We start from the raw sequence: 72,089 nt of genomic DNA on the forward strand, positions 1-72,089 counted from the left end.
AGGCTGCCAAGAGGACTTGAAAGCGGGGCAGAATTGCAGGAAACCGATTTCAGGAGGTAGACGGGAATTGCATGTAAAGCATAGGAAAAGAGGCAGAACGTCCACAATGATGCACTTGGCCAAAAAGGGCGTATGCGTTTTTTCCTGAATATATTCAGGAAAAAACGCATACGCCCTTTTTGGCCAACCAAGCAAGCTTGCAAAGGAAATCTGCACTACAATGAAGTCTCACTGCCCCCCGGTCAAAAGGGCCATCTGAAAAAAGTGTAAACTCCAGAAAGGCAGGACAGGCCATGGAGAAATGGGAGCCTTGTTATGCTGATGGGTGGGATGTAAATTGCCAGCAGCCACTCTGGAGAAGTGTATGGTGTTTCCTGAAACATCCAAAAAACAAAGCAACAGAGCCTAGGGCACTTCCACTTATGGTCCTATAGCTTAGGGAAATTAAAATCAAAAAGACACAGCCACCCCAAAGTTTGGGACGGCTCTGTTTACAAGAACCTCATTTACGGTACAAGTTCAATATCACAGAAAGCGAAAAATGGATAAAGAAGTTGTGGTACTTACGTACAATGCAATATCACTCAGCAATGAAATCTATGTCATCAGGCCCGTAGCAGCATAATGAGTGGATTCAGGTACGATGATTCTAAGTGAAATAAGTCACACAGAAAAAGAAACATCATAAGATATCACTACTACACGGAATGTAAACTTGGCTACACAGGAACTGAATTACAAAACAGAACATTGCCTCAGATGTAGAAAACCAACTTATGCTTGCTTAAGGGGAAAGGTGAGTTGGGGTGCAGCATAAAACCACACATTGAAATTAGCACAGATACCGTTCCATAAGCCAAATATGTAATAGACAAGAGCTACTCCTTGCTCAACGAAGTGGACTCAACACCCCATATTAAACGCCTAAGAATATACCTGACTAGTAAGAATCTTAAAACCTATGGATTTATATGTCTCCGAAAGAGAATCAAGCGTGTGTACAGCGGCATAAACGCAGCAGTGATAGGATTGGAGAGGTTCGGTGAGCAAATGCAGACCCTTTGAAGTCATATTGCATGGTACCCATTCCATGGGTCTCAACTCTCCAAGTTTAAGGGATTCTTCCTTCAGCTAAAACATGCATGTGGAACACAGAGTATGATCCACCGTGTGATCAGGAAACGTGTTCAAATGTGTCTCAGTTTTCGTGCCCTGGTACTCGGGTGCAACACTCCAGACGCTTTACTAACACTCTCCCCACTTGGAGAGTCAGTGCCTTTAACCTCCTGTTTGGCCCAGTTTGCAATTTCTGTGGAAAATGAACAGGAATAGGGAGAACCAAAGAGAGACTAGCTGGAGGTGTCTGGACGGGCAAATTTAACTCTCATTTCCCACCAGGAAGAGGAATTAACCAAAGGCTCAGCGTGCCGTGCCGGAACCACACTAGGGCCTGAAGCAATCCTGCGGTGTTGCGGCCAGATCACAAAAAAGTGAGTTGAAGAAAGGAGCTCAGGGGCACTGTAATTCACAAACCTGTAGAGTTATAAATGACAGCTATCGTCCAAAAATATATTGAAGTAAGGCTGCCAAGAGGACTTGAAAGCGGGGCAGAATTGCAGGAAACCGATTTCAGGAGGTAGACGGGAATTGCATGTAAAGCATAGGAAAAGAGGCAGAACGTCCACAATGATGCACTTGGCCAAAAAGGGCGTATGCGTTTTTTCCTGAATATATTCAGGAAAAAACGCATACGCCCTTATTGGCCAACCAAGCAAGCTTGCAAAGGAAATCTGCACTACAATGAAGTCTCACTGCCCCCCGGTCAAAAGGGCCATCTGAAAAAAGTGTAAAATCCAGAAAGGCAGGACAGGCCATGGAGAACTGGGAGCCTTGTTATGCTGATGGGCGGGATGTAAATTGCCAACAGCCACTCTGGAGAAGTGTATGGTGTTTCCTGAAACATCTAAAAAACAAAGCAACAGAGCCTAGGTCACTTCCACTTATGGTCCTATAACTTAGGGAAATTAAAATCAAAAAGACACCATCACCCCAAAGTTTGGGACGGCTCTGTTTACAAGAACCTCGTTTACGGTACAAGTTCAATATCACAGAAAGGGAAAAATGGATAAAGAAGTTGTGGTACTTACGTACAATGCAATATCACTCAGCAATGAAATCTATGTCATCAGGCCCGTAGCAGCATAATGAGTGGATTCAGGTATGATGATTCTAAGTGAAATAAGTCACACAGAAAAAGAAACACCATAAGATATCACTACTACACGGAAGGTAAACTTGGCTACACAAGAACTGAATTACAAAACAGAACAGGGTCTCAAATGTAGAAAACCAACTTATGCTTGCTTAAGGGGAAAGGTGAGTTGGGGTGCTGCATGAAACCAGAGATTGAAATTAGCACAGATACCGTTCCATAAGCCAAATATGTAATAGACAAGAGCTACTCCTTGCTCAACGAAGTGGACTCAACACCCCATATTAAACGCCTAAGAATATACCTGACTAGTAAGAATATTAAAACCTACCAATTTATATGTCTCTGAAAGAGAATCAAGCGTGTGTACAGCGGCATAAATGCAGCAGTGATAGGATTGGTGAGGTTCGGTGAGCAAATGCAGACCCTTTGAAGTCATATTGCATGGTACCCATTCCATGGGTCTCAACTCTCCAAGTTTAAGGGATTCTTCCTTCAGCTAAAACATGCATGTGGAACGCAGAGTATGATCCACCGTGTGATCAGGAAACGTGTTCAAATGTGTCTCAGTTTTCGTCCCCTGGTACTCGGGTGCAACACTCCAGACGCTTTACTAACACTCTCCCCACTTGGAGAGTCAGTGCCTTTAACCTCCTGTATGGCCCAGTTTGCAATTTCTGCGGAAAATGTACAGGAATAGGGAGAACCAATGAGAAACTAGCTGGAGGTGTCTGGACGGGCAAATTTAACTCTCATTTCCCACCAGAAAGAGGAATTAACCAAAGGCTCAGCATGCCGTGCCGGAACCACACTAGGGCCTGAAGCAATCCTGCGGTGTTGCGGCCAGCTCACAAGAAAGCGAGTTGAAGAAAGGAGCTCAGGGGCACTGTAATTCACAAACCTGCAGAGTTATAAATGACAGCTATCGTCCAAAAATATATTGAAGTAAGGCTGCCAAGAGGACTTGAAAGTGGGGCAGAATTGCAGGAAACCGATTTCAGGAGGTAGACAGGAATTGCATGTAAAGCATAGGAAAAGAGGCAGAACGTCCACAATGATGCACTTGGCCAAAAAGGGCGTATGTGTTTTTTCCTGAATATATTCAGGAAAAAACGCATACGCCCTTTTTGGCCAACCAAGCAAGCTTGCAAAGGAAATCTGCACTACAATGAAGTCTCACTGCCCCCCGGTCAAAAGGGCCATCTGAAAAAAGTGTAAAATCCAGAAAGGCAGGACAGGCCATGGAGAACTGGGAGCCTTGTTATGCTGGTGGGCGGGATGTAAATTGCCAACAGCCACTCTGGAGAAGTGTATGGTGTTTCCTGAAACATCTAAAAAACAAAGCAACAGAGCCTAGGGCACTTCCACTTATGGTCCTATAGCTTAGGGAAATGAAAATCAAAAAGACACAGCCACCCCAAAGTTTGGGACGGCTCTGTTTACAAGAACCTCGTTTACGGTTCAAGTTCAATATCACAGAAAGCGAAAAATGGATAAAGAAGTTGTGGTACTTACGTACAATGCAATATCACTCAGCAATGAAATCTATGTCATCAGGCCCGTAGCAGCATAATGAGTGGATGCAGGTACGATGATTCTAAGTGAAATAAGTCACACAGAAAAAGAAACATCATAAGATATCACTACTACACGGAATGTAAACTTGGCTACACAGGAACTGAATTACAAAACAGAACAGGGTGTCAAATGTAGAAAACCAACTTATGCTTGCTTAAGGGGAAAGGTGAGTTGGGGTGCTGCATAAAACCAGAGATTGAAATTAGCACAGATACCGTTCCATAAGCCAAATATGTAATAGACAAGAGCTACTCCTTGCTCAACGCAGTGGACTCAACACCCCATATTAAACGCCTAAGAATATACCTGACTAGAAATAATTTTAAAACCTACGCATTTATATGTCTCCGAAAGAGAATCAAGCATGTGTACAGCAGCATAAACGCAGCAGTGATAGGATTTGTGAGTTTCGGTGAGCAAATGCAGACCCTTTGAAGTCATACTGCATGGTACCCATTCCATGGGTCTCAACTCTCCAGGTTTAAGGGATTCTTCCTTCAGCTGAAACATGCATGTGGAACACAGAGTATGATCCACCGTGTGATCAGGAAACGTGTTCAAATGTGTCTCAGTTTTCGTCCCCTGGTACTCGGGTGCAACATTCAAGACGCTTTACTAACACTCTCCCCACTTGGAGAGTCAGTGTCTTTAAACTCCTGTTTGGCCCAGTTTGCAATTTCTGCTGAAAATGTACAGGAATAGGGAGAACCAATGAGAAACTAGCTGGAGGTGTCTGGACGGGCAAATTTAACTCTCATTTCCCACCAGAAAGAGGAATTAACCAAAGGCTCAGCATGCCGTGCCGGAACCACACTAGGGCCTGAAGCAATCCTGCGGTGTTGCGGCCAGCTCACAAGAAAGCGAGTTGAAGAAAGGAGCTCAGGGGCACTGTAATTCACAAACCTGCAGAGTTATAAATGACAGCTATCGTCCAAAAATATATTGAAGTAAGGCTGCCAAGAGGACTTGAAAGCGGGGCAGGATTGCAGGAAACCGATTTCAGGAGGTAGACAGGAATTGCATGTAAAGCATAGGAAAAGAGGCAGAACGTCCACAATGATGCACTTGGCCAAAAAGTGCGTATGCGTTTTTTCCTGAATATATTCAGGAAAAAACGCATACGCCCTTTTTGGCCAACCAAGCAAGCTTGCAAAGGAAATCTGCACTACAATGAAGTCTCACTGCCCCCCGGTCAAAAGGGCCATCTGAAAAAAGTGTAAAATCCAGAAAGGCAGGACAGCCCATGGAGAACTGGGAGCCTTGTTATGCTGATGGGCGGGATGTAAATTGCCAACAGCCACTCTGGAGAAGTGTATGGTGTTTCCTGAAACATCTAAAAAACAAAGCAACAGAGCCTAGGGCACTTCCACTTATGGTCCTATAGTTTAGGGAAATTAAAATCAAAAAGACACAGCCTCCCCAAACTTTGGGACGGCTCTGTTTACAAGAACCTCGTTTACAGTACAAGTTCAATATCACAGAAAGCGAAAAATGGATACAGAAGTTGTGGTACTTACGTACAATGCAATATCACTCAGCAATGAAATCTATGTCATCAGGCCCGTAGCAGCATAATGAGTGGATTCAGGTACGATGATTCTAAGTGAAATAAGTCACACAGAAAAAGAAACATCATAAGATATCACTACTACACGGAATGTAAACTTGGCTACACAGGAACTGAATTACAAAACAGAACAGGGTCTCAAATGTAGAAAACCTACTTATGCTTGCTTAAGGGGAAAGGTGAGTTGGGGTGCTGCATGAAACCAGAGATTGAAATTAGCACAGATACCGTTCCATAAGCCAAATATGCAATAGACAAGAGCTACTCCTTGCTGAACGAAGTGGACTCAACACCCCATATTAAACGCCTAAGAATAAACCTGACTAGAAATAATCTTAAAACCTACGGATTTATATGTCTCCGAAAGAGAATCAAGCGTGTGTACAGCGGCATAAACGCAGCAGTGACAGGATTGGTGAGGTTCGGTGAGCAAATGCAGACCCTTTGAAGTCATATTGCATGGTACCCATTCCATGGGTCTCAACTCTCCAGGTTTAAGGGATTCTTCCTTCAGCTAAAACATGCATGTGGAACCCAGAGTATGATCCACCGTGTGATCGGAAAACGTGTTCAAATGTGTCTCAGTTTTCGTCCCCTGCTACTCGGGTGCAACATTCCAGACGCTTTACTAACACTCTCCACAATTGGAGAGTCAGTGCCTTTAACCTCCTGTTTGGCCCAGTTTGCAATTTCTGTGGAAAATGAACAGGAATAGGGAGAACCAATGAGAGACTAGGTGGAGGTGTCTGGACGGGCAAATTTAACTCTCATTTCCCACCAGGAAGAGGAATTAACCAAAGGCTCAACATGCCGTGCCGGAACCAAACTAGGGCCTGAAGCAATCGTGCGGTTTTGCGGCCAGCTCACAAGAAAGCGAGTTGAAGAAAGGAGCTCAGGGGCACTGTAAATCACAAACCTGCAGAGTTATAAATGACAGCTATCTTCCAAAAATATATTGAAGTAAGGCTGCCAAGAGGACTTGAAAGCGGGGCAGAATTGCAGGAAACCGATTTCAGGAGGTAGACTGGAATTGCATGTAAAGCATAGGAAAAGAGGCAGAACGTCCACAATGATGCACTTGGCCAAAAAGGGCGTATGCGTTTTTTCCTGAATATATTCAGGAAAAAACGCATACGCCCTTTTTGGCCAACCAAGCAAGCTTGCAAAGGAAATCTGCACTACAATGAAGTCTCACTGCCCCCCGGTCAAAAGGGCCATCTGAAAAAAGTGTAAAATCCAGAAAGGCAGGACAGGCCATGGAGAACTGGGAGCCTTGTTATGCTGGTGGGCGGGATGTAAATTGCCAACAGCCACTCTGGAGAAGTGTATGGTGTTTCCTGAAACATCTAAAAAACAAAGCAACAGAGCCTAGGGCACTTCCACTTATGGTCCTATAGCTTAGGGAAATTAAAATAAAAAAGACACAGCCACCCAAAAGTTTGGGACGGCTCTGTTTACAAGAACCTCGTTTATGGTACAAGTTCAATATCACAGAAAGCGAAAAATGGATAAAGAAGTTGTGGTACTTACGTACAATGCAATATCACTCAGCAATGAAATCTATGTCATCAGGCCCGTAGCAGCATAATGAGTGGATTCAGGTACGATGATTCTAAGTGAAATAAGTCACAGAGAAAAAGAAACATCATAAGATGTCACCAATACACGGAATGTAAACTTGGCTACACAGGTACTGAATTACAAAACAGAACAGGGTCTCAAATGTAGAAAAGCAACTTATGCTTGCTTAAGGGGAAAGGTGAGTTGGGGTGCTGCATGAAACCAGAGATTGAAATTAGCACAGATACCGTTCCATAAGCCAAATATGCAATAGACAAGAGCTACTCCTTGCTGAACGAAGTGGACTCAACACCCCATATTAAACGCCTAAGAATATACCTGACTAGAAATAATCTTAAAACCTACGGATTTATATGTCTCCGAAAGAGAATCAAGCGTGTGTACAGCGGCATAAACGCAGCAGTGATAGGATTGGTGACGTTTGCTGAGCAAATGCAGACCCTTTGAAGTCATATTGCATGGTACCCATTCCATGGGTCTCAACTCTCCAGGTTTAAGGGATTCTTCCTTCAGCTAAAACATGCATGTGGAACCCAGAGTATGATCCACCGTGTGATCGGGAAACGTGTTCAAGTGTGTCTCAGTTTTCGCCCCCTGGTACTCGGGTGCAACATTCAAGACGCTTTACTAACACTCTCCCCACTTTGAGAGTCAGTGCCTTTAAACTCCTGTTTGGCCCAGTTTGCAATTTCTGCGGAAAATGTACAGGAATAGGGAGAACCAATGAGAGACTAGCTGGAGGTGTCTGGACGGGCAAATTTAACTCTCATTTTCCACCAGGAAGAGGAATTAACCAAAGGCTCAGCGTGCCGTGCCGGAACCACACTAGGGCCTGAAGCAATCCTGCGGTGTTGCGGCCAGCTCACAAGAAAGCGAGTTGAAGAAAGGAGCTCAGGGGCACTGTAATTCACAAACCTGCAGAGTTATAAATGACAGCTATCGTCCAAAAATATATTGAAGTAAGGCTGCCAAGAGGACTTGAAAGCGGGGCAGAATTGCAGGAAACCGATTTCAAGAGGTAGACGGGAATTGCATGTAAAGCATAGGAAAAGAGGCAGAACGTCCACAATGATGCACTTGGCCAAAAAGGGTGTATGCGTTTTTTCCTGAATATATTCAGGAAAAAACGCATACGCCCTTTTTGGCCAACCAAGCAAGCTTGCAAAGGAAATCTGCACTACAATGAAGTCTCACTGCCCCCCGGTCAAAAGGGCCATCTGAAAAAAGTGTAAAATCCAGAAAGGCAGGACAGGCCATGGAGAACTGGGAGCCTTGTTATGCTGGTGGGCGGGATGTAAATTGCCAACAGCCACTCTGGAGAAGTGTATGGTGTTTCCTGAAACATCTAAAAAACTAAGCAACAGAGCCTAGGGCACTTCCACTTATGGTTCTATAGCTTAGGGCAATTAAAATCAAAGAGACACAGCCACCCCAAAGTTTGGGACGGCTCTGTTTACAAGAATCTTGTTTACGGTACAAGTTCACTATCACAAAAGCGAAAAATGGATAAAGAAGTTGTGGTACTTACGTACAATGCAATATCACTCAGCAATGAAATCTATGTCATCAGGCCCGTAGCAGCATAATGAGTGGATTCAGGTACGATGATTCTAAGTGAAATAAGTCACACAGAAAAAGAAACATCATAAGATATCACTACTACACGGAATGTAAACTTGGCTACACAGGATCTGAATTACAAAACAGAACAGTGTCTCAAATGTAGAAAACCAACTTATGCTTGCTTAAGGGGAAAGGTGAGTTGGGGTGCTGCATGAAACCAGAGATTAAAATTAGCACAGATACCGTTCCATAAGCCAAATATGTAATAGACAAGAGCTACTCCTTGCTCAACGAAGTGTACTCAACACCCCATATTAAACGCCTAAGAATATACCTGACTAGAAATAATCTAAAAACCTACCGATTTATATGTCTCCAAAAGAGAATCAAGCGTGTGTACAGCGACATAAACGCAGCAGTGATAGGATTGGTGAGGTTCGGTGAGCAAATGCAGACCCTTTGAAGTCATATTGCATGGTACCCATTCCATGGGTCTCAACTCTCCAGGTATAAGGGATTCTTCCTTCAGCTAAAACATGCATGTGGAACCCAGAGTATGATCCACTGTGTGATCAGGAAACGTGTTCAAATGTGTCTCGTTTTCGTCCCCTGGTACTCGAGTGCAACATTCCAGATGCTTTACTAACACTCTCCCCACTTGGAGAGTCAGTGCCTTTAACCTCCTGTTTGGCCCAGTTTGCAATTTCTGTGGAAAATGAACAGGAATAGGGAGAACGAAAGAGAGACTAGCTGGAGGTGTCTGGACGGGCAAATTTAACTCTCATTTCCCACCAGGAAGAGGAATTAACCAAAGGCTCAGCGTGCCGTGCTGGAACTACACTAGGGCCTGAAGCAATCCTGCAGTGTTGCGGCCAGCTCACAAGAAAGCGAGTTGAAGAAAGGAGCTCAGGGGCACTGTAATTCACAAACCTGCAGAGTTATAAATGACAGCTATCGTCCAAAAATATATTGAAGTAAGGCTGCCAAGAGGACTTGAAAGCGGGGCAGAATTGCAGGAAACCGATTTCAGGAGGTAGACAGGAATTGCATGTAAAGCACAGGAAAAGAGGCAGAACGTCCACAATGATGCACTTGGCCAAAAAGGGCGTATGCGTTTTTTCCTGAATATATTCAGGAAAAAACGCATACGCCCTTTTTGGCCAACCAAGCAAGCTTGCAAAGGAAATCTGCACTACAATGAAGTCTCACTGCCCCCCGGTCAAAAGGGCCATCTGAAAAAAGTGTAAAATCCAGAAAGGCAGGACAGGCCATGGAGAACTGGGAGCCTTGTTATGCTGGTGGGCGGGATGTAAATTGCCAACAGCCACTCTGGAGAAGTGTATGGTGTTTCCTGAAACATCTAAAAAACAAAGCAACAGAGCCTAGGGCACTTCCACTTATGGTCCTATAGCTTAAGGAAATTAAAATAAAAAAGACATAGCCACCCAAAAGTTTGGGACGGCTCTGTTTACAAGAACCTCGTTTATGGTACAAGTTCAATATCACAGAAAGCGAAAAATGGATAAAGAAGTTGTGGTACTTACGTACAATGCAATATCACTCAGCAATGAAATCTATGTCATCAGGCCCGTAGCAGCATAATGAGTGGATTCAGGTACGATGATTCTAAGTGAAATAAGTCACAGAGAAAAAGAAACATCATAAGATGTCACCAATACACGGAATGTAAACTTGGCTACACAGGAACTGAATTACAAAACAGAACAGGGTCTCATATGTAGAAAACCAACTTATGCTTGCTTAAGGGGAAAGGTGAGTTGGGGTGCTGCATGAAACCAGAGATTGAAATTAGCACAGATACCGTTCCATAAGCCAAATATGCAATAGACAAGAGCTACTCCTTGCTGAACGAAGTGGACTCAACACCCCATATTAAACGCCTAAGAATATACCTGACTAGAAATAATCTTAAAACCTACGGATTTATATGTCTCCGAAAGAGAATCAAGCGTGTGTACAGCGGCATAAACGCAGCAGTGATAGGATTGGTGAGGTTCGGTGAGCAAATGCAGACTCTTTGAAGTCATATTGCATGGTACCCATTCCATGGGTCTCAACTCTCCAGGTTTAAGGGATTCTTCCTTCAGCTAAAACATGCATGTGGAACCCAGAGTATGATCCACCGTGTGACCGGGAAACGTGTTCAAATATGTCTCAGTTTTCGTCCCCTGGTACTCGGGTGCAACACTCCAGACGCTTTACTAACACTCTCCCCACTTGGAGAGTCAGTGCCTTTAACCTCCTGTATGGCCCAGTTTGCAATTTCTGTGGAAAATGTACAGCAATAGGGAGAACCAATGAGAAACTAGCTGGAGGTGTCTGGACGGGCAAATTTAACTCTCATTTCCCACCAGGAAGAGGAATTAACCAAAGACTCAGCATGCCGTGCCGGAACCACACTAGGGCCTGAAGCAATCCTGCGGTGTTGCGGCCAGCTCACAAGAAAGCGAGTTGAAGAAAGGAGCTCAGGGGCACTGTAATTCACAAACCTGCAGAGTTATAAATGACAGCTATCGTCCAAAAATATATTGAAGTAAGGCTGCCAAGAGGACTTGAAAGCGGGGCAGAATTGCAGGAAACCGATTTCAGGAGGTAGACGGGAATTGCATGTAAAGCATAGGAAAAGAGGCAGAACGTCCACAATGATGCACTTGGCCAAAAAGGGCGTATGCGTTTTTTCCTGAATATATTCAGGAAAAAACGCATACGCCCTTTTTGGCCAACCAAGAAAGCTTGCAAAGGAAATCTGCACTACAATGAAGTCTCACGGCCGCCCAGTCAAAAGGGCCATCTGAAAAATGTGTAAAATCCAGAAAGGCAGGACAGGCCATGGAGAACTGGGAGCCTTGTTATGCTGATGGGCGGGATGTAAATTGCCAACAGCCACTCTGGAGAAGTGTATGGTGTTTCCTGAAACATCTAAAAAACAAAGCAACAGAGCCTAGGGCACTTCCACTTATGGTCCTATAGCTTAGGGAAATTAAATTCAAAAAGACACAGTCACCCCAAAGTTTGGGACGGCTCTGTTTACAAGAACCTCGTTTACGGTACAAGTTCAATATCGCAAAAAGCGAGAAATGGATAAAGAAGTTGTGGTACTTACGTACAATGCAATATCACTCAGCAATGAAATCTATGTCATCAGGCCTGTAGCAGAATAATGAGTGGATTCAGGTATGATGATTCTAAGTGAAATAAGTCACACAGAAAAAGAAACATCATAAGATAATAGTACTACACGGAATGTAAACTTGGCTACACAGGAACTGAATTACAAAACAGAACAGGGTCTCAAATGTAGAAAACCAACTTATGCTTGCTTGAGGGGAAAGGTGAGTTGGGGTGCTGCATGAAACCAGAGATTGAAATTAGCACAGATACCGTTCCATAAGCCAAATATATAATAGACAAGAGCTACTCCTTGCTCATCGAAGTGGAATCAACACCCCATATTAAATGCCTAAGAATATACCTGACTAGTAAGAATATTAAAACCTACGGATTTATATGTCTCCGAAAGAGAATCAAGCGTGTGTACAGCGGCATAAACGCAGCAGTGATAGGATTGGTGAGGTTCGGTGAGCAAATGCAGACCCTTTGAAGTCATATTGCATGGTACCCATTCCATGGGTCTCAACTCTCCAGGTTTAAGGGATTCTTCCTTCAGCTGAAACATGCATGTGGAACACAGAGTATGATCCACCATGTGATCAGGAAACGTGTTCAAATGTGTCTCAGTTTTCATCCCCTCGTACTCGGGTGCAACATTCAAGACGCTTTACTAACACTCTCCCCACTTGGAGAGTCAGTGTCTTTAAACTCCTGTTTGGCCCAGTTTGCAATTTCTGCGGAAAATGTACAGGAATAGGGAGAACCAATGAGAAACTAGCTGGAGGTGTCTGGACGGGCAAATTTAACTCTCATTTCCCACCAGAAAGAGGAATTAACCAAAGGCTCAGCATCCCGTGCCGGAACCACACTAGGGCCTGAACCAATCCTGCGGTGTTGCGGCCAGCTCACAAGAAAGCGAGTTGAAGAAAGGAGCTCAGGGTCACTGTAATTCACAAACCTGCAGAGTTATAAATGACAGCTATCGTCCAAAAATATATTGAAGTAAGGCTGCCAAGAGGACTTGAAAGCGGGGCAGAATTGCAGGAAACCGATTTCAGGAGGTAGACGGGAATTGCATGTAAAGCATAGGAAAAGAGGCAGAACGTCCACAATGATGCACTTGGCCAAAAAGGGCGTATGTGTTCTTTCCTGAATATATTCAGGAAAAAACGCATACGCCCTTTTTCGCCAACCAAGCAGGCTTGCAAAGGAAATCTACACTACAATGAAGTCTCACTGCCGCCCAGTCAAAAGGGCCATCAGAAAAATGTGTAAAATCCAGAAAGGCAGGACAGGCCATGGAGAACTGGGAGCCTTGTTATGCTGATGGGCGGGATGTAAATTGCCAACAGCCACTCTGGAGAAGTGTATGGTGTTTCCTGAAACATCTAAAAAACAAAGCAACAGAGCCTAGGGCACTTCCACTTATGGTCCTATAGCTTAGGGAAATTAAAATCAAAAAGACACAGCCACCCAAAAGTTTGGGACGGCTCTGTTTACAAGAACCTCGTTTATGGTACAAGTTCAATATCACAGAAAGCGAAAAATGGATAAAGAAGTTGTGGTACTTACGTACAATGCAATATCACTCAGCAATGAAATCTATGTCATCAGGCCCGTAGCAGCATAATGAGTGGATTCAGGTACGATGATTCTAAGTGAAATAAGTCACAGAGAAAAAGAAACATCATAAGATGTCACCAATACACGGAATGTAAACTTGGCTACACAGGTACTGAATTACAAAACAGAACAGGGTCTCAAATGTAGAAAAGCAACTTATGCTTGCTTAAGGGGAAAGGTGAGTTGGGGTGCTGCATGAAACCAGAGATTGAAATTAGCACAGATACCGTTCCATAAGCCAAATATGCAATAGACAAGAGCTATTCCTTGCTGAACGAAGTGGACTCAACACCCCATATTAAACGCCTAAGAATATACCTGACTAGAAATAATCTTAAAACCTACGGATTTATATGTCTCCGAAAGAGAATCAAGCGTGTGTACAGCAGCATAAACGCAGCAGTGATAGGATTAGTGACGTTTGCTGAGCAAATGCAGACCCTTTGAAGTCATATTGCATGGTACCCATTCCATGGGTCTCAACTCTCCAGGTTTAAGGGATTCTTCCTTCAGCTAAAACATGCATGTGGAACCCAGAGTATGATCCACCGTGTGATCGGGAAACGTGTTCAAATGTGTCTCGTTTTCGTCCCCTGGTACTCGGGTGCAACATTCCACATGCTTTACTAACACTCTCCCCACTTGGAGAGTCAGTGCCTTTAACCTCCTGTTTGGCCCAGTTTGTAATTTCTGTGGAAAATGAACAGGAATAGGGAGAACGAAAGAGAGACTAGCTGGAGGTGTCTGGACGGGCAAATTTAACTCTCATTTCCCACCAGGAAGAGGAATTAACCAAAGGCTCAGCGTGCCGTGCCGGAACTACACTAGGGCCTGAAGCAATCCTGCGGTGTTGCGGCCAGCTCACAAGAAAGCGAGTTGAAGAAACGAGCTCAGGGGCAGTGTAATTCACAAACCTGCAGAGTTATAAATGACAGCTATCGTCCAAAAATATATTGAAGTAAGGCTGCCAAGAGGACTTGAAAGCGGGGCAGAATTGCAGGAAATCGATTTCAGGAGGTAGATTGGAATTGCATGTAAAGCATAGGAAAAGAGGCAGAACGTCCACAATGATGCAGTTGGCCAAAAAGGGCGTATGCGTTTTTTCCTGAATATATTCAGGAAAAAACGCATACGCACTTTTTGGCCAACCAAGCAAGCTTGCAAAGGATATCTGCACTACAATGAAGTCTCACTGCTGCCCGGTCAAAAGGGCCATCTGAAAAAAGTGTAAAATCCAGAAAGGCAGGACAGGCCATGGAGAACTGGGAGCCTTGTTATGCTGATGGGCGGGATGTAAATTGCCAACAGCCACTCTGGAGAAGTGTATGGTGTTTCCTGAAACATCTAAAAAACAAAGCAACAGAGCCTAGGGCACTTCCACTTATGGTCCTATAGCTTAGGGAAATTAAATTCAAAAAGACACAGTCACCCCAAAGTTTGGGACGGCTCTGTTTACAAGAACCTCGTTTACGGTACAAGTTCAATATCGCAAAAAGCGAAAAATGGATAAAGAATTTGTGGTACTTACGTACAATGCAATATTACTCAGCAATGAAATCTATGTCATCAGGCCTGTAGCAGCATAATGAGTGGATTCAGGTATGATGATTCTAAGTGAAATAAGTCACACAGAAAAAGAAACATCATAAGATAATAGTATTACACGGAATGTAAACTTGGCTACACAGGAACTGAATTACAAAACAGAACAGGGTCTCAAATGTAGAAAACCAACTTATGCTTGCTTGAGGGGAAAGGTGAGTTGGGGTGCTGCATGAAACCAGAGATTGAAATTAGCACAGATACCGTTCCATAAGCCAAATATGTAATAGACTAGAGCTACTCCTTGCTCATCGAAGTGGAATCAACACCCCATATTAAATGCCTAAGAATATACCTGACTAGTAAGAATATTAAAACCTACGGATTTATATGTCTCCGAAAGAGAATCAAGCGTGTGTACAGCGGCATAAACGCAGCAGTGATAGGATTGGTGAGGTTCGGTGAGCAAATGCAGACCCTTTGAAGTCATATTGCATGGTACCCATTCCATGGGTCTCAACTCTCCAGGTTTAAGGGATTCTTCCTTCAGCTGAAACATGCATGTGGAACATAGAGTATGATCCACCATGTGATCAGGAAACGTGTTCAAATGTGTCTCAGTTTTCATCCCCTCGTACTCGGATGCAACATTCAAGACGCTTTACTAACACTCTCCCCACTTGGAGAGTCAGTGTCTTTAAACTCCTGTTTGGCCCAGTTTGCAATTTCTGCGGAAAATGTACAGGAATAGGGAGAACCAATGAGAAACTAGCTGGAGGTGTCTGGACGGGCAAATTTAACTCTCATTTCCCACCAGAAAGAGGAATTAACCAAAGGCTCAGCATGCCGTGCCGGAACCACACTAGGGCCTGAACCAATCCTGCGGTGTTGCGGCCAGCTCACAAGAAAGCGAGTTGAAGAAAGGAGCTCAGGGTCACTGTAATTCACAAACCTGCAGAGTTATAAATGACAGCTATCGTCCAAAAATATATTGAAGTAAGGCTGCCAAGAGGACTTGAAAGCGGGGCAGAATTGCAGGAAACCGATTTCAGGAGGTAGACGGGAATTGCATGTAAAGCATAGGAAAAGAGGCAGAACGTCCACAATGATGCACTTGGCCAAAAAGGGCGTATGTGTTCTTTCCTGAATATATTCAGGAAAAAACGCATACGCCCTTTTTCGCCAACCAAGCAGGCTTGCAAAGGAAATCTACACTACAATGAAGTCTCACTGCCCCCCGGTCAAAAGGGCCATCTGAAGAAAGTGTAATATCCAGAAAGGCAGGACTTTGCATGGAGAACTGGGAGCCTTGTTATGCTGATGGGCGGGATGTAAATTGCCAACAGCCACTCTGGAGAAGTGTATGGTGTTTCCTGAAACATCTAAAAAACAAAGCAACAGAGCCTAGGGCACTTCCACTTATGGTCCTATAGCTTAGGGAAATTAAAATCAAAAAGACACAGCCTCCCCAAACTTTGGGACGGCTCTGTTTACAAGAACCTCGTTTACTGTACAAGTTCAATATCACAGAAAGCGAAAAATGGATACAGAAGTTGTGGTACTTACGTACAATGCAATATCACTCAGCAATGAAATCTATGTCATCAGGCCCATAGCAGCATAATGAGTGGATTCAGGTATGATGATTCTAAGTGAAATAATTCACACAGAAAAAGAAACATCATAAGATATCACTACTACACGGAATGTAAACTTGGCTACAAAGGAACTGAATTACAAAACAGAACAGGGTGTCAAATGTAGAAAACCAACTTATGCTTGCTTAAGGGGAAAGGTGAGTTGGGGTGCTGCATGAAACCAGAGATTGAAATTAGCACAGATACCGCTCCATAAGCCAAATATGTAATAGACAACAGCTACACCTTGCTCAACGAAGTGGACTCAACACCCCATATTAAACGCCTAAGAATATACCTGACTAGAAATAATCTTAAAACCTACGGATTTATATGTCTCCGAAAGAGAATCAAGCGTGTGTACAGCGGCATAAACGCAGCAGTGATAGGATTGGTGAGGTTCGGTGAGCAAATGCAGACCCTTTGAAGTCATATTGCATGGTACCCATTCCATGGGTCTCAACTCTCCAAGTTTAAGGGATTCTTCCTTCAGCTAAAACATGCATGTGGAACACAGAGTATGATCCACCGTGTGATCGGGAAACATGTTCAAATGTGTCTCAGTTTTCGTCCCCTGGTACTCGGGTGCAACACTCCAGACGCTTTACTAACAATCTCTCCACTTGGAGAGTCAGTGCCTTTAACCTCCTCTATGGCCCAGTTTGCAATTTCTGCGGAAAATGTACAGGAATAGGGAGAACCAATGATAAACTAGCTGGAGGTGTCTGGACGGGCAAATTTAACTCTCATTTCCCACCAGGAAGAGGAATTAACCAAAGGCTCAGCGTGCCGTGCCGGATCCACACTAGGGCCTGAAGCAATCCTGTGGTGTTGCGGCCAGCTCACAAAAAAGCGAGTTGAAGAAAGGAGCTCAGGGACACTGTAATTCACAAACCTGCAGAGTTATAAATGACAGCTATCGTCCAAAAATATATTGAAGTAAGGCTGCCAAGAGGATTTGAAAGTGGTGCAGAATTGCACGAAACCGATTTCAGGAGGTAGACTGGAATTGCATGTAAAGCATAGGAAAAGAGGCAGAACGTCCACAATGATGCACTTGGCCAAAAAGGGCGTATGCGTTTTTTCCTGAATTCAGGAAAAAACGCATACGCCCTTTTTGGCCAACCAAGAAAGCTTGCAAAGGAAATCTGCACTACAATGAAGTCTCACTGCCGCCCAGTCAAAAGGGCCATCTGAAAAATGTGTAAAATCCAGAAAGGCAGGACAGGCCATGGAGAACTGGGAGCCTTGTTATGCTGATGGGCGGGATGTAAATTGCCAACAGCCACTCTGGAGAAGTGTATGGTGTTTCCTGAAACATCTAAAAAACAAAGCAACAGAGCCTAGGGCACTTCCACTTATGGTCCTATAGCTTAGGGAAATTAAAATCAAAAAGACACAGTCACCCCAAAGTTTGGGACGGCTCTGTTTACAAGAACCTCGTTTACGGTACAAGTTCAATATCGCAAAAAGCGAGAAATGGATAAAGAAGTTGTGGTACTTACGTACAATGCAATATCACTCAGCAATGAAATCTATGTCATCAGGCCCGTAGCAGCATAATGAGTGGATGCAGGTATGATGAGTCTAAGTGAAATAAGTCACACAGAAAAAGAAACATCATAGGATATCACTACTACATGGAATGTAAACTTGGCTACACAGGAACTGAATTACAAAACAGAACAGGGTGTCAAATGTAGAAAACCAACTTATGCTTGCTTAAGGGGAAAGGTGAGTTGGGGTGCTGCATGAAACCAGAGATTGAAATTAGCACAGATACCGTTCCATAAGCCAAATATGCAATAGACAAGAGCTACCCCTTGCTGAATGAAGTGGACTCAACACCCCATATTAAACGCCTAAGAATATACCTGACTAGAAATAATCTTAAAACCTACGGATTTATATGTCTCCGAAAGAGAATCAAGCGTGTGTACAGCGGCATAAACGCAGCAGTGATAGGATTGGTGAGGTTCGGTGAGCAAATGCAGACCCTTTGAAGTCATATTGCATGGTACCCATTCCATGGGTCTCAACTCTCCAGGTTTAAGGGATTCTTCCTTCAGCTAAAACATGCATGTGGAACCCAGAGTATGATCCACCGTGTGATCGGGAAACGTGTTCAAATGTGTCTCGTTTTCGTCCCTGGTACTCGGGTGCAACATTCCAGATGCTTTACTAACACTCTCCCCACTTGGAGAGTCAGTGCCTTTAACCTCCTGTTTCGCCCAGTTTGTAATTTCTGTGGAAAATGAACAGGAATAGGGAGAACGAAAGAGAGACTAGCTGGAGGTGTCTGGACGGGCAAATTTAACTCTCATTTCCCACCAGGAAGAGGAATTAACCAAAGGCTCAGCGTGCCGTGCTGGAACTACACTAGGGCCTGAAGCAATCCTGCGGTGTTGCGGACAGCTCACAAGAAAGCGAGTTGAAGAAAGGAGCTCAGGGGCACTGTAATTCACAAACCTGCAGAGTTATAAATGACAGCTATCGTCCAAAAATATATTGAAGTAAGGCTGCCAAGAGGACTTGAAAGCGGGGCAGAATTGCAGGAAATCGATTTCAGGAGGTAGACAGGAATTGCATGTAAAGCATAGGAAAAGAGGCAGAACGTCCACAATGATGCACTTGGCCAAAAAGGGCGTATGCGTTTTTTCCTGAATATATTCAGGAAAAAACGCATACGCCCTTTTTGGCCAACCAAGCAAGCTTGCAAAGGAAATCTGCACTACAATGAAGTCTCACTGCCCCCCGGTCAAAAGGGCCATCTGAAAAAAGTGTAAAATCCAGAAAGGCAGGACAGGCCATGGAGAACTGGGAGCCTTGTTATGCTGGTGGGCGGGATGTAAATTGCCAACAGCCACTCTGGAGAAGTGTATGGTGTTTCCTGAAACATCTAAAAAACAAAGCAACAGAGCCTAGGGCACTTCCACTTATGGTCCTATAGCTTAGGGAAATTAAAATAAAAAAGACACAGCCACCCAAAAGTTTGGGACGGCTCTGTTTACAAGAACCTCGTTTATGGTACAAGTTCAATATCACAGAAAGCGAAAAATGGATAAAGAAGTTGTGGTACTTACGTACAATGCAATATCACTCAGCAATGAAATCTATGTCATCAGGCCCGTAGCAGCATAATGAGTGGATTCAGGTACGATGATTCTAAGTGAAATAAGTCACAGAGAAAAAGAAACATCATAAGATGTCACCAATACACGGAATGTAAACTTGGCTACACAGGTACTGAATTACAAAACAGAACAGGGTCTCAAATGTAGAAAAGCAACTTATGCTTGCTTAAGGGGAAAGGTGAGTTGGGGTGCTGCATGAAACCAGAGATTGAAATTAGCACAGATACCGTTCCATAAGCCAAATATGCAATAGACAAGAGCTACTCCTTGCTGAACGAAGTGGACTCAACACCCCATATTAAACGCCTAAGAATATACCTGACTAGAAATAATCTTAAAACCTACGGATTTATATGTCTCCGAAAGAGAATCAAGCGTGTGTACAGCGGCATAAACGCAGCAGTGATAGGATTGGTGACGTTTGCTGAGCAAATGCAGACCCTTTGAAGTCATATTGCATGGTACCCATTCCATGGGTCTCAACTCTCCAGGTTTAAGGGATTCTTCCTTCAGCTAAAACATGCATGTGGAACCCAGAGTATGATCCACCGTGTGATCGGGAAACGTGTTCAAGTGTGTCTCAGTTTTCGCCCCCTGGTACTCGGGTGCAACATTCAAGACGCTTTACTAACACTCTCCCCACTTTGAGAGTCAGTGCCTTTAAACTCCTGTTTGGCCCAGTTTGCAATTTCTGCGGAAAATGTACAGGAATAGGGAGAACCAATGAGAGACTAGCTGGAGGTGTCTGGACGGGCAAATTTAACTCTCATTTTCCACCAGGAAGAGGAATTAACCAAAGGCTCAGCGTGCCGTGCCGGAACCACACTAGGGCCTGAAGCAATCCTGCGGTGTTGCGGCCAGCTCACAAGAAAGCGAGTTGAACAAAGGAGCTCAGGGGCACTGTAATTCACAAACCTGCAGAGTTATAAATGACAGCTATCGTCCAAAAATATATTGAAGTAAGGCTGCCAAGAGGACTTGAAAGCGGGGCAGAATTGCAGGAAACCGATTTCAAGAGGTAGACGGGAATTGCATGTAAAGCATAGGAAAAGAGGCAGAACGTCCACAATGATGCACTTGGCCAAAAAGGGCGTATGCGTTTTTTCCTGAATATATTCAGGAAAAAACGCATACGCCCTTTTTGGCCAACCAAGCAAGCTTGCAAAGGAAATCTGCACTACAATGAAGTCTCACTGCCCCCCGGTCAAAAGGGCCATCTGAAAAAAGTGTAAAATCCAGAAAGGCAGGACAGGCCATGGAGAACTGGGAGCCTTGTTATGCTGGTGGGCGGGATGTAAATTGCCAACAGCCACTCTGGAGAAGTGTATGGTGTTTCCTGAAACATCTAAAAAACTAAGCAACAGAGCCTAGGGCACTTCCACTTATGGTTCTATAGCTTAGGGCAATTAAAATCAAAGAGACACAGCCACCCCAAAGTTTGGGACGGCTCTGTTTACAAGAATCTTGTTTACGGTACAAGTTCACTATCACAAAAGCGAAAAATGGATAAAGAAGTTGTGGTACTTACGTACAATGCAATATCACTCAGCAATGAAATCTATGTCATCAGGCCCGTAGCAGCATAATGAGTGGATTCAGGTACGATGATTCTAAGTGAAATAAGTCACACAGAAAAAGAAACATCATAAGATATCACTACTACACGGAATGTAAACTTGGCTACACAGGATCTGAATTACAAAACAGAACAGTGTCTCAAATGTAGAAAACCAACTTATGCTTGCTTAAGGGGAAAGGTGAGTTGGGGTGCTGCATGAAACCAGAGATTAAAATTAGCACAGATACCGTTCCATAAGCCAAATATGTAATAGACAAGAGCTACTCCTTGCTCAACGAAGTGTACTCAACACCCCATATTAAACGCCTAAGAATATACCTGACTAGAAATAATCTTAAAACCTACGCATTGATATGTCTCCGAAAGAGAATCAAGCGTGTGTAGAGCGGCATAAACGCAGCAGTGATAGGATTTGTGAGGTTCGGTGAGCAAATGCAGACCCTTTGAAGTCATACTGCATGGTACCCATTCCATGGGTCTCAACTCTCCAGGTTTAAGGGATTCTTCCTTCAGCTGAAACATGCATGTGGAACACAGAGTATGATCCACCGTGTGATCAGGAAACGTGTTCAAATGTGTCTCAGTTTTCGTCCCCTGGTACTCGGGTGCAACATTCAAGACGCTTTACTAACACTCTCCCCACTTGGAGAGTCAGTGTCTTTAAACTCCTGTTTGGCCCAGTTTGCAATTTCTGCTGAAAATGTACAGGAATAGGGAGAACCAATGAGAAACTAGCTGGAGGTGTCTGGACGGGCAAATTTAACTCTCATTTCCCACCAGGAAGAGGAATTAACCAAAGGCTCAGCATGCCATGCCAGAACAAAACTAGGGCCTGAAGCAATCCTGCGGTGTTGCGGCCAGCTCACAAGAAAGCGAGTTGAAGAAAGGAGCTCAGGGGCACTGTAATTCACAAACCTGCAGAGTTATAAATGACAGCTATCGTCCAAAAATATATTGAAGTAAGGCTGCCAAGAGGACTTGAAAGCGGGGCAGGATTGCAGGAAACCGATTTCAGGAGGTAGACAGGAATTGCATGTAAAGCATAGGAAAAGAGGCAGAACGTTCACAATGATGCACTTGGCCAAAAAGTGCGTATGCGTTTTTTCCTGAATATATTCAGGAAAAAACGCATACGCCCTTTTTGGCCAACCAAACAAGCTTGCAAAGGAAATCTGCACTACAATGAAGTCTCACTGCCCCCCAGTCAAAAGGGCCATCTGAAAAAAGTGTAAAATCCAGAAAGGCAGGACAGGCCATGGAGAACTGGGAGCCTTGTTATGCTGATGGGCGGGATGTAAATTGCCAACAGCCACTCTGGAGAAGTGTATGGTGTTTCCTGAAACATCTAAAAAACAAAGCAACAGAGCCTAGGGCACTTCCACTTATGGTCCTATAGCTTAGGGAAATTAAAATCAAAAAGACACAGCCTCCCCAAACTTTGGGACGGCTCTGTTTACAAGAACCTCGTTTACAGTACAAGTTCAATATCACAGAAAGCGAAAAATGGATACAGAAGTTGTGGTACTTACGTACAATGCAATATCACTCAGCAATGAAATCTATGTCATCAGGCCCGTAGCAGCATAATGAGTGGATTCAGGTATGATGATTCTAAGTGAAATAAGTCACACAGAAAAAGAAACACCATAAGATATCACTACTACACGGAAGGTAAACTTGGCTACACAAGAACTGAATTACAAAACAGAACAGGGTCTCAAATGTAGAAAACCAACTTATGCTTGCTTGAGGGGAAAGGTGAGTTGGGGTGCTGCATGAAACCAGAGATTGAAATTAGCACAGATACCGTTCCATAAGCCAAATATGTAATAGACAAGAGCTACTCCTTGCTCAACGAAGTGGACTCAACACCCCATATTAAACGCCTAAGAATATACCTGACTAGTAAGAATATTAAAACCTACGGATTTATATGTCTCTGAAAGAGAATCAAGCGTGTGTACAGCAGCATAAACGCAGCAGTGATAGGATTGCTGAGGTTCGGTGAGCAAATGCAGACCCTTTGAAGTCATATTGCATGGTACCCATTCCATGGGTCTCAACTCTCCAGGTTTAATGGATTCTTCCTTCAGCTAAAACATGAATGTGGAACACAGAGTATGATCCACCGTGTGATCAGGAAACGTGTTCAAATGTGTCTCAGTTTTCGTCCCCTGGTACTCGGGTGCAACACTCCAGACGCTTTACTAACACTCTCTCCACTTGGAGAGTCAGTGCCTTTAAACTCCTGTTTGGCCCAGTTTGCAATTTCTGCAGAAAATGTACAGGAATAGTGAGAACCAATGATAAACTAGCTGGAGGTGTCTGGACGAGCAAATTTAACTCTCATTTCCCACCAGGAAGAGGAATTAACCAAAGGCTCAGCGTGCCATGCCGGATCCACACTAGGGCCTGAAGCAATCCTGCGGTGTTGCGGCCAGCTTACAAAAAAGCGAGTTGAAGAAAGGAGCTCAGGGGCACTGTAATTCACAAACCTGCAGAGTTATAAATGACAGCTATCGTCCAAAAATATATTGAAGTAAGGCTGCCAAGAGGACTTGAAAGTGGTGCAGAATTGCACGAAACCGATTTCAGGAGGTAGACTGGAATTGCATGTAAAGCATAGGAAAAGAGGCAGAACATCCACAACGATGCACTTGGCCAAAAAGGGCGTATGCATTTTTTCCTGAATATATTCAGGAAAAAACGCATACGCCCTTTTTGGCCAACCAAGCAAGCTTGCAAAGGAAATCTGCACTACAATGAAGTCTCACTGCCCCCCGGTCAAAAGGGCCATCTGAAAAAAGTGTAAAATCCAGAAAGGCAGGACAGGCCATGGAGAACTGGGAGCCTTGTTATGCTGATGGGCGGGATGTAAATTGCCAACAGCCACTCTGGAGAAGTGTATGGTGTTTCCTGAAACATCTAAAAAACAAAGCAACAGAGCCTAGGGCACTTCCACTTATGGTCCTTAGCTTAGGGAAATTAAAATCAAAAAGACACAGCCACCCCAAAGTTTGGGACGGCTCTGTTTACAAGAACCTCGTTTACGGTACAAGTTCAATATCACAGAAAGTGAAAAATGGATAAAGAATTTGTGGTACTTACGTACAATGCAATATCACTCAGCAATGAAATCTATGTCATCAGGCCCGTAGCAGCATAATGAGTGGATTCAGGTACGATGATTCTAAGTGAAATAAGTCACACAGAAAAAGAAACATCATAAGATATCACCAATACACGGAATGTAAACTTGGCTACACAGGAACTGAATTACAAAACAGAACAGGGTCTCAAATGTAGAAAACCTACTTATGCTTGCTTAAGGGGAAAGGTGAGTTGGGGTGCTGCATGAAACCAGAGATTGAAATTAGCACAGATACCGTTCCATAAGCCAAATATGCAATAGACAAGAGCTACTCCTTGCTGAACGAAGTGGACTCAACACCCCATATTAAACGCCTAAGAATAAACCTGACTAGAAATAATCTTAAAACCTACGGATTTATATGTCTCCGAAAGAGAATCAAGCATGTGTACAGCGGCATAAACGCAGCAGTGATAGGATTGGTGAGGTTCGGTGAGCAAATGCAGACCCTTTGAAGTCATATTGCATGGTACCCATTCCATGGGTCTCAACTCTCCAGGTTTAAGGGATTCTTCCTTCAGCTAAAACATGCATGTGGAACCCAGAGTATGATCCACTGTGTGATCGGGAAACGTGTTCAAATGTTTCTCAGTTTTCGTCCCGTGGAACTCGGGTTCAACACTCCAGACGCTTTACTAACACTCTCCCCACTTGGAGAGTCAGTGCCTTTAACCTCCTGTTTGGCCCAGTTTGCAATTTCTGTGGAAAATGAACAGGAATAGGGAGAACGAAAGAGAGACTAGCTGGAGGTGTCTGGAAAATTTAACTCTCATTTCCCACCAGGAAGAGGAATTAACCAAAGGCTCAGCATGCCGTGCCGGAACTACACTAGGGCCTGAAGCAATCCTGTGGTGTTTCGGCCAGCTCACAAGAAAGCGAGTTGAAGAAAGGAGCTCAGGGGCACTGTAATTCACAAACCTGCAGAGTTATAAATGACAGCTATCGTCCAAAAATATATTGAAGTAAGGCTGCCAAGAGGACTTGAAAGCGGGGCAGAATTGCAGGAAATCGATTTCAGGAGGTACACTGGAATTGCATGTAAAGAATAGAAATGAGGCAGAACGTCCACAATGATGCACTTGGCCAAAAAGGGCGTATGCATTTTTTCCTGAATATATTCAGGAAAAAACGCATACACCATTTTTGGCCAACCAAGCAAGCTTGCAAAGGATATCTGCACTACAATGAAGTCTCACTGCCCCCCGGTCAAAAGGGCCATCTGAAAAAAGTGTAAAATCCAGAAAGGCAGGACAGGCCATGGAGAACTGGGAGCCTTGTTATGCTGATGGGCGGGATGTAAATTGCCAACAGCCACTCTGGAGAAGTGTATGGTATTTCCTGAAACATCTAAAAAACAAAGCAACAGAGCCTAGGGCACTTCCACTTATGGTCCTATAGCTTAGGGAAATTAAAATCAAAAAGACACGGTCACCCCAAAGTTTGGGACGGCTCTGTTTACAAGAACCTCGTTTACAGTACAAGTTCAATATCACAGAAAGCAAAAAATGGATAAAGAAGTTGTGGTACTTATGTACAATGCAATATCACTCAGCAATGAAATCTATGTCATCAGGCCCATAGCAGCATAATGAGTGGATGCAGGTATGATGAGTCTAAGTGAAATAAGTCACACAGAAAAAGAAACATCATAAGATATCACTACTACACGGAATGTAAACTTGGCTACACAGGAACTGAATTACAAAACAGAACAGGGTGTCAAATGTAGAAAACCAACTTATGCTTGCTTAAGGGGAAAGGTGAGTTGGGGTGCTGCATGAAACCAGAGATTGAAATTAGCACAGATACCGTTCCATAAGCCAAATATGCAATAGACAAGAGCTACTCCTTGCTCAACGAAGTGGACTCAACACCCCATATTAAACGCCTAAGAATATACCTGACTAGAAATAATCTTAAAACCTACGGATTTATATGTCTCCGAAAGAGAATCAAGCGTGTGTACAGCGGCATAAACGCAGCAGTGATAGGATTGGTGAGGTTCGGTGAGCAAATGCAGACCCTTTGAAGTCATATTGCATGGTACCCATTCCAAGGGTCTCACCTCTCCAGGTTTAAGGGATTCTTCCTTCAGCTGAAACATGCATGTGGAACACAGAGTATGATCCACCTTGTGATCAGGAAACGTGTTCAAATGTGTCTCAGTTTTCGTCCCCTGGTACTCGGGTGCAACATTCAAGACGCTTTACTAACACTCTCCCCACTTGGAGAGTCAATGTCTTTAAACTCCTGTTTGGCCCAGTTTGCAATTTCTGCGGAAAATGTACAGGAATAGGGAGAACAAATGAGAAACTAGCTGGAGGTGTCTGGACGGGCAAATTTAACTCTCATTTCCCACCAGAAAGAGGAATTAACCAAAGGCTCAGCATGCCGTGCCGGAACCACACTAGGGCCTGAAGCAATCCTGCGGTGTTGCGGCCAGCTCACAAGAAAGCGAGTTGAAGAAAGGAGCTCAGGGGCACTGTAATTCACAAACCTGCAGAGTTATAAATGACAGCTATCGTCCAAAAATATATTGAAGTAAGGCTGCCAAGAGGACTTGAAAGCGGGGCAGGATTGCAGGAAACCGATTTCAGGAGGTAGACAGGAATTGCATGTAAAGCATAGGAAAAGAGGCAGAACGTCCACAATGATGCACTTGGCCAAAAAGGGCGTATGCGTTTTTTCCTGAATCAGGAAAAAACGCATACGCCCTTTTTGGCCAACCAAGCAAGCTTGCAAAGGAAATCTGCACTACAGTGAAGTCTCACTGTCCCCCGGTCAAAAGGGCCATCTGAAAAAAGTGTAAAATCCAGAAAGGCAGGACAGGCCATGGAGAACTGGGAGCCTTGTTATGCTGATGGGCGGGATGTAAATTGCCAACAGCCACTCTGGAGAAGTGTATGGTGTTTCCTGAAACATCTAAAAAACTAAGCAACAGAGCCTAGGGCACTTCCACTTATGGTCCTATAGCTTAGGAAAATTAAAATCAAAAAGACACAGCCACCACAAAGTTTGGGCCAGCTCTGTTTACAAGAACCTCGTTTACGGTACAAGTTCAATATCACAGAAAGCGAAAAATGGATAAAGAAGTTGTGGTACTTACGTACAATGCAATATCACTCAGCAATGAAATCTATGTCATCAGGCCCGTAGCAGCATAATGAGTGGATGCAGGTACGATGATTCTAAGTGAAATAAGTCACACAGAAAAAGAAACATCATAAGGTATCACTACTACACGGAATGTAAACTTGACTACACAGGAACTGAATTACAAAACAGAACAGGGTCTCAAATGTAGAAAACCAACTTATGCTTGCTTAAGGGGAAAGGTGAGTTGGGGTGCTGCATGAAACCAGAGATTGAAATTAGCACAGATACCGTTCCATAAGCCAAATATGTAATAGACAAGAGCTACTCCTTGCTCAACGCAGTGGACTCAACACCCCATATTAAACGCCTAAGAATATACCTGACTAGTAAGAATATTAAAACCTACGGATTTATATGTCTCCGAAAGAGAATCAAGCGTGTGTACGGCGGCATAAACGCATCAGTGATAGGATTGGTGAGGTTCGGTGAGCAAATGCAGACCCTTTGAAGTCATATTGCATGGTACCCATTCCATGGGTTTCAACTCTCCAGGTTTAAAGGATTCTTCCTTCAGCTGAAACATGCATGTTGAACACAGTGTATGATCCACCGTGTGATCAGGAAACGTGTTCAAATGTGTCTCAGTTTTCGTCCCCTGGTACTCGGGTGGAACATTCAAGACACTTTACTAACACTCTCCCCACTTGGAGAGTCAGTGTCTTTAAACTCCTGTTTGGCCCAGTTTGCAATTTCTGTGGAAAATGAACAGGAATAGGGAGAACCAATGAGAGACTAGCTGGAGGTGTGTGGACGAGCAAATTTAACTCTCATTTCCCACCAGGAAGAGGAATTAACCAAAGGCTCAGCGTGCCGTGCCGGAACCACACTAGGGCCTGAAGCAATCCTGCGGTGTTGCGGCCAGCTCACAAGAAAGCGAGTTGAAGAAAGGAGCTCAGGGGCACTGTAATTCACAAACCTGCAGAGTTATAAATGACAGCTATCGTCCAAAAATATATTGAAGTAAGGCTGCCAAGAGGACTTGAAAGCGGGGCAGAATTGCAGGAAACCGATTTCAGGAGGTATACTGGAATTGCATGTAAAGCATAGGAAAAGAGGCAGAACGTCCACAATGATGCACTTGGCCATAAAGGGCGTATGCGTTTTTTCCTGAATATATTCAGGAAAAAACGCATACGCCCTTTTTGGCCAACCAAGCAAGCTTTCAAAGGAAATCTGCACTACAATGAAGTCTCACTGTCCCCCGGTCAAAAGGGCCATCTGAAAACAGTGTAAAATCCAGAAAGGCAGGACAGACCATGGAGAACTGGGAGCCTTGTTATGCTGGTGGGCGGGATGTAAATTGCCAACAGCCACTCTGGAGAAGTGTATGCTGTTTCCTGAAACATCTAAAAAACAAAGCAACAGAGCCTAGCGCACTTCCACTTATGGTCCTATAGCTTAGGGAAATGAAAATCAAAAAGACACAGCCACCCCAAAGTTTGGGCCGGCTCTGTTTACAAGAACCTCGTTTACGGTACAAGTTCAATATCACAGAAAGCGAAAAATGGATAAAGAAGTTGTGGTACTTACGTACAATGCAATATCACTCAGCAATGAAATCTATGTCATCAGGCCCGTAGCAGCATAATGAGTGGATTCAGGTACGATGATTCTAAGTGAAATAAGTCACACAGAAAAAGAAACATCATAATGTATCAGTACTACACGGAATGTAAACTTGACTACACAGGAACTGAATTACAAAACAGCACAGGGTCTCAAATGTAGAAAACCAACTTATGCTTGCTTAAGGGGAAAGGTGAGTTGGGGTGCTGCATAAAACCAGAGATTGAAATTAGCACAGATACCGTTCCATAAGCCAAATATGTAATAGACAAGAGCTACTCCTTGCTCAACGCAGTGGACTCAACACCCCATATTAAACGCCTAAGAATATACCTGACTAGTAAGAATCTACCTATCTAGTAAGAATCTTAAAACCTATGGATTTATATGTCTCCGAAAGAGAATCAAGCGTGTGTACGGCGGCATAAACGCAGCAGTGATAGGATTGGTGAGGTTCGGTGAGCAAATGCAGACCCTTTGAAGTCATATTGCATGGTACCCATTCCATGGGTCTCAACTCTCCAGGTTTAAGGGATTCTTCCTTCAGCTAAAACATGCATGTGGAACACAGAGTATGATCCACCGTGTGATCGGGAAACGTGTTCAAATGTGTCTCAGTTTTCGTCCCCTGGTACTCGGGTGCAACATTCAAGACGCTTTACTAACACTCTCCCCACTTGGAGAGTCAGTGCCTTTAAACTCCTGTTTGGCCCAGTTTGCAATTTCTGCGGAAAATGTACAGGAAGAGGGAGAACCAATGAGAGATTAGCTGGAGGTGTGTGGACGGGCAAATTTAACTCTCATTTCCCACCAGGAAGAGGAATTAACCAAAGGCTCAGCGTGCCGTGCCGGAACCACACTAGGGCTTGAAGCAATCCTGCGGTGTTGCGGCCAGGTCACAAAAAAGTGAGTTGAAGAAAGGAGCTCAGGGGCACTGTAATTCACAAACCTGTAGAGTTATAAATGACAGCTATCGTCCAAAAATATATTGAAGTAAGGCTGCCAAGAGGACTTGAAAGCGGGGCAGAATTGCAGGAAACCGATTTCAGGAGGTAGACGGGAATTGCATGTAAAGCATAGGAAAAGAGGCAGAACGTCCACAATGATGCACTTGGCCAAAAAGGGCGTATGCGTTTTTTCCTGAATATATTCAGGAAAAAACGCATACGCCCTTTTTGGCCAACCAAGCAAGCTTGCAAAGGAAATCTGCACTACAATGAAGTCTCACTGCCCCCCGGTCAAAAGGGCCATCTGAAAAAAGTGTAAAATCCAGAAAGGCAGGACAGGCCATGGAGAACTGGGAGCCTTGTTATGCTGGTGGGCGGGATGTAAATTGCCAACAGCCACTCTGGAGAAGTGTATGGTGTTTCCTGAAACATCTAAAAAACAAAGCAACAGAGCCTAGGGCACTTCCACTTATGGTCCTATAGCTTAGGGAAATTAAAATCAAAAAGACACAGCCACCCCAAAGTTTGGGACGGCTCTGTTTACAAGAACCTCGTTTACGGTACAAGTTCAATATCACAGAAAGTGAAAAATGGATAAAGAAGTTGTGGTACTTACGTACAATGCAATATCACTCAGCAATGAAATCTATGTCATCAGGCTCGTAGCAGCATAATGAGTGGATGCAGGTACGATGATTCTAAGTGAAATAAGTCACACAGAAAAAGAAACATCATAAGATATCACTACTACACGGAATGTAAACTTGGCTACACAGGAACTGAATTACAAAACAGAACAGGGTGTCAAATGTAGAAAACCAACTTATGCTTGCTTAAGGGGAAAGGTGAGTTGGGGTGCTGCATGAAACCAGAGATTGAAATTAGCACAGATACCGTTCCATAAGCCAAATATGTAATAGAAAAGAGATACTCCTTGCTCTACGCAGTGGACTCAACACCCCATATTAAACGCCTAAGAATATACCTGACTAGAAATAATCTTAAAACCTACGCATTTATATGTCTCCGAAAGAGAATCAAGCGTGTGTACAGCAGCATAAACGCAGCAGTGATAGGATTTGTGAGGTTCGGTGAGCAAATGCAGACCCTTTGAAGTCATACTGCATGGTACCCATTCCATGGGTCTCAACTCTCCAGGTTTAAGGGATTCTTCCTTCAGCTGAAACATGCATGTGGAACCCAGAGTATGATCCACCGTGTGATCAGGAAACGTGTTCAAATGTGTCTCAGTTTTCGTCCCCTGGTACTCGGGTGCAACATTCCAGACGCTTTACTAACACTCTCCCCACTTGGAGAGTCAGTGCCTTTAAACTCCTGTTTGGCCCAGTTTGCAATTTCTGCGGAAAATGTACAGGAATAGGGAGAACCAATGAGAAACTAGCTGGAGGTGTCTGGACGGGCAAATTTAACTCTCATTTCCCACCAGAAAGAGGAATTAACCAAAGGCTCAGCATGCCGTGCCGGAACCACACTAGGGCCTGAAGCAATCCTGCGGTGTTGCGGTCAGATCACAAGAAAGCGAGTTGAAGAAAGGAGCTCAGGGGCACTGTAATTCACAAACCTGCAGAGTTATAAATGACAGCTATCGTCCAAAAATATATTGAAGTAAGGCTGCCAAGAGGACTTGAAAGCGGGGCAGAATTGCAGGAAACCGATTTCAGGAGGTAGACGGGAATTGCATGTAAAGCATAGGAAAAGAGGCAGAACGTCCACAATGATGCACTTGGCCAAAAAGGGCGTATGCGTTTTTTCCTGAATATATTCAGGAAAAAACGCATACGCCCTTTTTGGCCAACCAAGCAAGCTTGCAAAGGAAATCTGCACTACAATGAAGTCTCACTGCCCCCCGGTCAAAAGGGCCATCTGAAAAAAGTGTAAACTCCAGAAAGGCAGGACAGGCCATGGAGAAATGGGAGCCTTGTTATGCTGATGGGTGGGATGTAAATTGCCAGCAGCCACTCTGGAGAAGTGTATGGTGTTTCCTGAAACATCCAAAAAACAAAGCAACAGAGCCTAGGGCACTTCCACTTATGGTCCTATAGCTTAGGGAAATTAAAATCAAAAAGACACAGCCACCCCAAAGTTTGGGACGGCTCTGTTTACAAGAACCTCATTTACGGTACAAGTTCAATATCACAGAAAGCGAAAAATGGATAAAGAAGTTGTGGTACTTACGTACAATGCAATATCACTCAGCAATGAAATCTATGTCATCAGGCCCGTAGCAGCATAATGAGTGGATTCAGGTACGATGATTCTAAGTGAAATAAGTCACACAGAAAAAGAAACATCATAAGATATCACTACTACACGGAATGTAAACTTGGCTACACAGGAACTGAATTACAAAACAGAACAGTGCCTCAGATGTAGAAAACCAACTTATGCTTGCTTAAGGGGAAAGGTGAGTTGGGGTGCAGCATAAAACCACACATTGAAATTAGCACAGATACCGTTCCATAAGCCAAATATGTAATAGACAAGAGCTACTCCTTGCTCAACGAAGTGGACTCAACACCCCATATTAAACGCCTAAGAATATACCTGACTAGTAAGAATCTTAAAACCTATGGATTTATATGTCTCCGAAAGAGAATCAAGCGTGTGTACAGCGGCATAAACGCAGCAGTGATAGGATTGGAGAGGTTCGGTGAGCAAATGCAGACCCTTTGAAGTCATATTGCATGGTACCCATTCCATGGGTCTCAACTCTCCAAGTTTAAGGGATTCTTCCTTCAGCTAAAACATGCATGTGGAACACAGAGTATGATCCACCGTGTGATCAGGAAACGTGTTCAAATGTGTCTCAGTTTTCGTGCCCTGGTACTCGGGTGCAACACTCCAGACGCTTTACTAACACTCTCCCCACTTGGAGAGTCAGTGCCTTTAACCTCCTGTTTGGCCCAGTTTGCAATTTCTGTGGAAAATGAACAGGAATAGGGAGAACCAAAGAGAGACTAGCTGGAGGTGTCTGGACGGGCAAATTTAACTCTCATTTCCCACCAGGAAGAGGAATTAACCAAAGGCTCAGCATGCCGTGCCGGAACCACACTAGGGCCTGAAGCAATCCTGCGGTGTTGCGGCCAGATCACAAAAAAGTGAGTTGAAGAAAGGAGCTCAGGGGCACTGTAATTCACAAACCTGCAGAGTTATAAATGACAGCTATCGTCCAAAAATATATTGAAGTAAGGCTGCCAAGAGGACTTGAAAGCGGGGCAGAATTGCAGGAAACCGATTTCAGGAGGTAGACGGGAATTGCATGTAAAGCATAGGAAAAGAGGCAGAACGTCCACAATGATGCACTTGGCCAAAAAGGGCGTATGCGTTTTTTCCTGAATATATTCAGGAAAAAACGCATACGCCCTTTTTGGCCAACCAAGCAAGCTTGCAAAGGAAATCTGCACTACAATGAAGTCTCACTGCCCCCCGGTCAAAAGGGCCATCTGAAAAAAGTGTAAAATCCAGAAAGGCAGGACAGGCCATGGAGAACTGGGAGCCTTGTTATGCTGATGGGCGGGATGTAAATTGCCAACAGCCACTCTGGAGAAGTGTATGGTGTTTCCTGAAACATCTAAAAAACAAAGCAACAGAGCCTAGGTCACTTCCACTTATGGTCCTATAACTTAGGGAAATTAAAATCAAAAAGACACCATCACCCCAAAGTTTGGGACGGCTCTGTTTACAAGAACCTCGTTTACGGTACAAGTTCAATATCACAGAAAGGGAAAAATGGATAAAGAAGTTGTGGTACTTACGTACAATGCAATATCACTCAGCAATGAAATCTATGTCATCAGGCCCGTAGCAGCATAATGAGTGGATTCAGGTATGATGATTCTAAGTGAAATAAGTCACACAGAAAAAGAAACACCATAAGATATCACTACTACACGGAAGGTAAACTTGGCTACACAAGAACTGAATTACAAAACAGAACAGGGTCTCAAATGTAGAAAACCAACTTATGCTTGCTTAAGGGGAAAGGTGAGTTGGGGTGCTGCATGAAACCAGAGATTGAAATTAGCACAGATACCGTTCCAGAAGCCAAATATGTAATAGACAAGAGCTACTCCTTGCTCAACGAAGTGGACTCAACACCCCATATTAAACGCCTAAGAATATACCTGACTAGTAAGAATATTAAAACCTACCAATTTATATGTCTCTGAAAGAGAATCAAGCGTGTGTACAGCGGCATAAATGCAGCAGTGATAGGATTGGTGAGGTTCGGTGAGCAAATGCAGACCCTTTGAAGTCATATTGCATGGTACCCATTCCATGGGTCTCAACTCTCCAAGTTTAAGGGATTCTTCCTTCAGCTAAAACATGCATGTGGAACGCAGAGTATGATCCACCGTGTGATCAGGAAACGTGTTCAAATGTGTCTCAGTTTTCGTCCCCTGGTACTCGGGTGCAACACTCCAGACGCTTTACTAACACTCTCCCCACTTGGAGAGTCAGTGCCTTTAACCTCCTGTATGGCCCAGTTTGCAATTTCTGCGGAAAATGTACAGGAATAGGGAGAACCAATGAGAAACTAGCTGGAGGTGTCTGGACGGGCAAATTTAACTCTCATTTCCCACCAGAAAGAGGAATTAACCAAAGGCTCAGCATGCCGTGCCGGAACCACACTAGGGCCTGAAGCAATCCTGCGGTGTTGCGGCCAGCTCACAAGAAAGCGAGTTGAAGAAAGGAGCTCAGGGGCACTGTAATTCACAAACCTGCAGAGTTATAAATGACAGCTATCGTCCAAAAATATATTGAAGTAAGGCTGCCAAGAGGACTTGAAAGTGGGGCAGAATTGCAGGAAACCGATTTCAGGAGGTAGACAGGAATTGCATGTAAAGCATAGGAAAAGAGGCAGAACGTCCACAATGATGCACTTGGCCAAAAAGGGCGTATGTGTTTTTTCCTGAATATATTCAGGAAAAAACGCATACGCCCTTTTTGGCCAACCAAGCAAGCTTGCAAAGGAAATCTGCACTACAATGAAGTCTCACTGCCCCCCGGTCAAAAGGGCCATCTGAAAAAAGTGTAAAATCCAGAAAGGCAGGACAGGCCATGGAGAACTGGGAGCCTTGTTATGCTGGTGGGCGGGATGTAAATTGCCAACAGCCACTCTGGAGAAGTGTATGGTGTTTCCTGAAACATCTAAAAAACTAAGCAACAGAGCCTAGGGCACTTCCACTTATGGTCCTATAGCTTAGGGAAATGAAAATCAAAAAGACACAGCCACCCCAAAGTTTGGGACGGCTCTGTTTACAAGAACCTCGTTTACGGTTCAAGTTCAATATCACAGAAAGCGAAAAATGGATAAAGAAGTTGTGGTACTTACGTACAATGCAATATCACTCAGCAATGAAATCTATGTCATCAGGCCCGTAGCACCATAATGAGTGGATGCAGGTACGATGATTCTAAGTGAAATAAGTCACACAGAAAAAGAAACATCATAAGATATCACTACTACACGGAATGTAAACTTGGCTACACAGGAACTGAATTACAAAACAGAACAGGGTGTCAAATGTAGAAAACCAACTTATGCTTGCTTAAGGGGAAAGGTGAGTTGGGGTGCTGCATAAAACCAGAGATTGAAATTAGCACAGATACCGTTCCATAAGCCAAATATGTAATAGACAAGAGCTACTCCTTGCTCAACGCAGTGGACTCAACACCCCATATTAAACGCCTAAGAATATACCTGACTAGAAATAATTTTAAAACCTACGCATTTATATGTCTCCGAAAGAGAATCAAGCATGTGTACAGCAGCATAAACGCAGCAGTGATAGGATTTGTGAGGTTCGGTGAGCAAATGCAGACCCTTTGAAGTCATACTGCATGGTACCCATTCCATGGGTCTCAACTCTCCAGGTTTAAGGGATTCTTCCTTCAGCTGAAACATGCATGTGGAACACAGAGTATGATCCACCGTGTGATCAGGAAACGTGTTCAAATGTGTCTCAGTTTTCGTCCCCTGGTACTCGGGTGCAACATTCAAGACGCTTTACTAACACTCTCCCCACTTGGAGAGTCAGTGTCTTTAAACTCCTGTTTGGCCCAGTTTGCAATTTCTGCTGAAAATGTACAGGAATAGGGAGAACCAATGAGAAACTAGCTGGAGGTGTCTGGACGGGCAAATTTAACTCTCATTTCCCACCAGAAAGAGGAATTAACCAAAGGCTCAGCATGCCGTGCCGGAACCACACTAGGGCCTGAAGCAATCCTGCGGTGTTGCGGCCAGCTCACAAGAAAGCGAGTTGAAGAAAGGAGCTCAGGGGCACTGTAATTCACAAACCTGCAGAGTTATAAATGACAGCTATCGTCCAAAAATATATTGAAGTAAGGCTGCCAAGAGGACTTGAAAGCGGGGCAGGATTGCAGGAAACCGATTTCAGGAGGTAGACAGGAATTGCATGTAAAGCATAGGAAAAGAGGCAGAACGTCCACAATGATGCACTTGGCCAAAAAGGGCGTATGCGTTTTTTCCTGAATATATTCAGGAAAAAACGCATACGCCCTTTTTGGCCAACCAAGCAAGCTTGCAAAGGAAATCTGCACTACAATGAAGTCTCACTGCCCCCCGGTCAAAAGGGCCATCTGAAAAAAGTGTAAAATCCAGAAAGGCAGGACAGCCCATGGAGAACTGGGAGCCTTGTTATGCTGATGGGCGGGATGTAAATTGCCAACAGCCACTCTGGAGAAGTGTATGGTGTTTCCTGAAACATCTAAAAAACAAAGCAACAGAGCCTAGGGCACTTCCACTTATGGTCCTATAGTTTAGGGAAATTAAAATCAAAAAGACACAGCCTCCCCAAACTTTGGGACGGCTCTGTTTACAAGAACCTCGTTTACAGTACAAGTTCAATATCACAGAAAGCGAAAAATGGATACAGAAGTTGTGGTACTTACGTACAATGCAATATCACTCAGCAATGAAATCTATGTCATCAGGCCCGTAGCAGCATAATGAGTGGATTCAGGTACGATGATTCTAAGTGAAATAAGTCACACAGAAAAAGAAACATCATAAGATATCACTACTACACGGAATGTAAACTTGGCTACACAGGAACTGAATTACAAAACAGAACAGGGTCTCAAATGTAGAAAACCTACTTATGCTTGCTTAAGGGGAAAGGTGAGTTGGGGTGCTGCATGAAACCAGAGATTGAAATTAGCACAGATACCGTTCCATAAGCCAAATATGCAATAGACAAGAGCTACTCCTTGCTGAACGAAGTGGACTCAACACCCCATATTAAAGCCTAAGAATAAACCTGACTAGAAATAATCTTAAAACCTACGGATTTATATGTCTCCGAAAGAGAATCAAGCGTGTGTACAGCGGCATAAACGCAGCAGTGATAGGATTGGTGAGGTTCGGTGAGCAAATGCAGACCCTTTGAAGTCATATTGCATGGTACCCATTCCATGGGTCTCAACTCTCCAGGTTTAAGGGATTCTTCCTTCAGCTAAAACATGCATGTGGAACCCAGAGTATGATCCACCGTGTGATCGGAAAACGTGTTCAAATGTGTCTCAGTTTTCGTCCCCTGCTACTCGGGTGCAACATTCCAGACGCTTTACTAACACTCTCCACAATTGGAGAGTCAGTGCCTTTAACCTCCTGTTTGGCCCAGTTTGCAATTTCTGTGGAAAATGAACAGGAATAGGGAGAACCAATGAGAGACTAGGTGGAGGTGTCTGGACGGGCAAATTTAACTCTCATTTCCCACCAGGAAGAGGAATTAACCAAAGGCTCAACATGCCGTGCCGGAACCAATCTAGGGCCTGAAGCAATCGTGCGGTGTTGCGGCCAGCTCACAAGAAAGCGAGTTGAAGAAAGGAGCTCAGGGGCACTGTAAATCACAAACCTGCAGAGTTATAAATGACAGCTATCTTCCAAAAATATATTGAAGTAAGGCTGCCAAGAGGACTTGAAAGCGGGGCAGAATTGCAGGAAACCGATTTCAGGAGGTAGACGGGAATTGCATGTAAAGCATAGGAAAAGAGGCAGAACGTCCACAATGATGCACTTGGCCAAAAAGGGCGTATGCGTTTTTTCCTGAATATATTCAGGAAAAAACGCATACGCCCTTTTTGGCCAACCAAGCAAGCTTGCAAAGGAAATCTGCACTACAATGAAGTCTCACTGCCCCCCGGTCAAAAGGGCCATCTGAAAAAAGTGTAAAATCCAGAAAGGCAGGACAGGCCATGGAGAACTGGGAGCCTTGTTATGCTGGTGGGCGGGATGTAAATTGCCAACAGCCACTCTGGAGAAGTGTATGGTGTTTCCTGAAACATCTAAAAAACAAAGCAACAGAGCCTAGGGCACTTCCACTTATGGTCCTATAGCTTAGGGAAATTAAAATCAAAAAGACACAGCCACCCCAAAGTTTGGGACGGCTCTGTTTACAAGAACCTCGTTTACGGTACAAGTTCAATATCACAGAAAGTGAAAAATGGATAAAGAAGTTGTGGTACTTACGTACAATGCAATATCACTCAGCAATGAAATCTATGTCATCAGGCTCGTAGCAGCATAATGAGTGGATGCAGGTACGATGATTCTAAGTGAAATAAGTCACACAGAAAAAGAAACATCATAAGATATCACTACTACACGGAATGTAAACTTGGCTACACAGGAACTGAATTACAAAACAGAACAGGGTGTCAAATGTAGAAAACCAACTTATGCTTGCTTAAGGGGAAAGGTGAGTTGGGGTGCTGCATGAAACCAGAGATTGAAATTAGCACAGATACCGTTCCATAAGCCAAATATGTAATAGAAAAGAGATACTCCTTGCTCTACGCAGTGGACTCAACACCCCATATTAAACGCCTAAGAATATACCTGACTAGAAATAATCTTAAAACCTACGCATTTATATGTCTCCGAAAGAGAATCAAGCGTGTGTACAGCAGCATAAACGCAGCAGTGATAGGATTGGTGAGGTTCGGTGAGCAAATGCAGACCCTTTGAAGTCATACTGCATGGTACCCATTCCATGGGTCTCAACTCTCCAGGTTTAAGGGATTCTTCCTTCAGCTGAAACATGCATGTGGAACCCAGAGTATGATCCACCGTGTGATCAGGAAACGTGTTCAAATGTGTCTCAGTTTTCGTCCCCTGGTACTCGGGTGCAACATTCCAGACGCTTTACTAACACTCTCCCCACTTGGAGAGTCAGTGCCTTTAAACTCCTGTTTGGCCCAGTTTGCAATTTCTGCGGAAAATGTACAGGAATAGGGAGAACCAATGAGAAACTAGCTGGAGGTGTCTGGACGGGCAAATTTAACTCTCATTTCCCACCAGAAAGAGGAATTAACCAAAGGCTCAGCATGCCGTGCCGGAACCACACTAGGGCCTGAAGCAATCCTGCGGTGTTGCGGTCAGATCACAAGAAAGCGAGTTGAAGAAAGGAGCTCAGGGGCACTGTAATTCACAAACCTGCAGAGTTATAAATGACAGCTATCGTCCAAAAATATATTGAAGTAAGGCTGCCAAGAGGACTTGAAAGCGGGGCAGAATTGCAGGAAACCGATTTCAGGAGGTAGACGGGAATTGCATGTAAAGCATAGGAAAAGAGGCAGAACGTCCACAATGATGCACTTGGCCAAAAAGGGCGTATGCGTTTTTTCCTGAATATATTCAGGAAAAAACGCATACGCCCTTTTTGGCCAACCAAGCAAGCTTGCAAAGGAAATCTGCACTACAATGAAGTCTCACTGCCCCCCGGTCAAAAGGGCCATCTGAAAAAAGTGTAAACTCCAGAAAGGCAGGACAGGCCATGGAGAAATGGGAGCCTTGTTATGCTGATGGGTGGGATGTAAATTGCCAGCAGCCACTCTGGAGAAGTGTATGGTGTTTCCTGAAACATCCAAAAAACAAAGCAACAGAGCCTAGGGCACTTCCACTTATGGTCCTATAGCTTAGGGAAATTAAAATCAAAAAGACACAGCCACCCCAAAGTTTGGGACGGCTCTGTTTACAAGAACCTCATTTACGGTACAAGTTCAATATCACAGAAAGCGAAAAATGGATAAAGAAGTTGTGGTACTTACGTACAATGCAATATCACTCAGCAATGAAATCTATGTCATCAGGCCCGTAGCAGCATAATGAGTGGATTCAGGTACGATGATTCTAAGTGAAATAAGTCACACAGAAAAAGAAACATCATAAGATATCACTACTACACGGAATGTAAACTTGGCTACACAGGAACTGAATTACAAAACAGAACAGTGCCTCAGATGTAGAAAACCAACTTATGCTTGCTTAAGGGGAAAGGTGAGTTGGGGTGCAGCATAAAACCACACATTGAAATTAGCACAGATACCGTTCCATAAGCCAAATATGTAATAGACAAGAGCTACTCCTTGCTCAACGAAGTGGACTCAACACCCCATATTAAACGCCTAAGAATATACCTGACTAGTAAGAATCTTAAAACCTATGGATTTATATGTCTCCGAAAGAGAATCAAGCGTGTGTACAGCGGCATAAACGCAGCAGTGATAGGATTGGAGAGGTTCGGTGAGCAAATGCAGACCCTTTGAAGTCATATTGCATGGTACCCATTCCATGGGTCTCAACTCTCCAAGTTTAAGGGATTCTTCCTTCAGCTAAAACATGCATGTGGAACACAGAGTATGATCCACCGTGTGATCAGGAAACGTGTTCAAATGTGTCTCAGTTTTCGTGCCCTGGTACTCGGGTGCAACACTCCAGACGCTTTACTAACACTCTCCCCACTTGGAGAGTCAGTGCCTTTAACCTCCTGTTTGGCCCAGTTTGCAATTTCTGTGGAAAATGAACAGGAATAGGGAGAACCAAAGAGAGACTAGCTGGAGGTGTCTGGACGGGCAAATTTAACTCTCATTTCCCACCAGGAAGAGGAATTAACCAAAGGCTCAGCATGCCGTGCCGGAACCACACTAGGGCCTGAAGCAATCCTGCGGTGTTGCGGCCAGATCACAAAAAAGTGAGTTGAAGAAAGGAGCTCAGGGGCACTGTAATTCACAAACCTGCAGAGTTATAAATGACAGCTATCGTCCAAAAATATATTGAAGTAAGGCTGCCAAGAGGACTTGAAAGCGGGGCAGAATTGCAGGAAACCGATTTCAGGAGGTAGACGGGAATTGCATGTAAAGCATAGGAAAAGAGGCAGAACGTCCACAATGATGCACTTGGCCAAAAAGGGCGTATGCGTTTTTTCCTGAATATATTCAGGAAAAAACGCATACGCCCTTTTTGGCCAACCAAGCAAGCTTGCAAAGGAAATCTGCACTACAATGAAGTCTCACTGCCCCACGGTCAAAAGGGCCATCTGAAAAAAGTGTAAAATCCAGAAAGGCAGGACAGGCCATGGAGAACTGGGAGCCTTGTTATGCTGATGGGCGGGATGTAAATTGCCAACAGCCACTCTGGAGAAGTGTATGGTGTTTCCTGAAACATCTAAAAAACAAAGCAACAGAGCCTAGGTCACTTCCACTTATGGTCCTATAACTTAGGGAAATTAAAATCAAAAAGACACCATCACCCCAAAGTTTGGGACGGCTCTGTTTACAAGAACCTCGTTTACGGTACAAGTTCAATATCACAGAAAGGGAAAAATGGATAAAGAAGTTGTGGTACTTACGTACAATGCAATATCACTCAGCAATGAAATCTATGTCATCAGGCCCGTAGCAGCATAATGAGTGGATTCAGGTATGATGATTCTAAGTGAAATAAGTCACACAGAAAAAGAAACACCATAAGATATCACTACTACACGGAAGGTAAACTTGGCTACACAAGAACTGAATTACAAAACAGAACAGGGTCTCAAATGTAGAAAACCAACTTATGCTTGCTTAAGGGGAAAGGTGAGTTGGGGTGCTGCATGAAACCAGAGATTGAAATTAGCACAGATACCGTTCCAGAAGCCAAATATGTAATAGACAAGAGCTACTCCTTGCTCAACGAAGTGGACTCAACACCCCATATTAAACGCCTAAGAATATACCTGACTAGTAAGAATATTAAAACCTACCAATTTATATGTCTCTGAAAGAGAATCAAGCGTGTGTACAGCGGCATAAATGCAGCAGTGATAGGATTGGTGAGGTTCGGTGAGCAAATGCAGACCCTTTGAAGTCATATTGCATGGTACCCATTCCATGGGTCTCAACTCTCCAAGTTTAAGGGATTCTTCCTTCAGCTAAAACATGCATGTGGAACGCAGAGTATGATCCACCGTGTGATCAGGAAACGTGTTCAAATGTGTCTCAGTTTTCGTCCCCTGGTACTCGGGTGCAACACTCCAGACGCTTTACTAACACTCTCCCCACTTGGAGAGTCAGTGCCTTTAACCTCCTGTATGGCCCAGTTTGCAATTTCTGCGGAAAATGTACAGGAATAGGGAGAACCAATGAGAAACTAGCTGGAGGTGTCTGGACGGGCAAATTTAACTCTCATTTCCCACCAGAAAGAGGAATTAACCAAAGGCTCAGCATGCCGTGCCGGAACCACACTAGGGCCTGAAGCAATCCTGCGGTGTTGCGGCCAGCTCACAAGAAAGCGAGTTGAAGAAAGGAGCTCAGGGGCACTGTAATTCACAAACCTGCAGAGTTATAAATGACAGCTATCGTCCAAAAATATATTGAAGTAAGGCTGCCAAGAGGACTTGAAAGTGGGGCAGAATTGCAGGAAACCGATTTCAGGAGGTAGACAGGAATTGCATGTAAAGCATAGGAAAAGAGGCAGAACGTCCACAATGATGCACTTGGCCAAAAAGGGCGTATGTGTTTTTTCCTGAATATATTCAGGAAAAAACGCATACGCCCTTTTTGGCCAACCAAGCAAGCTTGCAAAGGAAATCTGCACTACAATGAAGTCTCACTGCCCCCCGGTCAAAAGGGCCATCTGAAAAAAGTGTAAAATCCAGAAAGGCAGGACAGGCCATGGAGAACTGGGAGCCTTGTTATGCTGGTGGGCGGGATGTAAATTGCCAACAGCCACTCTGGAGAAGTGTATGGTGTTTCCTGAAACATCTAAAAAACAAAGCAACAGAGCCTAGGGCACTTCCACTTATGGTCCTATAGCTTAGGGAAATGAAAATCAAAAAGACACAGCCACCCCAAAGTTTGGGACGGCTCTGTTTACAAGAACCTCGTTTACGGTTCAAGTTCAATATCACAGAAAGCGAAAAATGGATAAAGAAGTTGTGGTACTTACGTACAATGCAATATCACTCAGCAATGAAATCTATGTCATCAGGCCCGTAGCACCATAATGAGTGGATGCAGGTACGATGATTCTAAGTGAAATAAGTCACACAGAAAAAGAAACATCATAAGATATCACTACTACACGGAATGTAAACTTGGCTACACAGGAACTGAATTACAAAACAGAACAGGGTGTCAAATGTAGAAAACCAACTTATGCTTGCTTAAGGGGAAAGGTGAGTTGGGGTGCTGCATAAAACCAGAGATTGAAATTAGCACAGATACCGTTCCATAAGCCAAATATGTAATAGACAAGAGCTACTCCTTGCTCAACGCAGTGGACTCAACACCCCATATTAAACGCCTAAGAATATACCTGACTAGAAATAATTTTAAAACCTACGCATTTATATGTCTCCGAAAGAGAATCAAGCATGTGTACAGCAGCATAAACGCAGCAGTGATAGGATTTGTGAGGTTCGGTGAGCAAATGCAGACCCTTTGAAGTCATACTGCATGGTACCCATTCCATGGGTCTCAACTCTCCAGGTTTAAGGGATTCTTCCTTCAGCTGAAACATGCATGTGGAACACAGAGTATGATCCACCGTGTGATCAGGAAACGTGTTCAAATGTGTCTCAGTTTTCGTCCCCTGGTACTCGGGTGCAACATTCAAGACGCTTTACTAACACTCTCCCCACTTGGAGAGTCAGTGTCTTTAAACTCCTGTTTGGCCCAGTTTGCAATTTCTGCTGAAAATGTACAGGAATAGGGAGAACCAATGAGAAACTAGCTGGAGGTGTCTGGACGGGCAAATTTAACTCTCATTTCCCACCAGAAAGAGGAATTAACCAAAGGCTCAGCATGCCGTGCCGGAACCACACTAGGGCCTGAAGCAATCCTGCGGTGTTGCGGCCAGCTCACAAGAAAGCGAGTTGAAGAAAGGAGCTCAGGGGCACTGTAATTCACAAACCTGCAGAGTTATAAATGACAGCTATCGTCCAAAAATATATTGAAGTAAGGCTGCCAAGAGGACTTGAAAGCGGGGCAGGATTGCAGGAAACCGATTTCAGGAGGTAGACAGGAATTGCATGTAAAGCATAGGAAAAGAGGCAGAACGTCCACAATGATGCACTTGGCCAAAAAGTGCGTATGCGTTTTTTCCTGAATATATTCAGGAAAAAACGCATACGCCCTTTTTGGCCAACCAAGCAAGCTTGCAAAGGAAATCTGCACTACAATGAAGTCTCACTGCCCCCCGGTCAAAAGGGCCATCTGAAAAAAGTGTAAAATCCAGAAAGGCAGGACAGCCCATGGAGAACTGGGAGCCTTGTTATGCTGATGGGCGGGATGTAAATTGCCAACAGCCACTCTGGAGAAGTGTATGGTGTTTCCTGAAACATCTAAAAAACAAAGCAACAGAGCCTAGGGCACTTCCACTTATGGTCCTATAGTTTAGGGAAATTAAAATCAAAAAGACACAGCCTCCCCAAACTTTGGGACGGCTCTGTTTACAAGAACCTCGTTTACAGTACAAGTTCAATATCACAGAAAGCGAAAAATGGATACAGAAGTTGTGGTACTTACGTACAATGCAATATCACTCAGCAATGAAATCTATGTCATCAGGCCCGTAGCAGCATAATGAGTGGATTCAGGTACGATGATTCTAAGTGAAATAAGTCACACAGAAAAAGAAACATCATAAGATATCACTACTACACGGAATGTAAACTTGGCTACACAGGAACTGAATTACAAAACAGAACAGGGTCTCAAATGTAGAAAACCTACTTATGCTTGCTTAAGGGGAAAGGTGAGTTGGGGTGCTGCATGAAACCAGAGATTGAAATTAGCACAGATACCGTTCCATAAGCCAAATATGCAATAGACAAGAGCTACTCCTTGCTGAACGAAGTGGACTCAACACCCCATATTAAAGCCTAAGAATAAACCTGACTAGAAATAATCTTAAAACCTACGGATTTATATGTCTCCGAAAGAGAATCAAGCGTGTGTACAGCGGCATAAACGCAGCAGTGATAGGATTGGTGAGGTTCGGTGAGCAAATGCAGACCCTTTGAAGTCATATTGCATGGTACCCATTCCATGGGTCTCAACTCTCCAGGTTTAAGGGATTCTTCCTTCAGCTAAAACATGCATGTGGAACCCAGAGTATGATCCACCGTGTGATCGGAAAACGTGTTCAAATGTGTCTCAGTTTTCGTCCCCTGCTACTCGGGTGCAACATTCCAGACGCTTTACTAACACTCTCCACAATTGGAGAGTCAGTGCCTTTAACCTCCTGTTTGGCCCAGTTTGCAATTTCTGTGGAAAATGAACAGGAATAGGGAGAACCAATGAGAGACTAGGTGGAGGTGTCTGGACGGGCAAATTTAACTCTCATTTCCCACCAGGAAGAGGAATTAACCAAAGGCTCAACATGCCGTGCCGGAACCAATCTAGGGCCTGAAGCAATCGTGCGGTGTTGCGGCCAGCTCACAAGAAAGCGAGTTGAAGAAAGGAGCTCAGGGGCACTGTAAATCACAAACCTGCAGAGTTATAAATGACAGCTATCTTCCAAAAATATATTGAAGTAAGGCTGCCAAGAGGACTTGAAAGCGGGGCAGAATTGCAGGAAACCGATTTCAGGAGGTAGACTGGAATTGCATGTAAAGCATAGGAAAAGAGGCAGAACGTCCACAATGATGCACTTGGCCAAAAAGGGCGTATGCGTTTTTTCCTGAATATATTCAGGAAAAAACGCATACGCCCTTTTTGGCCAACCAAGCAAGCTTGCAAAGGAAATCTGCACTACAATGAAGTCTCACTGCCCCCCGGTCAAAAGGGCCATCTGAAAAAAGTGTAAAATCCAGAAAGGCAGGACAGGCCAAGGAGAACTGGGAGCCTTGTTATGCTGATGGGCGGGATGTAAATTGCCAGCAGCCACTCTGGAGAAGTGTATGGTGTTTCCTGAAACATCCAAAAAACAAAGCAACAGAGCCTAGGGCACTTCCACTTATGGTCCTATAGCTTAGGGAAATTAAAATCAAAAAGACACAGCCACCCCAAACTTTGGGACGGCTCTGTTTAAAAGAACCTCGTTTACGGTACAAGTTCAATATCACAGAAAGCGAAAAATGGATAAAGAAATTGTGGTACTTACGTACAATGCAATATCACTCAGCAATGAAATCTATGTCATCAGGCCCGTAGCAGCATAATGAGTGGATTCAGGTATGATGATTCTAAGTGAAATAAATCACACAGAAAAAGAAACATCATAAGATATCACTACTACACGGAATGTAAACTTGGCTACACAGGAACTGAATTACAAAACAGAACAGGGTCTCAAATGTAGAAACCCAACCTATGCTTGCTTAAGGGGAAAGGTGAGTTGGGGTGCGGCATAAAACCAGAGATTGAAATTAGCACAGATACCGTTCCATAAGCCAAATATGTAATAGACAAGAGCTACTCCTTGCTCAACGAAGTGGACCCAACACCCCATATTAAACGCCTAAGAATATACCTGACTAGTAAGAATCTTAAAACCTAAGGAATTATGTCTCCGAAAGAGAATCAAGCGTGTGTACAGCGGCATAAACGCAGCAGTGATAGGATTGGTGAGGTTCGGTGAGCAAATGCAGACCCTTTGAAGTCATATTGCATGGTACCCATTCCATGGGTCTCAACTCTCCAGGTGTAAGGGATTCTTCCTTCAGCTAAAACATGCATGTGGACCCCAGAGTATGATCAACCGTGTGATCGGGAAACGTGTTCAAATGTGTCTCAGTTTTCGTCCCCTGGTACTCGGGTGCAACATTCCAGACGCTTTACTAACACTCTCCCCACTTGGAGAGTCAGTGCCTTTAACCTCCTGTTTGGCCCAGTTTGCAATTTCTGTGGAAAATGAACAGGAATAGGGAGAACCAATGAGAGACTAGGTGGAGGTGTCCGGACGCGCAAATTTAACTCTCATTTCCCATCAGGAAGAGGAATTAACCAAAGGCTCAGCGTGCCATGCCTGAACCAAACTAGGCCCTGAAGCAATCCTGCGGTGTTGCGGCCAGCTCACAAGAAAGCGAGTTGAAGAAAGGAGCTCAGGGGCACTGTAATTCACAAACCTGCGGAGTTATAAATGACAGCTATCATCCAAAATTATACTGAAGTAAGGCTGTGAAGAGGACTTGAATGCGGGGCAGAATTGCTGGAAACTGATTTCAGAACGTACACGGGAGTAGCTCTTAAAGCATAGGAAAAGAGACAGAACTTGGAAAATAATGCACTTGGCAAAAAAGGGCATATGTGTTTTATCCAGAGCTCTCATACCTGAGGGGAGGAGATTCCCAGCAGGCTCCAACTGCCACCTGAGGGCTCACATTGCCAAGGCAACGTGAGCATGCCAGGCAGGAGTTACCTCACAGCAGAGGTCCCACCTCACAGAAGGGTGAGAAACCCAGCCAACATCAGACTCTCACCAGAGGGCCCACATCACCAAGGGGATGGGAACCAGGCAGGAGTGTCTTCACATCAGTGGGGCCACATCATCAAAAGCTGAGGTACTCAGCACATGTGTCCTCAAACCAGAGGACCCACATCACCAAGGACCTCGGAGTGAGGCAGGCAGGAGTAGCCTCACAACACTGGGCCCATAGAATAAAAAAGTGAGGAATCCAGCAGTTGGAACCTCCCAGCAGGCGGCCCAGAGCACCGAGGCCATGGGATCCAGGCCACAGTGAACTCACAGAAGAGGGCCCATGTCATGAAACTGAGCAACCCAGCCATTGGGACCTCAGAGCAGGAGGCCCACATCCCCATGGGGATGGAATTCTGGTAGGAGTGTCCTCGCACCACTGAGAACGTATCAGAAAATTTTGGGCGACCAGCAGTTAGGGCCTGACGCCAGAGGACCCTCATCACCAAGGGAAGGAGGCTCCCAGCAGGCTCCAACTGCCACCAGAGGGCTGACGTCACCAAGGCGATGTGTGCCTACCAGGCACGAATGACCTCACAGCAGAGGGCCCACCTCAGAGAAGTGTGACGAACCCAGTCAGGATCAGACTCGCACCAGAGGGCCCACATCACCAAATGGATTGGAACCAGGCAGGAGTGTCCTCACATGAGTAGGGCCACATCATCTAAAGGTGAGGAACCCAGAACATGTGGCTTCAAACCATAGGACACCCATCACCAAGGGGCTGGGAGTGAGGCAGGCAGGAGGAGCCTCATAACAGAGGGCCCAAAAATAAGAAAAGTGAGGAATCCAGCAGTTGGAACCTCCCAGCAGGCGGCCCAGAGCACAGAGGCTAGAGGAACCAGGCCAGAGTGAACTAACACCAGACAGCCCACATCATGAAACTGTGAGCAACCCAGACATTGGGACCTCAGAGCAGAAGGCCCACATCCCCATGGTGATGGGAACATGACAGGAGTGTCCTGGCATCACTGGGCTCACATCAGAAAACGTGGGGTGCTCAGAAGTTAGGGCCTGACGCTAGAGGGCACTCATCACCGAGAGGAGGAGGCTCCCAGCAGGCTCCAGCTGCCACCAGAGGGCCAACGTCGCCAAGGTGATGTGTGCCAGCCTGGCAGGAGTGACCTCACAGCAGAGGGCCCACCTCACAGAAGGGTGAGGAACACAGCCAGGATCAGACTCTCACCAGAGGGCCCACATCACCAAGGGGATGGGAACCAGGCAGGAGTGTCCCCACACCAGTGGGACAACATCATCGAAAGGTGAGGATCCCAGCACATGTGTCCTCAAACCAGAGGAACCACATCACCAAGGGGTTCGGAATGAGGCTGGCAGGACTGGCCTCACAACACAGGGTCCATAGAATATAAAAGTTGAGGAATCCAGCAGTTGGAACCTCCCAGCAAGTGGCCCAGAGCACCGAGGCTATGGGATCCAGGCCGCAGTGAACTCACAGCAGAAGGCCCACATCATGAACCTGTGAGCAGCCCAGCTGTTGGGACCTCAGAACAGAAGGCCCACATCCCCATTGGGATGGGAACCTGGCAGGAGTGGCTTTGCACCACTTAGCACATATCAGAAAATGTTAGGAGCCCAGCAGTTAGGGCCTGACGCCAGGGGGCCCTCATAACTGAGGGGAGGAGACTCCCAGCAGGTTCCAACTGCCAACAGAGGGCCCACGTCTACAAGGTGGCATGCGCCAGCCAGGCAGTAGTGACCTCACAGCAGAGGGCCTATCTCACAGAAGGGTGAGGAACCGAGGCAGGATGAGACTCTCACCAGAGGGCCCACAACACCAAGGGGATGGGAACCAGTCAGGACTGTCCTCCCACCAGTGGGGCCACATCATCGAAAGGTGAGGAACCCAGCACATGTGGCCTCATATCAGAGGACATATATCACAAAGGGGATGGGAGTGAGGCAGGTAGGAGTAGCCTAAAAACAGAGGGCCCAAAGAATAAAAAAAGTGAGGAATCCAGCATTTGGAACCTCCCAGCAGGCGGCCGAGAGCACAGAAGCTATGGGATGCAGGCAGGAGTGAACTAACAGCAGAGAGCCCACATCATGAAACTGTGAGCAACCCAGGCATTGGGACCTCAGAGCAGAAAGCCCACATCCCCATGGGGATGGGAACCTGACAGGAGTGTCCTGGCATCACTGGGCTCACATCAGAAAACGTGGGGAGCCCAGCAGTTAGAGCCTGATGCTAGAGGGCCGTCATCACCGAGGGCAGGAGGCTCCCAGCAGGTTCCATGTGCCAACAGAGGGCCCACGTCGCCAAGGTGATGTGTGCAAGTCAGGCAGGATTGACCTCACAGCAGAGGGCCTACCTCACAGAAGAGTGAGGAACCCAGCCAGGATAAGACTGTCACCAGAAGGCCCACATCACCAAGGGGATGGGAACCAGGCAGGAGTGTCCTCACACCAGTGGGGCCACATCATTGAAAGTTGCCTAACCCAGCACATGTGGCCTCAAACCAGAAGACCCACATCACGAAGGGGTTGCGAGTGAGGCAGGCAGGAGGAGCATCACAACACAGGACCCATAGAATACAAAAGTTGAGGAATCGAGCAGTTGGAACCTCCCAGCAGGCAGCCAAGACCACAGAGGCTATGGGATCCAGGCCACAGTGAACTAACACCAGAGAGCCCACATCATGAAATTGTGATCAACCCAGCCGTTGGAACCTCAGAGCAGAAGGCCCACATCCCCATGGGGATGGGAACCTAAGAGGAGTGCTTAAGCAACACTGGGCTCACTAAGAAAAGTTGGGGAGCCCAGCAGTTAGGGCCTGACGTCAGAGGGCCCTCATCACAGAGCTGAGGAGGCTCCCAGCAGGGTCCAATTGCCACCAGAGGGCTCATGTCAACAAGGCGAGGTGAGCAACCCAGGCAAGAGTTACCTGATAGTAGAGGGCCCACCTCACAGATGGGTGAGGAACCCAGCCAGGATCAGACTCTCACCAGAGGGCCCACATCACAAAGGGGATGGGACCCAGTCAGGATTATCCTCACACCAGTGGGGCCTCATCATCTTAAGCTGAGGAACCCAGCACATGTGTCCTCAAACCAGAGGACCCACATCACCAAGGGCCTTGGAGTGAGGCAGGCAGGAGTAGCCTCACAACACAGGGCACATAATATAAAAAACGTGAGGATTCCAGCATTTAGACCTTCCAGCAGGCGGCCCAGAACACCGAGGCTATGGGATCCAGGCCACAGTGAACTCACAGCAGAGGGCCCACATCACAAAACTGTGAGCAACCCAGGAGTTGAGACCTCAGCGCAGAAGGACCACATCCCCATGGGAATGGGAACCTGGCTGGAGTGTCCTCGCACCACTGGGCGCACATCAGAAAATGTGGGGAGCCCACCATTTAGGGCCTGACGCCAGAGGGCCGTCATCACCGAGAGGAGGAGGCGCCCTGCACGCTCCAACTGCCACCAGAGGGCTCACGTCTCCAAGGTGACGTGTGCCAGCCAGGCAGGAGTGACCTCACAGCAGAGGGCCTACCTCACAGAACGTTGAGGAACCCAGCCAGGATTAGACTCTCGCCAGAGGGCCCACCTCACCAAGGGGATGGGAACCAGGCAGGAGTGTCCTCACACGAGTGGGGTCACATCATCGAAAGGTGAGGAACGCAGCACATGTGGCCTCAAGCCATAGGACAGTCATCACCAAGGGGCTGGCAGTGAGGCAGGCAGGAGGAGCCTCACAACAGAGGGCACATAGAATAAAAAAGTTGAGGAATCCAGCAGTTGGAACCTCCCAGCAGGCGGCTCAGAGCACCGATGATAAGGGATCCTTGCCGGAGTGAACTCACAGAGGGCCCACATCATGGTACTGTGAGCAAGCCAGCCGTTTTGACCTCAGAGCAGAAGGCCCATATCGCCATGGGGATGGGAACCTGGCAAGAGTCTCCTCACTCACTTGGCGCACATCAGAAAATGTGGGGAGCCCTGCAGTTATGGCCTAAGGCAAGAGGGCCCTCATCACTGAGGGAAGGAGGATCCCAGCACACTCCAACTGCCACCAGAGGGCCCACGTCGCCAAGGTGACCTGTGCCAGACAGGCATGATTGACCTCACAGCAGAGGGCCCACCTCACAGAAGGGTGAGGAACCCAGCCAGGATCAGACTCTCACCTGAGGGCCCACATCAGCAAGGGGATGGGAACCAGTCAGGACTGTCTTCCCTCCAGTGGTGTCACATCATCGAAAGGTGCGGAACCCAGCACATGTGGCCTCAAATCAGAGGACACATATCACAAAGGGAATGGGAGTGAGGCAGGCAGGAGTAGCCTAAAAACAGAGGGCCCAAAGAATAAGAAAGGTGAGGAATCCAGCAGTTGGAACCTCCCAGCAGGCGGTCCAGAGCACAGAAGCTATGGGATGCAGGCAGGAGTGAACTAACAGCAGAGAGCCCACATCATGAAACTGTGAGCAACCCAGGCTTTGGGACCTCAGAGCAGAAGGCCCACACCCCAATGGGGATGTGAACCTGGCTGGAGTGTCCTCGCACCACTGGGCACACATCACAAAATGTGGGGAGCCCAGCAGTTAGGGCCTGATGCCAGAGGGCCCTCATCACCGAGGAGAGGAGGCTCCCAGCAGGCTCCAAGTGCCACCAGAGGGCTCATGTCCACAAGGCGAGGTGAGCAAGCCAGGCAAGAGTGACCTCACATCAGACGGCCCACCTCACAGATGGGTGAGGAACCCAGCCAGGATCAGACTCTCAACAGAGGGCCCACATCACCAAGGGGATGTGAACCAGGCAGGAGTCTCCTAAGACCATTGGTCCCACATCATCGAAAGGTGAGGAACCCAGCACATGTGGCCTCAAACCAGATGACACACATCACGAAGGGGCTGGGAGTGAGGCAGGCAGGAGGATCCTCACAACAGAGGGCCCAAAAATTTAAAAAAGTGAGGAATCCAGCAGTTGGAACCTCCCAGCAGGCGGCCAAGAGCACAGAGGCTATGGGATCCAGGCTTCTGTGAACTAACACCAGAGAGCCCACATCATGAAAATGTGAACAACCCAGCCATTGGGACCTCAGAGCAGAAGGCCCACATCCCCATGGAGATGGGATCCTAAGAGGAGTGCCAAAGCATCACTGGGCTCACTAAGAAAAGTTGGTGAGCCCAGCAGTCAGGGCCTGATGCAAGAGGGCCCTCATCACCGGGGGGAAGAGATTCCCAGCACGCTCCAACTGCCACCACACGGCTGACTTCACCAAGGCAATGTGTGCCAGCCATGCAGGAGTGACCTATCAGCAGAGGGTCTCCCTCACAGGTGGGTGAGGAACAAAGCCAGGAACAGACTCTCACCAGGGGGTCCACATAACCACGTGGATGAGAACCAAGCAGGAGTGTCCTCACACTAGTGGGGCCACATCATCGAAAGGTGAGGAACCCAGCAAAAGTGGCCACAAACCAGAGGACCCACATCACCAAGGGGTTGAGAGTGAGGTAGGTGTCTGGACGGGCATATTTAACACTCATTTCCCACCAGGAAGAGGAATTAACCATAGGCTCAGCGTGCCCTGCCAGAAGCAGATTAGGGCCTGAAGCAGTCTTGCGGGTTTGCGGCCAGCTCACAAGAAAGCGAGTTGAAGAAAGGAGCTCAGGGGCCCTGTAATTCACAAACCTGCAGAGTTATAAATGACAGATAACGTCCAAAAATATATTGAAGTAAGGCTGCGAAGAGGACTTGAAAGCGGGGCAGAATTGCAGGAAACCGATTTCAGGAGGTAGACTGGATTTGCATTTAAAGCATAGGAAAAGAGGCAGAACATCGACAATGATGCACTTGGCAACAAAGGGCGTATGAGTTTGTTCCTGAATATATTCAGGAAAAAACACATACGCCCTTTTTGGCAAACCAAGCAAGCTTGCAATGGAAATCCGAACTACTATGAAGTGTCACTTCCCCCCAGTCTAAAGGGCCATCTGAGAAAAGTGTAAAATCCAGAAAGGCAAGACAGGCCATGGGGAAAAAGGAGCCTTGTTATGCTGATGGGCGGGATGTACATTGCCAACAGCCACTCTGGAGAAGTGTATGGTGTTTCCTGATACATCTGAAAAACAAAGCAACAGAGTCTAGGGCATTTCCACTTATGGTCCTATAGCTTAGGGAAATTAAAATCAAAAAGACACAGCCACCCCAAAATTTACAACGGCTCTGTTTACAGGAGCCTCTTCTACAGTACAAGTTAAATATCCCAGAGAACAAATAATTGATAAAGAAGTTGCGGTACTTATGTACAACAGAATACCACTCAGCAATGAAATCTGTGTCACCAGGCCTGTACCAGCATAATGAGTGGATTGAGGCATGATGATTCTAAGTGAAATAAGTCACACAGAAAAAGAAACATCATAAGGTATCACTAATGCACGGAATGTAAACTTGGCTACACATGAACTGAATTACAAAACAGAACAGGGTCTCAAGATTAGAAAACCAACTTATGCTTGCTTAAGGGGAAAGGTGAGTTGGGGTGCTGCATAAAACCAGAGTTTGAAATTAGCACAGATACCGTTCCATAAGCCAAATATGTAATAGACAAGACCTACCCCTTGCTCAACGAAATGGACTCAACAATGAGGTATCACCTCACACCTGTTAGAATGGGCATCATCTGAAAATCTACAAACAACAAATGCTGGAACGGGTGTGGAGAAAAGGAAGCCTCTTCCACTATTGTTGGGAATATAAATTGATACAGTCACTATGGAGAACAATATGGAGTTTCTTAAGAAACTAATAATAGAATTACCATATGATACAGCAATCCCAGGACTGGACATATACCCAGACAAAACCATAAATCAAAAAGAGACATTCACCGCAATGTTCATTGCATCACTATTTACAATATCGAGGTAATGGAAGCAACCTAAATGCCCACAGACAGACGAATGCATAAAGATGTGGTACATATATAAAATGGAATATTACTAAGCCATGAAAGGAATGAAATTGGGTCATTTGTAGAGACGTCGATGGATCTAGAGACTGTCATACAGAGTGAAGTAAGTCAGAAAGAGAAAAACAAATCTTGTATATTCATGCATATATGTGGAACCTAGAAAAACTGTACAGATTAACCGTTTTGCAAGGCATAAATAGAGCAACAGATGTAGACAACAATCGTATGGACAACAAGGGGGGAAAGCTCTTGGAGGGGTGGTGGTGGGAGGAGTTGAGAGATTGGGATTGGCATGTAAACATTTATATGTATAAAATAGATAACCAATGAGAAGCTGCTGTATAAAAATATAAAATAAAATTAAAAATTAAAAAGAAATAAAATTTAAAAAATAAAACAGAAAAAACAATTATTCCCTTCACATACATGTATTTATATGAATAAATTATTTCCATGCTTATATCTGTAAATACAAAAAAGAGGAATAAAATCTACCTTGAACCAAAAACGAAAAAGAGAAAAAGAAAACAGAACCCACCAGTTACTCAGAGGAAAACCGTATCAGGGCACTTGCTCCAGTTGTAAACAATTCTGAAGTTGGTCAGTGGTGGGGAATCGTCTCCCATTCAGCCAGCAGCCCCCACACAACAAGCGTCCTCATTGCAAAGCTGGGGCACCGTGCCGAGGCATCTGTGAGTAAACGTGAGCTGAACCCCAGGCCAGTTGCTGATGAACTGTTCCCGCCCTTCCCAGGTAAAACACCTGAATATATACAAGGACTTGAAAGCCTAGAGGAAGGGCCATGGAGCCACACGAGTGACAGCATGCCAGCTGACTTGGTGCCTGCAGGCCAGCCAGGATGGTCCTGGCCCTGGGTGCTCATCTGGAAGATTTCCATTTCCCTGCCTGAGATACCCGTCCTGTCCCTGCCCCCACTGCTTTTTTCCTTCCTCACCTCTGCCCAGGGAGAAATTCCAGCAGCAGGTATGGGTGACACATCCTCTTCTTTAGCAGGTGGCAGCCTGGCAACTGCTGCAGAAAGTCCAGCAGAGCCCCACTCACACTGGGCCACCCACAAAGCCGTGGCCTCTCACTCCCTCCCACCAGCCCAGCCCCGAGACTGCTGACAGGGCAGAGAAAATGGCGTCAGGCACAGCTGCAGGGGCTTTTGCTGCCTGGAGTGGTATTTATATTGATCTCAACCCAGGCACACCTGGGGAGGGCTGGCCGGCATGGTAAGGCTGCCCAGGTCAGCCAATCATCACCCCTCAGGGGCTCACAGTTGCAGAAAATGGAACTTGCTGAACCGGCCAGGTCCAAGGAACAGGTGTGGGCTCCTGAGAGTCAGGATAGACAAGGGGCTGCAGCTTTGGCTTGTTTTCTAATCATTTTATCTGGCCCATGAGTGGGAGACAACTTCAAGAAAACCCTCTCCTAATGAGAGGAACCCAGGAGTCAGGGAGAGGAGGGGTGGGTGGTGGTTGGAGACAGAGGCCTGGTGCCCTGGGTGCAGTGGAAGTCTCTGGAAGACCAGGTGGAGGGAGGCCACACAGAGTGATGCCCAGGGTCACAGACCTGTCGGAGCTGCTGTTTGTTAGTTCAAGTCCTGCTCTGAGGTGCTCTGTGTCAGCTCTGAGCGACAGGTGAGCTGGGGGTGCTCTTCAATGAGGGCTATGTGCACGGTTCCTGTGTGCCCAGCCCTGCCACGGTACCTGCAAGGGTAGCTCTGTATCCTGGGAGGGGCCTGACCATGAGAGCCCCGTGGGCTGGGTTGGGGGTGGGGTACCTGCCCAGGAGAGCTCCATACCCTGGGATTGGCCTGACCACGAGAGCCCCATGGGCTGCTGGGGACCTGGTAAAGGAGGTCAGGACAGTCAGTGAAGCCACCGAGGATATACCTCCAGTTGCTCCTGATCCCTACACCCTGCTGGTCATTCTACCAACCACCAGGACATGGTATTCTGTATTAGTCTTCAATGATGCCTTCTTTTGTATTCCATTAGTCCCAGAGTCACAAGAAATTTTGGCTTGTGAGTGGCAGGACTCAACATACAACTAAAACAATACTTCCGGGCCGTCTTGCCCCAAGGGTTCAAAAATTCCCACACCATCTTTGGGGAAAGCTTAGCTAACGACCGAAAAGTTCTACCTCTGGAAAAGGAAACCCTCCTTCAATATGCAGACGACATTCTGATCGCCAGCCCTACTAAGGAGGCCTCTGAACTACCAAGCCAATAAAGGATAGAAGTTGTCCAAGAAAAAGCTCAAATATCACAGACTGCAGTGACCTGCCTGGGCTTCATTCTCACACAAGGTCAGAGAAGCCCATCCCAGGAAAGGGAAGAAACCATTTGCAGCCTTACCCCTTTCTAAAACTAGAAGACAGCTTAGGGGTTCCTGGGGAGGCCAGGGTTTGCTGCTTCTGGATCCCTAACTACAGTCTACTAGCTGGGCCTCTATATGAAACACTGAAAGGAAAAGATGATGATCCTTTTGAACAGAATCCAGAAGTGGCCTTTCAAGAATGGAAAGAGCAGTCAATTCAGACCCTTGCCCTGGAACTCCCTAATTGAGCTAAACCCTTTGACCTTTCCATTCCCGGTGAAAGGTGAATCGCCATTGGAGAATTAGTGCAAAAACTGGGACCACTTGAAATGGAACAACGCAAGAATGCCATCCAGGTAGGATAAACTACAGTCACCAAGGGGCTTGGCCCACTGCCACATCTGGCCAAGATACTGGCGGTATCTAAAAACCTGGAAATCAGCAGCCCAAAAGGCCACCTCCCTCCTAAGGGAAAAGGACCCCACGTGGTGATCCTAATCACCAACCATGCCCTGAAGTTGCAGGGTTCGCTCCGTGGGCACACCGACCTCGAGTGAGGAGGCCCTCCAACTCCAACATCCAGAGAGATAACCGGGGGCAACAGGGCACCATGACGACTCGTGTGAACATCACTTGACCTGGAGTTTCTCTCATAAAACAACAATAGTGTGTCCCGAAGGAGTAGACTACTGCTTGCAGGACTTCCTGCACCCGGAGGGGAGCTAATAATCTTGGTGGGGGAACCGTATATCACACCGTCACCATAGAAAAGCCTACAGACACCGTGATGATGGTGGCCAATAAGACCGGCTGGACTCCTGTTTACTTCAAAAGGCTGTTGACTCAGTGGCCATCATGGTCCTTGATCACCACTGACCCTGGACTGTCTGGGAGTTGAGCGGGCAGGGCTCTGACACCTGGTGCTGTTTTTACGTTAATTCAGGGGCCTAATTGAAGAAAGAGCAGACTACTGGTCAGAGCATCTAGGCTGGCAGAAACGGTCAGCCTAAGGTGGCCGAACAAATGTGGGGCGGGGTGAAACCGGCCCCCACAGCGTCTCTGCACATCTCTTTCCTGGACCCTTAAAGGTCATTAGAATCTATAACACTTCCAATGCTGGTGCTCAGGCGGACGAGCAGGGAGGCAGGGGTCCTGGGGCCAATCAACGTCACCTGGAGGCTGCTGGGGAGAAGTTCTGACCCTCGTCCCCTGGTATGAGGGCTCCCAACTCAGCACTCAGCAGTTACAGAAGAAGGGTCTGCACCCTCAGCACTCCAAGAATGAGGAACGGGACAAAAGGCAGAGGAGGGGTTTGTCCCCAGCAAAGCCCATTAAAAATCCCTGGGAGATAAAAATAGAATGTGGGCAATAAAGTCAAGTCTGACCTTTTTTATCCTTTGTGCTTTGTCTAATTTCACGTGCTCCTAGGGTCCCGCATGCAGAGGTTCCACACCCGGCACTTCAGACCAGATTTCCTGGTGCAGAATGGCTGGGTCGACACCTCAGCTCCTGGGGCCCAGTGCAGACTCCGAGATATAGAGCCTGAGCTGCAGCCAACCCGGCCCTTGAGAGCTCCGCCCCCTCCCTCCCACTGACTCTGACAGGATCTCTACACAGCAGCCCAGCCCACAGCCCACGGGGTAGTGCATGCTCTCACCTCTCCATTCTCTGATGAAAATATAAAGTTTCCTTTGCTTGGGAACCAAACTCAGTCTCGATCTGTTGGCCCCAATGACACTGGGCAGGGGGACCCTTGTTGGGGTCCACTCTGGAGGATCAGTAACAGAAATTGAGACTATTGTAACTTCAATGAACAGATGTGTGAGCCAAACTGTAGTTAACATAGAACAGTTTATAAGGCTCGGGTAAAATAAGATGTTTCTAACACTTCCATTTGATATTTCCATCACTTTATTATAAGCAAGTTCAGTGAAAAGGTTTGTCTTATTTGTCAGGTCAATATTAGAGAAATGAAGTGATTTCTTTCCAAGGATGTACATCTAATAATCTTGGTTAAAGCTTCAATCTTGTTTTAAATGCTTTTCCATTGAAAATGATACCTCTCTTTCAGCTCCCCCATTTCTGAGAAGTATAAAATCTTATAATTTATTATTACCAAAGGGGAAAGGTGGGAGGAGGGATAAATTAACAGTTTGGAATTAACACATACACACTGCTATGTATAAAATAGATCATCAACAAGGAACTACTGTATAGCACAGGGAACTACACTCAATATTGTGCAATAACCTATAAGGGGAAATAATCGGAAAAAGAATAGATATTTTTATTGACATCATCTATCAATGACAGTTAAAGTGTAACCTAAGGGAAGCCGGTGGTGAGTGCTTCTGACCCTGAAGACTTCAGTCATCTAAAGTTTGGACTCTGCCTACTTCCCAAGGCCCTTAATGAACATATGTGTAGCCGTAGCTTAAAAAACTCCCCAGTTTGGGTTTCGGGGAGACACTGATTTTGAAAAAGCCCTGGTGTTCTCCTTACATGAATGGGACTCTTCCTACTGCTAAAACATGTCTGTCACATCCAGAGGATGGTATACCGTCTGATCGGGAAGAGTTTGGAAAAGGCATCTCATCTCCTCATCTCCTGGTGCTCGGGTTCACCCCTCCAGCGTCTTTACTAACAGTCTCCCCACTTGGAGATGTCAACACTGTCAACATCCTGTTGCGTACAGTTTGGAATTTGTCCAGAGGATGAAGCGGAAGGATGAGGAACAATGAGAGACAAGTCCTAGGTGTTCAGACAGGCACATGTCACTCTAATTTCCAATCAGGAAGATGAATTGACCAAAGGCTAGGGTTGCCCATGGAAACAGTATAGGGCTTGAGGAAATCCCACTGCTTTGTGGCCAGTTCCCATAAACACAAGTTGAACAATGGAACTCAGGGGCAGTAAAATTCACGAAACTGCAGAGTTGAAAATATCTATCACTGAAAAATGTCTTGAGGAAAGTCAGAGAAAAGGATTGGCAAGCAAGGGAGAATGGCAGGAAAGGGATTTGAGGAGGTAGAAAGGACTCGCCATTAAGCACAAGAAAAGGGGCTGAACATTGCCGACATTGCAGTTGGCCAAAAAGGCTGTATGCGTTTTTTTCTGTATATATTCAAGAAAAGGGCATACACTTTTTTAGCCAACCAAACAGGTGGGCACTGGAAATCAATACTACAAAAGATATCACTTCGCATCAGTCAGAAGAGCCATCCTCATAAAGTGTAAACGCCAGAAATGCAGGACAGGGCAAGGAGAAGAGGGAGCCCTGTGAGGCTTATAGTGGAAATGTATATTGCCAACGGCCATTCTGGAGAAGTGTATTGTGTTTACTAAAGCATCTAAAAAATGAGCTACAGAGCATAGGGCACTTGCACTCATGGGCGTATATCTTGGGAAAAACAAAAATCGAGAGGACACAGGCACCCCAATGTTTACTGCCTCTCTGTTTAAAAGATCCTCGACTAGGATATAACTTAAATGTCTCTGGAGGGAAAAAATGGATAGAGATGTGGTACTTATGTAGAGTGGAATATTACTCAGCCTGGAAATCAATGAAATATGGCCAGTTGTAACAACTCCGGAGGAGTTACGTATGATCATTCTAAGTGACATAATTCAAAAAGAAAAAGACACATATCATAAGATATCACTTAAAGGTGGAATCCAAAATGGCTACACATGAAATAAATTACAAAACAAAAACATAGTCAAATATGTAGAAAACATGCGTAAGGCTGCTAAACGGGAAAGGTGGGGAGGGGTGAGACATCATCCAGGAGGTTGAAATTAGCAAAGATACCATTCCAAATACCAAACTGATAATCAACAAGGCCTACACGGTAGCTAAAAGAACTGCACTCAGCACACTCAAGTCACCGGAAAAGAATATCTATGACTGGTAAGAATCTGAAAAAGAATTTATTGATGTCTCTCTGTACGTGAATCAAGTGGATGTACAGCAGCAAGAAACAGAGCTTTGAAAATCAGCTGTAAACAACATAGTAATAAATTGAAAAAAATAAACGACAGAGAGACAGAGAAAACCTCTTACAACTTTTCCTCAGGGACGGTGATGCAACATGGATTGAACACATCTAGACCCACAGCAGGATGAGACATAAGGCTGGAAACTGTTCGCGCTAAGAGAAATGTGAGGTTGGGTGAGGAAATGCACACCCTTTAAAGTAATACTACCTGGTACCCATTCAATGGGTCCCAAATCTGCAGGTTCAAGGAATCTTCCTACAGCTAAAACATGCATGGAAAACCCAGAGGACTGTACACCATGTGATCGGGAGATGTGTCTAAAATGCACCTCATTTATCCTCTCCTGGTGCTCCTGTTCATCATTCCAGCCACGTTACTTAGAATCTCCCCACTTAGAGAATCAGCACATTTAAACTTCTGTTTCACACATTTTGCAAATTGTGAGGAGGATGAACGGGAACAGGGGGAACCAATGAGAGAATAGTTGTAGGGGTTTGGACGGGCACATGTCACTCTAATTTCCCATTAAGAATAAGAATTAAAAAAAGGCTCAGCCCGCCTCGCCGGAGCCAAAATAGGGCCTGAAGCAATCCTGCGGTTTTGAGGCCAGCTCACAAAAGAGCAACTTAAAAAATGGAGCTCAGGGTCACTGCAATTCACAAACCTGCAGAGTTATAAATGAAAACTAACGTCCAAAAATATGTTGAGGTAAGGCAAAGAAGAGGATCTGAATGCAAGACAGAATTGCAAGAAACAGATTTCAAGAGATAGATTGGACTCGCCTTTAAAGCACATGAAAAGCGGCAGAATTTCGACAATGATGCAGTTGGCCCAAAAGGGAGTATGCGTTTTTTCCTGAATATATCCAGGAAAAAACGCATACGCACTTTATGGGCAACCAAGCAAGCAAGCAATGCAAATGTGCACAACAAAGAAGTCTCATTTCCCACCGGTCAAAAGGGCCATCCGAAAAAATTGTAAAAACCAGAAATGCAGGACAGGCCATGGAGAACAGGGAGCCTTTATACGCTGATGGACAGTGTGTGAACTGCCGAGAGCCACTCTGGACATGTGTATGGTGGTTCCTAAATCATCTAAAAAACAGAGCGACAGAGCATAGGGCACTTCCAATCATGGGAGTATATCTAGGGAAGTCTAAAAATCAACAAGACACAAGCACACCACAGTTTAGGGCTACTCTGTTTACAAGAACCTCAACTTCAGTACACCTTAAATATCCCAGGAAAGAGAACAATGGATAAAGAAAATGTGGTACTTATGTACAATGGAATATCTCTTCACCATGAAATCAATGTAATAAGGCTAGTAGAAGGATAAAGAGTGGATTGAGGTCCGATAATACTACTTGAAATAAGTCAAACAGAAAAAGAAACATATCATAAGATATCACTTATAGAGGGAGGATAAATATGGCTGCACAAAAAATGAATTACAAAACAGAACAGTGTCTCACATTTAGAAAACACACTTATGTCAGCTTAAGGGGAAAGGAGAGGTGGGGTGATGCATAAAACCAGAGTTTGAAATTAGCACAGATACCGTTCAATAAACCAAATAGGTATCAGACAAGATCTACACCTTGCTCAATGAACTGGCCTCAACACACCCTATAAACCGCAGAGAAATATATCTGAGTAATAAGAATCTTAAAACCCATGTATTGATATATCTCCATAAGGGAATCAAGTGTGAGCAGAGCGGCACAAACACAGCAGTGAAAATGAGCTAAACCCCATTATAGAAATAAATTTTAAAACCAAAACGCAGAAACAATGAAAGAGAGAAAAATTCTTACAAAATTCGCTCAGGGGCTGTGATGCAACCTGGAATGACCACATATAAACCCACAGCTGGATAAGACATAAGGCTGGACACTTGGGGCTGAAAGGATTGGAGAGCTTTGGTGAGCAACTGCCGAAAGTTTAATGCAATACTTCATGCTACTTATTCCAAGGGTCCCAACACTCCAAGTTGAAGGGAATCTTCCTACAGCTAAACCATGCATGGGAAATCCAGCGGATGGTATACCATATGATCGGGAAAGGTTTCTAAAATGCACCTCATTTTCCTCTCCTGGGGCTCCGGATCAACATTCCAGCCACTTTACTAACAACATCTCCACAGGGAGAGTCAATGCCTTTAAGTTCCGGTATCACACAGTCTGCAGTTAGTGCGGAGGATGAATGGGAATAGGGGGAACCAGTGAGAAAATAGCTGTAGCGGTTTCAATGGGCACATGTCACTCTAATTTCAATTCAGGAAGAAGAATTAACCAAAGGCAGGGCAAGGCGCCCCAGAAGAAGAACAGGGCCTGAAGAAATCCTGTGGATATGAGGCAAGATCACAAAAATAAGAGCTGAAAAATGGAGCTATGGGCCACTGCAATTCAAAAACCTGCAAAGTTATAAAGGCCAACTATTTTCCAAAAGTATATTGAAGTGAGGCTATGAAGAGGCACTGAGAGCAAGGCAGAACTGCAAGAAACCTATTTCAGGAGGTAGACTGGAATTGCACTGAAAACATATGAAAAGACTCAGAACGTCGACAATGATGCACTTGGCCAAAAAGGGCGTATGCGTTCTTTCCTGAATTTATTCAGGAAGAAAGGCATACGCCCTTTCTGGCCAACCAAGCAAGCTCGCAAAGGAAATCTGCACTACAATGAAGTTTCACTGCCCCCCGGTCAAAGGGCCTTCTGAAAAAAGAGTAAAATCCAGAAAGGCAGGACAGGCCATGGAGAACTGGGAGCCTTGTTATGCTGATGGGCGAGATGTAAATTGCAAACAGCCACTCTGGAGAAGTGTATGGTCTTTCCTGAAACATCTAAAAAACTAAGCAACAGAGCCTAGGGCACTTCCACTTATGGTCCTATAGCTTAGGGAAATTAAAATCAAAAAGACACAGCCACCCCAAACTTTGGGATGGCTCTGTTTACAAGAACCTCGTTTACGGTACAAGTTCAATATCGCAAAAAGCGAAAAATGGATAAAGAAGTTGTGGTACTTACGTACAATGCAATATCACTCAGCAATGAAATCTATGTCATCAGGCCCGTAGCAGCATAATGAGTGGATTCAGCTACGATGATTCTAAGTGAAATAAGTCACACAGAAAGAGAAACATCATAAGATATCACTACTACACGGAATGTAAACTTGGCTACACAGGAACTGAATTACAAAACAGAACAGCGTCTCAAATGTAGAAAACCAACTTATGCTTGCTTAAGGGGAACGGTGAGTTGGGGTGCTGCATAAAACCAGAAATTGAAATTAGCAGATACCGTTCCATAAGCCAAATATGTAATAGACAAGAGCTACTCCTTGCTCAACGAAGTGGACTCAACACCCCATATTAAACGCCTAAGAATATACCTGACTAGTAAGAATCTTAAAACCTATGGATTTATATGTCTCCGAAAGAGAATCAAGCGTGTGTACAGCGGCATAAACGCAGCAGTGATAGGATTGGTGAGGTTCGGTGAGCAAATGCAGACCCTTTGAAGTCATATTGCATGGTACCCATTCCATGGGTCTCAACTCTCCATGTTTAAGGGATTCTTCCTTCAGCTAAAACATGCATGTGGAACCCAGAGTATGATCCACCGTGTGATCAGAAAACGTCTTCAAATGTGTCTCAGTTTTCGTCCCCTGCTACTCGGTTGCAACATTCCAGACGCTTTACTAACACTCTCCCCACTTGGAGAGTCAGTGCCTTTAACCTCCTGTTTGGCCCAGTTTGCAATTTCTGTGGAAAATGAACAGGAATAGGGAGAACCAATGAGAGACTAGGTGGAGGTGTCTGGACGGGCAAATTTAACTCTCATTTCCCACCAGGAAGAGGAATTAACCAAAGGCTCAGCATGCCGTGCCGGAACCAAACTAGGGCCTGAAGCAATCCTGCGGTGTTGCGGCCAGCTCACAAGAAAGCGAGTTGAAGAAAGGAGCTCAGGGGCACTGTAATTCACAAACCTACAGAGTTATAAATGACAGCTATCGTCCAAAAATATATTGAAGTAAGGCTTCCAAGAGGACTTGAAAGCGGGGCAGGATTGCAGGAAACCGATTTCAGGAGGTAGACGGGAATTGCATGTAAAGCATAGGAAAAGAGGCAGAACATCCACAATGATGCACTTGGCCAAAAGGGCGTATGCGTTTTTTCCTGAATATATTCAGGAAAAAACGCATACGCCCTTTTTGGCCAACCAAGAAAGCTTGCAAAGAAATCTGCACTACAATGAAGTCTCACTGTCGCCCATTCAAAAGGGCCATCTGAAAAATGTGTAAAATCCAGAAAGGCAGGACAGGCCATGGAGAACTGGGAGCCTTGTTATGCTGGTGGGCAGGATGTAAATTGCCAACAGCCAATCTGGAGAAGTGTATGGTGTTTCCTGAAACATCTAAAAAACAAAGCAACAGAGCCTAGGGCACTTCCACTTATGGTCCTATAGCTTAGGGAAATTAAAATCAAAAAGACAGAGCCACCCCAAAGTTTGGGACGGCTCTGTTTACAAGAACCTCGTTTACGGTACAAGTTCAATATCACAGAAAGCAAAAAATGGATAAAGAAGTTGTGGTACTTACGTACAATGCAATATCACTCAGCAATGAAATCTATGTCATCAGGCCCGTAGCAGCATAATGAGTGGATGCAGGTATGATGAGTCTAAGTGAAATAAGTCACACAGAAAAAGAAACACCATAAGATATCACTACTACACGGAAGGTAAACTTGGCTACACAAGAACTGAATTACAAAACAGAACAGGGTCTCAAATGTAGAAAACCAACTTATGCTTGCTTGAGGGGAAAGGTGAGTTGGGGTGCTGCATGAAACCAAAGACTGAAATTAGCATAGATACCGTTCCATAAGCCAAATATGTAATAGACAAGAGCTACTCCTTGCTCAACGAAGTGGACTCAACACCCCATATTAAATGCCTAAAAATATACCTGACTAGTAAGAATATTAAAACCTACGGATTTATATGTCTCCGAAAGAGAATCAAGCCTGTGTACAGCAGCATAAACGCAGCAGTGATAGGATTGGTGAGGTTCAGTGAGCAAATGCAGACCCTTTGAAGTCATATTGCATGGTACCCATTCCATGGCTCTCAAGTGTCCAAGTTTAAGGGATTCTTCCTTCAGCTAAAACATGCATGTGGAACACAGAGTATGATCCACCGTGTGATCAGGAAACGTGTTCAAATGTGTCTCAGTTTTCGTCCCCTGGTACTCGGGTGCAACACTCCAGACGCTTTACTAACACTCTCTCCACTTGGAGAGTCAGTGCCTTTATCCTCCTGTATGACCCAGTTTGCAATTTCTGCGGAAAATGTACAGGAATAGGGAGAACCAATGATAAACTAGCTGGAGGTGTCTGGACGGGCAAATTTAACTCTCATTTCCCACCAGGAAGAGGAATTAACCAAAGGCTCAGCGTGCCATGCCGGATCCACACTAGGGCCTCAAGCAATCCTGCGGTGTTGCGGCCAGCTCACAAAAAAGCGAGTTGAAGAAAGGAGCTCAGGGGCACTGTAATTCACAAACCTGCAGAGTTATAAATGACAGCTATCGTCCAAAAATATATTGAAGTAAGGCTGCCAAGAGGACTTGAAAGTGGTGCAGAATTGCACGAAACCGATTTCAGGAGGTAGACTGGAATTGCATGTAAAGCATAGGAAAAGAGGCAGAACGTGCACAATGATGCACTTGGCCAAAAAGGGCGTATGCGTTTTTTCCAAACGCATACGCCCTTTTTGGCCAACCAAGCAAGCTTGCAAAGGAAATCTGCACTACAATGAAGTCTCACTGCCCCCCGGTCAAAAGGGCCATCTGAAAAAAGTGTAAAATCTAGAAAGGCAGGACAGGCCATGGAGAACTGGGAGCCTTGTTATGCTGATGGTTGGGATGAAAATTACCAGCAGCCACTCTGGAGAAGTGAATGGTGTTTCCTGAAACATCAAAAAAACAAAGCAACAGAGCCTAGGGCACTTCCACTTATGGTCCTATAGCTTAGGGAAATTAAAATTAAAAAGACACGGTCACCCCAAAGTTTGGGACGGCTCTGTTTACAAGAACCTCGTTTACGGTACAAGTTCAATATCACAGAATGGGAAAAATGGATAAAGAAGTTGTGGTACTTACGTACAATGCAATATCACTCAGCAATGAAATCTATGTCATCAGGCCCGTAGCAGCATAATGAGTGGATTCAGGTATGATGATTCTAAGTGAAATAAGTCACACAGAAAAAGAAACACCATAAGATATCACTACTACACGGAAGGTAAACTTGGCTACACAAGAACTGAATTACAAAACAGAACAGGGTCTCAAATGTAGAAAACCAACTTATGCTTGCTTGAGGGGAAAGGTGAGTTGGTGTGCTGCATACAAGAAGAGATTGAAATTAGCACAGATACCGTTCCATAAGCCAAATATGTAATAGACAAGAGCTACTCCTTGCTCAACGAAGTGGACTCAACACCCCATATTAAACTCCTAAGAATATACCTGACTAGTAAGAATATTAAAACCTACCGATTTATATGTCTCCGAAAGAGAATCAAGCGTGTGTACAGCGGCATAAACGCAGCAGTGATAGGATTGGTGAAGTTCGGTGAGCAAATGCAGACCCTTTGAAGTCATATTGCATGGTACCCATTCCATGGGTCTCAACTCTCCAGGTTTAAGGGATTCTTCCTTCAGCTAAAACATGCATGTGGAACCCAGAGTATGATCCACCGTGTGATCGGGAAACGTGTTCAAATGTGTCTCAGTTTTCGTCCCGTGGAACTCGGGTGCAACATTCCAGATGCTTTACTAACACTCTCCCCACTTGGAGAGTCAGTGCCTTTAACCTCCTGTTTGGCCCAGTTTGCAATTTCTGTGGAAAATGAACAGGAATAGGGAGAACGAAAGAGAGACTAGCTGGAGGTTTCTGGACGGGCAAATTTAACTCTCATTTCCCACCAGGAAGAGGAATTAACCAAAGGCTCAGCATGCCGTGCCGGAACTACACTAGGGCCTGCAGCAATCCTGTGGTGTTGCGGCCAGCTCACAAGAAAGCGAGTTGAAGAAAGGAGCTCAGGGGCACTGTAATTCACAAACCTGCAGAGTTATAAATGACAGCTATCGTCCAAAAATATATTGAAGTAAGGCTGCCAAGAGGACTTGAAAGCGGGGCAGAATTGCAGGAAATCGATTTCAGGAGGTACACTGGAATTGCATGTAAAGCATAGAAAAGAGGCAGAACGTCCACAATGATGCACTTGGCCAAAAAGGGCGTATGCGTTTTTTCCTGAATATATTCAGGAAAAAACGCATACGCACTTTTTTGCCAACCAAGCAAGCTTGCAAAGGATATCTGCACTACAATGAAGTCTCACTGCCCCCCGGTCAAAAGGGCCATCTGAAAAAAGTGTAAAATCCAGAAAGGCAGGACAGGCCATGGAGAACTGGGAGCCTTGTTATGCTGATGGACGGGATGTAAATTGCCAACAGCCACTCTGGAGAAGTGTATGGTGTTTCCTGAAACATCTAAAAAACAAAGCAACAGAGCCTAGGTCACTTCCACTTATGGTCCTATAGCTTAGGGAAATTAAAATCAAAAAGACACGGTCACCCCAAAGTTTGGGACGGCTCTGTTTACAAGAACCTCGTTTACGGTACAAGTTCAATATCACAGAAAGGGAAAAATGGATAAAGAAGTTGTGGTACTTACGTACAATGCAATATCACTCAGCAATGAAATCTATGTCATCAGGCCCGTAGCAGCATAATGAGTGGATTCAGGTATGATGATTCTAAGTGAAATAAGTCACACAGAAAAAGAAACACCATAAGATATCACTACTACACGGAAGGTAAACTTGGCTACACAAGAACTGAATTACAAAACAGAACAGGGTCTCAAATGTAGAAAACCAACTTATGCTTGCTTAAGGGGAAAGGTGAGTTGGGGTGCTGCATGAAACCAGAGATTGAAATTAGCACAGATACCGTTCCATAAGCCAAATATGTAATAGACAAGAGCTACTCCTTGCTCAACGAAGTGGACTCAACACCCCATATTAAACGCTTAAGAATACACCTGACTAGAAATAATCTTAAAAACTACGGATTTATATGTCTCCGAAAGAGAATCAAGCGTGTGTACAGCGGCATAAACGCAGCAGTGATAGGATTGGTGAGGTGCGGTGAGCAAATGCAGACCCTTTGAAGTCATATTGCATGGTACCCATTCCATGGGTCTCAACTCTCCAAGTTTAAGGGATTCTTCCTTCAGCTAAAACATGCATGTGGAACACAGAGTATGATCCACCGTGTGATCAGGAAACGTGTTCAAATATGTCTCAGTTTTCGTCCCCTGGTACTCGGGTGCAACACTCCAGACGCTTTACTAACACTCTCCCCACTTGGAGAGTCAGTGCCTTTAACCTCCTGTATGGCCGAGTTTGCAATTTCTGCGGAAAATGTACAGGAATAGGGAGAACCAATGAGAAACTAGCTGGAGGTGTCTGGACGGGCAAATTTAACTCTCATTTCCCATCAGAAAGAGGAATTAACCAAAGGCTCAGCATACCGTGCCGGAACCACACTAGGGGCTGAAGCAATCCTATGGTGTTGCGGCCAGCTCACAAGAAAGCGAGTTGAAGAAAGGAGCTCAGGGGCACTGTAATTCACAAACCTGCAGAGTTATAAATGACAGCTATCGTCCAAAAATATATTGAAGTAAGGCTGCCAAGAGGACTTGAAAGCGGGGCAGAATTGCAGGAAACCGATTTCAGGAGGTAGACGGGAATTGCATGTAAAGCATAGGAAAAGCGGCAGAACGTGCACAATGATGCACTTGGCCAAAAAGGGCGTATGTGTTTTTTCCTGAATATATTCAGGAAAAAACGCATACGCCCTTTTTGGCCAACCAAGCAAGCTTGCAAAGGAAATCTGCACTACAATGAAGTCTCACTGCCCCCCGGTCAAAAGGGCCATCTGAAAAAAGTGTAAAATCTAGAAAGGCAGGACAGGCCATGGAGAACTGGGAGCCTTGTTATGCTGGTGGGCCGGATGTAAATTGCCAACAGCCACTCTGGAGAAGTGTATGGTGTTTCCTGAAACATCTAAAAAACAAAGCAACAGAGCCTAGGGCACTTCCACTTATGGTCCTATAGTTTAGGGAAATTAAAATTAAAAAGACACGGTCACCCCAAAGTTTGGGACGGCTCTGTTTACAAGAAACTCGTTTACGGTACAAGTTCAATATCACAGAAAGGGAAAAATGGATAAAGAAGTTGTGGTACTTACGTACAATGCAATATCACTCAGCAATGAAATCTATGTCATCAGGCCCGTAGCAGCATAATGAGTGGATTCAGGTATGATGATTCTAAGTGAAATAAGTCACACAGAAAATGAAACACCATAAGATATCACTACTACACGGAAGGTAAACTTGGCTACACAAGAACTGAATTACAAAACAGAACAGGGTCTCAAATGTAGAAAACCAACTTATGCTTGCTTAAGGGGAAAGGTGAGTTGGGGTGCTGCATGAAACCAGAGATTGAAATTAGCACAGATACCGTTCCATAAGCCAAATATGTAATAGACAAGAGCTACTCCTTGCTCAACGAAGTGGACTCAACACCCCATATTAAACGCTTAAGAATACACCTGACTAGAAATAATCTTAAAAACTACGGATTTATATGTCTCCGAAAGAGAATCAAGCGTGTGTACAGCGGCATAAACGCAGCAGTGATAGGATTGGTGAGGTTCGGTGAGCAAATGCAGACCCTTTGAAGTCATATTGCATGGTACCCATTCCATGGGTCTCAACTCTCCAAGTTTAAGGGATTCTTCCTTCAGCTAAAACATGCATGTGGAACACAGAGTATGATCCACCGTGTGATCAGGAAATGTGTTCAAATGTGTCTCAGTTTTCATCCCCTGGTACTCGGGTGCAACACTCCAGACGCTTTACTAACACTCTCCCCACTTGGAGAGTCAGTGCCTTTAACCTCCTGTATGGCCCAGTTTGCAATTTCTGCAGAAAATGTACAGGAATAGGGAGAACCAATGAGAAACTAGCTGGAGGTGTCTGGACGGGCAAATTTAACTCTCATTTCCCATCAGAAAGAGGAATTAACCAAAGGCTCAGCATGCCGTGCCGGAACCACACTAGGGCCTGAAGCAATCCTACGGTGTTGCGGCCAGCTCACAAGAAAGCGAGTTGAAGAAAAGAGCTCAGGGGCACTGTAATTCACAAACCTGCAGAGTTATAAATGACAGCTATCGTCCAAAAATATATTGAAGTAAGGCTGCCAAAAGGACTTGAAAGCGGGGCAGAATTGCAGGAAACCGATTTCAGGAGGTAGACGGGAATTGCATGTAAAGCATAGGAAAAGAGGCAGAACGTCCACAATGATGCACTTGGCCAAAAAGGGCGTATGCGTTTTTTCCTGAATATATTCAGGAAAAAACGCATACGCCCTTTTTGGCCAACCAAGCAAGCTTGCAAAGGAAATCTGCACTACAATGAAGTCTCACTGCCCCCCGGTCAAAAGGGCCATCTGAAAAAAGTGTAAAATCCAGAAAGGCAGGACAGGCCATGGAGAACTGGGAGCCTTGTTATGCTGATGGGCGGGATGTAAATTGCCAACAGCCACTCTGGAGAAGTGTATGCTGTTTCCTGAAACATCTAAAAAACAAAGCAACAGAGCCTAGGGCACTTCCACTTATGGTCCTATAGCTTAGGGAAATTAAAATCAAAAAGACACGGTCACCCCAAAGTTTGGGACGGCTCTGTTTACAAGAACCTCGTTTACGGTACAAGTTCAATATCACAGAAAGGGAAAAATGGATAAAGAAGTTGTGGTACTTACGTACAATGCAATATCACTCAGCAATGAAATCTATGTCATCAGGCCCGTAGCAGCATAATGAGTGGATTCAGGTATGATGATTCTAAGTGAAATAAGTCACACAGAAAAAGAAACACCATAAGATATCACTACTACACGGAAGGTAAACTTGGCTACACAAGAACTGAATTACAAAACAGAACAGGGTCTCAAATGTAGAAAACCAACTTATGCTTGCTTAAGGGGAAAG

The sequence above is a fragment of the Leucopleurus acutus genome (assembly GCF_964270905.1).
Source record: "Leucopleurus acutus genome assembly, chromosome: 1".
Classification (NCBI taxonomy): Eukaryota; Metazoa; Chordata; class Mammalia; order Artiodactyla; family Delphinidae; genus Leucopleurus; species Leucopleurus acutus.